At 33.4% G+C, this 66,678-nt stretch overlaps 6 protein-coding genes across 8 annotated transcripts in view; 3 read left to right on the forward strand and 3 right to left on the reverse strand.

Moving 5' to 3' along the window:
- The window catches only part of LOC121266084 (hydroxyproline O-galactosyltransferase GALT2), a 9,078-nt gene extending 8,624 nt beyond the window's left edge, over positions 1–454 (reverse strand). The window contains exon 1 of the mRNA XM_041169807.1: positions 1–454. This exon is cut by the window's left edge and continues 1,067 nt beyond it. The gene's annotated coding sequence lies outside the window, so the exon portion shown is untranslated.
- Positions 455–17,058: 16,604 nt separating this feature from the next.
- LOC121264540 (protein PLASTID TRANSCRIPTIONALLY ACTIVE 12, chloroplastic) lies at positions 17,059–35,206 on the forward strand. 2 transcript variants are annotated; one of them, XM_041167779.1, is made up of 12 exons: positions 17,059–17,306; positions 17,398–17,422; positions 17,959–18,026; positions 18,175–18,245; positions 20,803–21,465; positions 22,371–22,483; positions 30,251–30,510; positions 31,555–31,676; positions 32,392–32,460; positions 33,485–33,538; positions 34,207–34,311; positions 35,008–35,206. In XM_041167779.1, exons 3-12 carry the CDS (start codon positions 17,993–17,995, stop codon positions 35,101–35,103), a joined length of 1,587 nt encoding a protein of 528 aa, XP_041023713.1. In that variant the 5' UTR covers positions 17,059–17,306; positions 17,398–17,422; positions 17,959–17,992; the 3' UTR covers positions 35,104–35,206. The 2 variants fall into 2 exon arrangements, with proteins under 2 accessions (XP_041023713.1, XP_041023712.1); XM_041167778.1 differs by lacking the exon at positions 17,398–17,422 and having other exon boundaries at positions 17,958–18,026.
- Positions 34,414–34,698, reverse strand: LOC121264691 (ribosomal protein S7, mitochondrial). The gene is given in 1 exon segment (XM_041167981.1): positions 34,414–34,698. A coding segment is annotated over 1 exon segment (285 nt).
- A 6,968-nt stretch (positions 35,207–42,174) lies between the features above and the next one.
- LOC121265673 (glutathione S-transferase T3-like) lies at positions 42,175–43,234 on the forward strand. The gene is made up of 2 exons (XM_041169360.1): positions 42,175–42,606; positions 42,686–43,234. The coding sequence occupies exons 1-2, from the start codon at positions 42,175–42,177 to the stop codon at positions 43,232–43,234; spliced, it is 981 nt and encodes a 326-aa protein (XP_041025294.1).
- Positions 43,235–43,972: 738 nt separating this feature from the next.
- On the reverse strand, positions 43,973–45,494 carry LOC121264051. 2 transcript variants are annotated; one of them, XM_041167097.1, is made up of 2 exons: positions 44,604–45,494; positions 44,008–44,456 (listed from the first exon to the last, which is right to left on the reverse strand). In XM_041167097.1, the coding sequence occupies exons 1-2, from the start codon at positions 45,424–45,426 to the stop codon at positions 44,134–44,136; spliced, it is 1,146 nt and encodes a 381-aa protein (XP_041023031.1). In that variant the 5' UTR covers positions 45,427–45,494; the 3' UTR covers positions 44,008–44,133. The 2 variants fall into 2 exon arrangements, with proteins under 2 accessions (XP_041023030.1, XP_041023031.1); XM_041167096.1 differs by having other exon boundaries at positions 43,973–45,493.
- Positions 45,495–64,082: 18,588 nt separating this feature from the next.
- Positions 64,083–66,678, forward strand: part of LOC121266491 (auxin response factor 6) — a 7,972-nt gene continuing 5,376 nt past the window's right edge. The window contains exons 1-2 of the mRNA XM_041170328.1: positions 64,083–65,198; positions 65,814–65,926. Of these exons, the coding sequence (XP_041026262.1) occupies positions 65,156–65,198; positions 65,814–65,926 (156 nt within the window). The 5' untranslated portion in view covers positions 64,083–65,155. The remainder of the gene's footprint in view (positions 65,199–65,813; positions 65,927–66,678) is intronic.

Genomic DNA, 66,678 nt, shown 5'->3' on the forward strand with positions numbered 1-66,678 from the left:
TACCAACAAATCAACGAAATGCAATGTTGTGAAGCAAAACGGGACAAATTAGAAGCACACCGTAAGAGAATGCCCAGACCTCCCCGGATTCTATACAATCGAGTTCGCGATGTCAGCCAATATCAGACTTCAATAACAGATTCAGAGAAACCTCTTCAAGATGTGGCACGGAGCACCTTAAATCCATCCACATTTCGGGAGCATTCTTCTGACAAAGTACACGATCAATCAAAAAGAGAGAGACGGACCCAAGAAATTGCAGAAGATCAAACTGTTGAAGGTTGATTTCGGTTCAAGAAATGGGCGATACTGGAAGGTGAAGAGGTTCCCAATAACCCGAATACACGAAAAAACGGAAAAAGCAGAGACAGGGTATCGTCGTCTGCACGACAATACGTAACGACAGCTTAGAGGAAATAGAATGAAATTGAGGTACTCGGATGAAAAATACGTACAAGGTTTTCAGGGAGTTGATTAAAATATAGTTTTTTCTTTAAATTTTTTATCGAAAATTCCTGCATCCGTGATATTGCCAAATGCCAACAAACTTAAAAGAGTACTTAAAAAAAACAAACAAACTTGAAAGAGAATTATTAAATTTATTAAAATATATTCGTAAAATTGAAAGAGATTTCTTAAATATATTAAAATATTTTGTAAAAATAAATTTATTAATTGAATAATTCTATTTATCATCTTTACACCATACAATATGCATATTTTTTTATCTTTTTCCCTTAACAAGTACGTAATGTATGGATGATGAATAAAAGAACTCAATTAGTTTAATATAAATAAAACAAAAAAAATTAAAACATGTGTAGTGTGTAGTGTAGGATGATGTGTAGTAAAATCATTATTAATTAGTGTTTTAGGAAAAGAGTTTTGCTACAAATAAATAATTATTCATATCACACACTCTAAACCTATAGTTTTTCATAGGGTGCGATGGTGTTTTTTATAAGGTGTATGAGTGTTTTTCATAGGATGTGTGATAGTGAATAATGGTTGATGAGAATAATTTTTCATTAAAAAAATACGTCCATATCACTTAAGATCTCATTTATTTTCACATATGAGATGAGATGAGTTGAAATGAAAGTTGAATAAAATATTGTTAGAACATATTTTTTTAATATAATTTTTGTTTTGTGATTTGAAAATGTTGAATTTTTTCTTTTATTTTGCATGGGAGTTTGAGAAAGTTATAATAATGAGATAAGATGAAAATAGTTGTGAAAACGAACGATGCCTAAATTATAAAGATAATTAAGCTTTTGTTAAAATTTTTATCTGTATAATTTTGTTGATAAACTAGAGAATTGATAACAGTTAGATCTATGTAATTTAATTCCTAGATAATCACCTATTTAATCGGTAAGATGTGAATTATTTAATTTAGAATTAAGGGCTAAGATTTACTAATTTATACCTTATCGTTTAATTTTGAAACTCTTGAGGTTATACTTTATAGATAATTTTTCGAGATAGGTTGGTTATCATTGTTTAAAAAAAGGTCCTTATCATTGTTTTTTTCATCAAATAAAATAATTTTTGAACAATGAAATATATTTCAGTCATAAAAAATAGTTGTGCATCTCTTATCTTATCATATGATATAATTTTTTTAATATTTAATATATTTCGTTTATGATGCATCTTAAATTGTACTTCCCAAGGGTGACTAGGATTCAAGTCTTCTTAAGAAAAGCGTCGTGCTACACTCATCGAAGGTATTATCTGATGATGGTCCCGATATGCGACAAAGCTATTTGGCTTTTTTAATTTTTAATTTATTTATTTTATTCATTTTTTATAGTCTTATTTTATTTTTTTTAAAAAAATCTTAATATCATTTAAAAACACTTTTTTAATAATTAAATAAAATAATAAAATAAAATAATTTGTCGGGGACAAGTAGCATTATTCTTAAAAATAGTTATTTATTTCAGGTAACTTCTTTAATTTACTCTCTAAATTTGATATGAGTATAGAAATATAAAACATTGCATAAAATATAAATATAAATGTTAAAAAAAAATATAGACAAACTAGCAATTGTCCAAAGAAAATGATAAACTTACAAATAGTCTACAAATCACTCTACTTCAAATGAAGAGTAGTTATTTAAAATTGAGATTTATCTTTTAATGAAGCATCACAAATACATTTATTGATTTAAAATGAATCATAAAATAATTATAAATGAGTTATAGAGATATCATTATCCAAACACATATTCAAGAGGTTAATGAGATCTAAAAAAACCAAGCATGATTAAAAAAAATAACTAATTAGTATTGTAAGTGGGCTTACTTAAAAAACAAAAATTGGTAACATTTAGGGTGAAAAATTATATACCATGATGTTAGTATTTATAGTTGTACTAGTGAATTTTCGAACAAGATCAAATGCTTAATAAATACAGTGAGATCCATCCACTCTACGTGTTTGTCTTTTAAAATTTCTAGACCATCAAGATCTTTATGGAATTGAAATTTTTAAAATTATAGGTAAAAGAATTAATAATAACGGTTGGATTAAAACCCCCATGCCATCGAACCTTTGGCTTCATGCAATTAGAGAGAGAGAGAGAGAGAGAGAAACAAAAACAACAACAACAACAACTTACATTGGTCGGAGATAAACCAATCAACCAAAAACGTTGTCCTTTTTTTTTTTATTTAGTTTTTGTCTTAAAATAAAATGAAAAATGAAAATATTCAATCCCATAATTTGTTGGTTGAGTTTCTTTCTCAATCACCCGAATCGAAGGGTTCACTTCAACCCAATCGGTCCAATTATATACGTGATCCTTTCTACATGCACACATTTTGCAGACTTCATTTTAGTGCATTGATGGGAAATTTTTAGCTTTTTGCATTCAAAGCTTAGATGGTTAAACTTGAAATAAAGATCTAGAATATGTCTGGACTTTGAGTAAATTGGATTAATGAAATCGAGATCTTTTTAATTATCTAATTAAAATTTATGGTATGGTTCCAAAGAGAGACCGATACATCTTGTATGGCCTAGTTTGGATACAAAAATTCTTTTAAGACATTTCATCGAATCATAATCTTTTCAATTATTTAATTAAATTTTATGGTATGATTCTGAAGAGAGATCGATACATCTTGTACCACCTGGTTTGAATACAAAAGTTTATCAAATTTATCTCATATAATCATTATAATTTTTTCAATGATACGAGAATTGTAAAAACAAACCAAATTAATATTGTGTATATCTCTCTTTGCATTCAACGTAAAATTAAGTTAGGAAATTGGAAAATGTCCCGATTGACTCAACTTTTTCTTAAAAAAAAAAAAAAAAAATTGCATAAACGTTTTATTGTGCTTTTGACCACCAATTCCACTTGTCATTATAGTTCTTCCACTAGATTGACTCATTATAAATAAAATATAATAAATCCTAATAACTTCTTATGGAGTTATGACTTCAAACATATAAAAGTTTTTACTGTGTGGATTTTATAAAATGATGTTTAAATATTGATAAAAAAGTTACAAGGAAAAAAAAATAAGTTAAAGCTATATTTGCTATATTGCCATCCACATTAAATTTGTAAGATATTGTAATAAATTTTATGGTACATTTAATATTTCCATAACATTTTATCTTTTGTACGGATCAAGCATTAAGTAATTAATGGCCAATTATTTATTTTCACTTTAAATTTGTAAGATGTTGTAATAAATTTTATGGTACATTTAATATTTCCATAACATTTTATCTTTTGTACGGATCAAGCCTTTAGTAACTAATGGCCAATTATTTATTTTCACTCAAAAAATATTTGGTCGTGAACTCGCTGCATATCAACCCTAATCATGTGTAACTAAGGATATTTTATTCTATTCTCTTGTACTATAATAAATTTGATTTTTAGAGGTGAAATTATTTGGGAACGAATTAAATTTCATTTCTAAAAGTAATTTTTTGAAACAAAATTTAAATTTCATCTTAAAAAATTGATGATTTTATAAAACCTTTCGAACGGATAAATATCCGTTCGAACAGGATCTTCTGTGACGAATTAAATCGTCTCAAAAAGTTTTGTCATTTCGAACGGAAAAGTTTTGGTGGCAAAAACTAGCGGGAATGTTTTTAGACCATTAGAACGGAACATATTTAGTTCGAACATATTCATACACCATATTTATACATTCAAACACATAATATTAATCTCGGTACGTAACTCAAAATATAAAAAATATATATCATATATATAAATTTATAAATTAATTTTATGTAATTAATTTTAAAATATTTTAATAATTTATTTTATGTTAAATAAGATTTTTAGTTAAATAAATATTATCAGCCATATACCACATAATATAAATCAATAATACTCTAGAAAAGATAAAATATTTAATTTATAACTAAAGCAAATTATTAAAACACCATATATATTGTCCATAACTATAACAAAAATAATATAAATAAAAAATGGAAACTACTATGATGTGAGATCTTTGCACACATCCTCGATTACAATTAATCGTCTCTCTACCTATATCAGTCGAGTACTGAACGTGACCTGAGTTGCATTACTGACATGAATCTCTGTATGTAACTTAGAGATGCTAGCAGTAATCTCTGTAAGCAACTCAGACATGGCAGTATGCACTGCATCGATCACCACTGATGTGTGTATAACGATCTCAGAACACAATATGTCAGTCATCTCCTCGCGAGTAGATATGCGTGATGCCTCGGCCTATGTAAATGCCTAACCAGCCGATACTTTAAGATCTTCTGGTTGTGCATCTCTATGAATATCAGCCCTGTCAAGAACAAGTCCACGAAAACGAAATCTAGAGTGTCACGTGCTCCATGACAGTGTTGTTGATCGGTTTCATCGGCTCCCGTGCACGCTTAGTAACTTCTGGCACGATCCCAGAATGTAGTAAAAATTGAGTGATCAGATCCCAAACTACAGTATATCTGTCGTAATGTACCGAGCCTCTGATCAGATCCTCTCAAATATATACTCCACGAGGTCGATCGAAATGCCACGAACAACCTGTATCATAAATTTTGCTCGATCCATGCCAACATCGGTCTTGTGCTGCCAATGGGGTCAATATTATTGGCAATTATCAGATTCATGATCTTGAAAAAAGAAGATAAACTTGCATGTCTATTGCTCTTCATCCCATTGTACACTGGAGCATCTGGACCATCAATCAGGTTTCTGACCTCATGATCAGCGAGTGTATCGACCTCATCTGTGTAAACTAGTCCCTCGTCCTGAGTGGTCTCTGCATCCCCTAAAGGATCAGACTCTCTAGGCAACAGGTTCGAATAGGCATCAACCAGCCTAGGAATATTGAGATATGCAGCGAGTCCGTCCGCTGAATATATAACAAGAGCTCATCAGACATAGATCATGTATGTCCTTTCATCATCTGGGTTGGCACCACCAAACTCTTTATAGAACTCAACAACGATGTCAATATAAGAAATGAGCTTTATTCATTCTTCTCGCTGATCTAGGATTGGTGCCCAACCACGATTGTTGAATACTGATAAGAATGAATGACCCACCCATATAAGAGTCACAAAATCAGACAATTATACATGTCGCTCAAGTAAAACAGTTCGCTCTCGAACTATTTGGATAGAAGGTTCACCTGATCTGGCGCGTTTACTGCCCCTATAAGACATTATTATGAACCTGAAATTTAAAAAATAAAATATATATTCAACATTAGTGATAAAATCTAATATAAGAAAAGATTCACAAAATTATATACTAATAGCAATTTAATAAAATAATTGATAGAACAATTTAATAAAACGATGAAAATAATTTCATAAGCTAATATAAAATAATTGGTTCGAACGGAATCTGTAATGGTCGAATAGACATTAGAATGTTCGAACGGACAAAAATGTGGTCGAACGAAAAACATCTTATTTGGTTCAACCGTTCGAACGTAAAAAAAGTGATCGATTGGACAATTTAAATCCGTTCGAACAGAAAACAGATTGAGCTCACCCATGGTTGAGTCAACTCAACAGCCATGAAAACACTTAAAAATACATCGATTCGGTGGGTTTGTTCGCCAAAACATATACTACTCTTCATTTTTAAACATCCTACAGTGGATTTATGATGTTCTATGGTGCTATTGATGGAAAAATATAATTTTTATAGAAAAAACCAATAAAACAATAAAATTCTAAAAATAAACGGTAAAATAATTTATTAAGAGCATACATTTACATTAGGTGGAAGAGGGTTTAAGGTGGGTGGTGATTACGGTGGCAGACGGCGGCGATTGATGGTCATTCAAATGTTTTCTCTCGTTTTCAAACGGTTGGAGACGATGGTGTTGAAATAGCTTTGCCCGCAATATCTTATATGTGCATACCCGTTTGAATGGTATATTTAACCATTCAAACATTTTTAAGATATTATTCGAACGACATTTGTCTCAAATTTAGTAAAAATATATATTATAATTAATATCTATTTTAAACGAAATTTATAATACTATAATTTAGTATAATATATATAAGTATATTATATATACTGTAATATAGATATATATACTATGATAGTATAATTCTTTAAATGAAAACATAATAACTTATATATATTTTATTATAGTATAATAGTAATATATTATAATATATATACTATGATAGTATAATTCTTTAAATGAAAACATAATAACTTATATATATTTTATTATAGTATAATAGTAATATATTATAATACTTTACTATCAAAATATTATATATGATAATATATATATATATATATGATAGTATATAATACTATATATATGAGTTTATACTTAACTAATATATATCATACTATATATTCCATTATACTTTACTATGCTATATATGATACTATATAGCATTGAGGGTATATATATGTGAGTATATATTACTAATAGATATGATATTATATTTTCTTTTATACTTTAGTATAGTATAATATATATGATATATAGTATAGATTATTATATATATGATAATATATAATACTATATATATGAGTTTATACTTAACTAATATATATCATACTATATATTCCATTATACTTTACTATGCTATATATGATACTATATAGCATAGAGTATATAGATTACTAATATATATGATCTTATAAATTTCTCTATACTTTACTATATGATCTTAGTATATATATGTGAGTATATATTACTAATAGATATGATATGATATTTTCTTTTATACTTTAGTATAGTATAATATATATGATATATAGTATAGATTATTATATATATGATAGTATATATTACTAATACATATGATCTTACATTTTCCTTTATACTTTAGTATAGTATAATATTGTTGATACTTTATAGTATACTATTATTTAATATGTATAATGATGAAAATAAATATATTTAAAAATTAAGGTGATACGTTCGAACTGTATCTGTAAACCGTTCGAAGGCTATATTTGTGTTTGAACCTATGAAAAAAATAATTCAATCTGTTTATTGCAATAGTGGAAAAATATCTCACCAATTAATGACTCGTGGATTATCGTTCGAATGTATTTTTCTCCGTTCGAGCGGTTTATTGCAGTGGTGGGAAAATATCTCATTAATTAATGACTCGTAGATTACCGTTTGAATGTACTTTATCATCGTTCGAACAGTTTATTGTAGTGGTGAAAAAATATCCCTCCAATTAATGACTCGTGGATTACAGTTTGAACGCGTCGCCGAAAATTTTTGGATATTAAAATACTAAGGATACTTAAAATTTAATATACTAAGGATACTTAAAATATACATAATATTAAAAAACATAATAATTAGGATACTTACAATACACTTAATATTTAAGATATTAAGCATATTTAAAATACACTTAATATTTAAGATACTTAAAATACATAATAATTAAAATACATAATTAAGATTTGAGGATTCTTGTATATTCTATTCTCGTATCTTGTATTGCTATTGTGTTTTAATATCATATCTTTTACTTTGCATTAAAATAAACTTTAGATATGTTCGAGAGTTATCAATCATATTGAACAGTTGATTGATAACTCTTAAATTGTCCGGAGCATCTGTTTTGTCAAAGGTATTGACCAAGGTTATATCGATTGGGTCTTACATGGAGAACAATGTCTTTTGTAGAAAGAGTCAGACATCAATTATGATCTGACAAAATTATATGATGCATCACATACTAATAGTAATGAAGAGTAGACTCATCCTGATGCTCGTGAGAATTATGTAAGTATTATAATTTATTTTAATTAAATATATTTAAATTATTGTGTCAGTATTACTTTTATATGTTATGTAAGATAAAATGGTTATCCTCCATGCTGAAACTGCATCAAATCAAAATTTATCAACAAATGATGTTGAGATTTTTACACAAGTTTTGAGTCAACATTTAGGGTATTTGAGGGGTTTGGATCACTGTATAAAATTTTCAGGCTCTTCATCAATGCCAAGTATTATTGTCATTGCGTTAGAGAATGCAAATTTTAAGATCTAAGAATTGATTACAAAACAGCATGAATTAGATGCTCAATTGACAAAACAAGCAGACATAGAGATGCGCATAAAACAACAAGAAGATCAACAAAGAGAGATGCAACTCCAAATGCAATATCAACAAAGAGAGATGCAACTCAAAATGCAGATGCTTATGCAATAATTCAGGCCTCCACAATTGATTTTCGCATATTGACCAATTATGTATTGATAATATTATTAGTATTATTAATATTTTATTCATTTAGTTATGATTTATTAGATTAGTTTTATTTATATTGAATAATTTGTAATGTATTTTTAAAATATAAATATTTATTTGGTTTTAAATTAGTATTCTTCATGAAAATACTAACCGTTCGAACGATCATCAAAAGTTCGAACATATATACATCGGACACAATCGTTCGAACCTCACAAGTTAGAGTTTGAACGCTAAAAAAAGTTGCACCCCGTTTGAACAAGTTTGAACAGGCAATTCACTCTTTTCGTCCCAAACACGTTTGAACGGCTTAATTTATGTTCGATCATCAATTTGTTTGTTCGAACGTTTTTTCATGTGTATTTGGTTGAACGGACTGGTATCGATCGACCGGCCGTGAAGTACTCGTTTGAACAAACGTATTGTTCGAACGTTTTTTTGAGACAACTTCAATCGTCCTAAGGAAAAAATTCCGTTCAACCGTGATCGAACGATTTAGTTAAATTTCGTCCCAAAGGATATTTTTTGGGACGAATTTGTGATTTTTGTCCCAAAATATATTTTGGGACAATTTTATTGAGAATATTTGAGATGACCCTGGAACACTTTTTTTTCTTCTCAAAATATATTTTAGGTCAGAAATCCAGTCTTTTGGAACAAAACTTTTCATCCCAAAAGACCTTTTTGTTGTAATGTTGCTTGCTTTTATGCCAATTTTTTTAATAAACAAATTTCATTAAATTAAAAATAGAGTTATAAGAAACCCACCCCAAAACAAATTCTCCATTACAATGCTTGTTGTTAATAAAAGAAAAATAGCAATAGATCAATGATCCTTGTTCATTGACAAAGCTAAAAAGGGCTTACCTTAAGCAGTTTGTTACTGTATAAGAAATTTATTGAAAGGTTATGGTCAAAGGCTACAACTGGTGCACGACAAGTAACTATTTTGACATGTTTGTTGTGCTATTTTTGCTTCGGAAAAAGCTACTCAGATTGAGACATCTAACCGAAAATGTTGATAGATTGAGATGGAAAAGCAACCTGGCTTTTTATGAAAAAAAAAAAAAAATTACTTTGTGGACTCTCTCCAAATGAAAATCAAAGATCCTTACTCAGTATCCGAGCCTCTCTCTTCTTTCTCTCGTGTGAATCTGAAAAAATGAGTGGCAGTCATTGGCAGAGCCGGGATTCCTTTTCAGCATTTTACACTTCTCTATTTTACATTTTCGGGGCGGCAGACTGTGTTGTTACTCTTCTCGATCTTTCTAATTTTTACTTCTCTATTTTTTGTTTCTTGCTTGATTGGTCTGAAATGACATAGATGAATCTGAAAGTGTGTTCTTGTGAATCTTTAATTGTGTTATCGTGAATCTTCAAGTGTATTATGAGGAGATGGACAGTTAGACGAGGGAGAAATTTCTTTCAAATTTTAGTTCACGAGTTTTGTTTTCCACCTTTTGCTTTTCCTTTTTTTTTTTCTTTTTATAGTCATGTGTCATATGAGGAAGGCATACCAGAATCATTGGGTCGATTTTCTCGGTCTTGTTTTTCCGTACCTGTAGTATTATCCTTTTATTTCTTACAAACGTATAGATAAGTTCCTTATTTTAATGAATAAAATCATTATCGTATATAAAGTAAATGTACTATTAATTTTTCTAAATATATATATATATATATATTTGGGGAAAAAATAAGGCAAATGCAATGGGTCATAAGATATATGTTGTTGAACAAGTTGGTGCACCGAAAACGAAATGAAATGCATACAATACTTATATATATGTCATAATTTCTATGTATAAAGTAATGTCTACATACGTTTTGTTGATTAGAAGCAAGGATTCTTGAATGCATTGATCAATAACGCAGCATGCTAATGCTTCTAATCATGAAAACGTGTGCTCATTAATGCCTCAAAACTCCCTAATCATGCACATTCGATCTCTGTATTTTTTGTTTTTAGTTTAAACTAAAAAGGAAAACCGTTTTTTTTTTTCTTTTTTAAACCAACAACCAAAGACATGTTTTAACCGTAGTTTGAAAAAAAAAAAAAAAGAAGAGAGAGACAATAAGAAACCGCCCCTCACCTTTGAATTATAAATAAAGGGTAAATTCTTCATTGGTTTTTGGAATTTATCCAATTTCGTAAAAGGATTTTAGTACATATTCTTCAAAAAAGAAAAGAAAAAGTCCTTATAGTATAATTATATATTGAATATTAAAATTGTAATTAATGACATTGTAATTACTTGTCACACCAAAATTAATCTAAAATTATAATATTGTAGTAAATGTCTGCATGTATTTGATGAATGATCATTTAGATTCTACCTTTTAGAATTATACTCAATTCTAGACCTATGTAAAATGGCTTTGGATTCGATTTGACCGAAAGACCCGAATGGATCCCCCTGAACAAAATTGGGTTGATTGGGTTAAGTAACAAGTTGGATTTAACAACTTTCAAAGTTGATCGAAATCGATCACCCGACCATAATGTTTTTCTTTCTCCTCAAACCCTAGTCGTCGTTCTTCCTCTCCACTTGTTGTCACTGTTTTTCATCTTCGTTTGTCTTCACTTGTTGCTTTGTTTGATCCGTTGAAGATTTGTATCCTCGCTATTCTTCATCTTCGTTCGTACTTGTTGCTTCGTCTTTATCTCCGTTCGATTCTAGGACTCTCTCTCTTTTTCTCTCTCTCTCAATTCTTATTCTCAATTTTAGTCCTTTGGTTATGGTGGTATATCGGGACCTTACCCGATTTGTGAAGTGGCCCAAGACAGTTCAGATCTAGAGGAAGAAGAGAATCCTCAAATAGAGGCTCAAGGTCCCGCCAGCTCTCAACCAGTTTACCAACCCCTTGACAAGAACCTAGTAACAAACCTGTTCAAGATGCTTCTCAAGTATAGGCCTAAGGATAAGGTTGCAAAGAATGAGTGTCTCTTGAAAAGAGCTTAGGTAGAGGCCAAAGGAAAACCTATAGAAGCAAAGAAGCCTATTGTGGTGAAATATGGTCTCAAGTTGACGTCTGCAGCAAGTTGACTAGCTGAGGGCCTTAATATAGGAAGCCATGAAAGGAGCTAGCCCTTTAAATCTTGGTTTTTTTTTTTTTTTTTTATCTTATTCTCCTACTTCAAGAGTTCTTGAAAATCTCATTAAAGGTCAAACCACCACCTACTTTTTTCTCCCAACATCATTATTTCCTCTCCTATAACACCCAAAAAGAGTAGTTTTGAAAAGAGAAATTAAATTGAGAGAGAGAGAAAGGAGGAGAAAGTAGTCGGTTATGGTTAGTTTAGGGAGAAATTATTTCCTCTCTTTTGCTGTCGTCCGTAAGATTTTTGTTCGTTCAAGTTTATTCTCATGACTATAGAGGTTTTGTTTATTTTAAGAGGCAGCTTATATAAATGAAGGTCCTGAATGTCTTGCGAGTCTTTTTGCCCTCCAATGTGTATGGTTGGAATGAACGAGGAGAAGAAGAACAGATTTCGACCCAACCCGAATTTTACAGGTCGAGTCGGGTCTGGTTAGTTTGACCTTCCTTATGGGTCGAGTCAGGCCCAAATCTAAGTTGTGCAGGTCAGTGTGCAGTTCTAATCAATTCATATATAGTTACTTAAATTTGTAAATTCATTATTGTATCTTTTAAATTCGTAGATGCTACTTTTATCAATTGTAAATTCATCAATTGAGTTTCGGGAAAGCTAGTTTCATACATTACAACCTTTCAATTCTATACAATTTTACAATAAAAATGAAATTAAAAGTGAAGATATAGTCTAAAATCAAACTTAAATAGTCAAAGTCATGATGCAATCTGTAAACGTTGTAATTCATTTTTTTAAAATCAAAGTAACAAAATCATTAATTAATTATAAAATAGTTTTGTGACACTCTAGCCTAAGTTAAGTTCTTAAATTCTTGTTTGCTTACACAACTCATCTCATATCATCTAATCATTACAACTTTTTCAAATTTTTACACAAAATAAAACAAACAATTCAATTTTTCCAAATCTCAAAACAAAAATAATATTAAAAAAATATATTCTAATAATATTTTATTTAACTTTTAACTTTAATCTCAACTTATCTCATCTCATCTGCAAAAACAAACAAGATTGATCTAAGCTTTTGATGGTTAGTGATTAGGAGACAAAGTCATGAAAAGACCTTAGGCCCAATGATTCCTGGGCCACCAAGAGGAAAACAGGTTTGAGAAAGCCCGTTGGGGTTTCTAGAACATGGTGGAGGCTCCACTTGGTGCTAAGCAAGAGAGAAACTTTTGGGTTTTCAAGAGACAATCATTAGCCACATGGGAAATAAGGATTTCGGTTTTGCCAAAGAACACACCACTTGGCAAACATGCAAAGGGTATTAGGGTTTTGGATTCAAGAGAGGCACACGCCACCTCCTCCACTCTTGCCACATGGCATTCATGCATAAAAATCTTAGGACTTCTAGAAGATGCAATTATGAGAATGATGCAATCATGAGAAAGATGGAGGGAGTTTTAGATTCCAAAAGGGTACACGTCATTTGGTAAGCATGCAAGATGACTCTTGAAGTTTCTAAAAAAATAATGATGAGAGAGAGGAAGAACCATTTTTGGCAAAGGCAAAGGGATGCCACTTGGCATCCATGCACATGTGTATTAGAGTTTCAAGAAAATCAATAATCAAGGGAACAAGAAGAGTAGTCGGTTTTGGTTAGGAGCACACCACTTGTCGCCCATGCACGAGGATTTTAGGGGTTTTAGACATTGTAATCATGAGGGAGACAAAAAGAGGGTTTCGATTTTCTAAGAAGAACACGTCACTTGTCCCTCATGCAAGCTAGTTTAGGGTTTTAGAAGAATAGTAAGAGATGCCATTTGCCCTCCATGCAATGAAGCTTTTAAGTTCCAAGAGCGACAATGATTGAAGATGATAGATGGATGGGTTTTTGGCCAAAGCAAAAAGGGCCACTTGGCTCCCATCTAGGTAGATTTATTGAGCCTCTTCATATTCCATCAATGAGTGATGCTAGGAGAGAGAAAAAGTGGGAGCAAGAGAGAGTATAAATAGGGTCATTAATGGCCGGTGCCCATACACAAGGGAGAAGGGAGAACAAAGGTAGTGCATTTTCAATTTTCTCTCCTCTCTTCTCTTTCTCGCCAACCCTAAGAAGACAAACACCACCAAACACCAATCTCGTGCATCTAAAGGAAGAAATGATTCAGAAGGCCTCAAGTGGAGATTAGCACAATAAGAAAGTTCAACCCGAATCTTCACCGTGTGCACATCACAAAAAACACAAGAGGGGTGAAGTCTTGAAATTTCGGGTATGAGGGAAGTAAGGGTTGTGTTCAACCATGAGAGGGCAGCCATGCTTAAACCCTATTGAGTATAGTTTTGCCTAGGGTTTTTCTTTTCTAAGAACCCAAGTATTTGATGGCAAAATGAATGAGAATGGACCATTTGAAGAACTAAGATATATTTGGTCATTACTAGTGTTCCATGAGATTATGCCTATCTAGTCGCCCTATGAGAAAATCACAAGTTAGAGTGCCTTGCACATATCAAAGAACCTTCGGCCATGAGGTCTCACACACACAAAAGTATGTCTTGCACACTTTTAGCCCACACGATCATTATGGTTTTGGGTCTTACAAAGAATGAGTTGTCACTTAACAGCTAGGGTTTCAACCAAGTGAAAGAAAGGTTAATATCATTTGGCCCTAGGATTTCTCATGTCATGTGTTTATGTGAATGAGGCATAGAACAATAGAGAAGTCGTGGAATAGATGGAAGGACCTTAAAGCCGATCAAGGTTAGAATGTTTAAACTCCTAGTGCACGGATCACATGCTTGATTATCAACATTTTTTTTCAAAAACCTAATATTCTTAAAACATACACTAGCACGCTTGCTCGATCTTTGTAAGTTAGCTTCTAAACTTATCATTGGATAATATACTAATGTATTTGTGTAAACTTTGCATATTTGTTTTTTTATTTTATTAATAAAATGTTATTCTCAAATGTTGCATGCTACGAGGTTTACACCCCTGTATTTTTCATGTTATGGTCAAATGATACTTGCTGGAAATTTTGGTTAAATGACATCTCCGAAGTTTTGAAAAATGATATATGCCATGTTGAGTCTTCATGTGTTATATTAATGTATATGTATCTGAATATTCTAATTATTTCAAACCGTTCACGTGGTGCAGTCTTTGAAGAGTGAGTACAAGTACATGGCATGGTTAAATGAAAAGTTGCATAGTTTCATCACAAGTTATAAGTCACATGTTTTCGGATTGTGCATAAAAAGAAAAAGGTTTTGTCATGACCTCAATGCTAGGATGGGGAAATATCATAGTAGAACTCTCGTGTCCACTTTAAAGTGCTTAAATTAGAGTGATAAACTTTAGGTTGATTAAGTACAGTCAACGGACTTCAAATGGATTCTTTTTAAAAGATTATGGACCGAAGTGGCCACATCTAATGCTAGTTGGTGCAACACATGAAAAATAAGGTGAAGGCATTACGATTTGCAGTATCATATTGTACAAGACGTACTCACACCTAGTCAAATGGTCGATAATGTGATGTGTTAACTAGGGAGCTCATGGTTCATAGGGGTAGCTGTGAGGTGTCCACACACATTATTACATGAAATAAGATTACAGGAGATTAATAAGAAATGACACTTTGTTACATGGCTATACTGTTACTTTGTTACATGGTTACAAGATCAATGTTTTTTAAAAAGAAATCTAGATGGGAGAAAAATGTGTTTTGTCAAATTACACGTTCATACTTATGGTTTACTTTATATATGTTCATGTTATCTTTGTGTTTATTTTTTGTTTAACTTGTTGAGATTTATTGAAATCTTATTATGGTAGTTTTCACTACCATTCTCCTTGGAATTGAATAAGTTGTTACATGGTCAAAAGATAACCAACAAGATAGATGAATGACCCGACATAATCTATGATTGCTATACAATAGCATTTTGCTTTAATATAGTTGACACCTACATGGAGGCCATTTTGCTTTTGCTTAAGGATATCTAGGACCTCTTACATTAAGAATATGTGTTGTATTGGACCACTGACCTCACCTTCGATAATCGTTTAGACCATTATGTGAAGATTATCTTGAAGTGTCTGTCAGAAGTTCGTGATCTTATGAGAGCTCATTGAGGGCGAAACTAGTTTAATAAATATTTGTAAGGGGCAAGGTTCCGAGACCCATACTTTTGTATGAATGGTCCAATAACTGTTTTTGGGATTAATAATGTTTTATTTTGATATCATATTAAATTGCTCAAACCTTTGTTAGTTTTAAATTATTATGTTGTGATTATTGTATACTACTAGAACATGCTAGGTGTATTGCATGTTAACTGTCATCAACGAGATGTATGTGACTTTGTGTTCCATATCTCGATGCTTCAATCTCCTTCAAATTCCAAGCGAGGTTTGGGGGCATTACAAGTTTTAAGAATATTATTATTCAATTTTGAAATTAAGGTGTTAGGATATGTATAGTGTATGAATTATATACAGTTTTGAAATATGCAATCTTCATTTATTCATTTTAAAAAAGTTGGGGATCATTATCAAAGAAATAACTTTTTTATGTAAGTTTCAAATTTATTAATTTTTTTAAAAGAAGTAAGCATTCTACTATCATTTCCGATAGTGTAATTAGAGTATTAATATTGGATTATGCAAATGTAAATGTAAAATTTGCATAATATGACATGATTTTACATTTAGCTATTTTCTTTAAAACTTATTTCCACATTAGATTATCTATCTATTAGTCAAAATAATAATAAAATATTATAATTTTAATAATTTTTTTTTCAATTTTTTTTTCTATTAATTGAAATCTGCAATCAAAGTGCAGGAAGAGTAACTAAATAAATTGATTTTTTTTTCTATTAATTGGTTTTTAGTTACAACCCAAACTAAAGTGAAGAAATTTGCCCGCCGCTAATTTCTACAAAAATCAGCAATCAAGATGCAGCAAGAGTACAAAAAGGGATCACATATGATATTTATGGAATAAAAATAAGCTTTGGTCATTGTACAGTAGACAATCATATATGACGCACAATACTAACATACTGTAGCTAAAAGTCATATATATTTCTATTTGTATAATTTAATCTAGGTAATCTTATATAAAATAAGTCAAATTTTACATTTTACTGACATTAGAATAATCAGTGCTCCTGAAGAACTCCGTTGAAATCAAATCATACTCCATGAAATTAAAGGATCAAACGGTCAAAATTCCCCATATGAAATATGAATTCGATAGTCATAATAAGAGAGAGGCCCTTATCCACCCTCTCTGCAGTCGCACTTCTTCCCAGCAGCTGCACCCCTCCCCGGCTCAATAGCCAAAACCCTCTTCCAAGCTAAAACCCTCGAATCCACCCGACACGTTCGAAAAACTCTATCTCAAACCATACTCGCACACTCTCAGCAGCCCAGAAACGCTCACGAATTACACCCTTTTTTCTCCCCCCTTCAATTCCAGCCACCGAGCAGTCCTGTTAATACGGTAAGTTCCGCATCTGAACACTGGGTTCAGTTTTCTTGTTCAATATCACTCCGCTTTACATTTCTCAACTAGTGCCAATTTTGTCTTGACAGTTTGATCCTCCGTTTGTTTCGTCGGTAAGTGTTCTTTGAGAAAATTTAAAGGTTCTTGTTGTGCTGTTTTTCTTAAGAAAAAGAAAATACAAAATGGATGAGAATTAGTGAATTACTGAGGCCTTAGGTTACGATGGATGAAGCTCCTGTTGTCTCGGGTCCCATACAATGAATAATATCATGAGAACGATATTTTTTTTTTCAATTTTTTTCGTGCATTTAAAAACAATTATCGGTGATCACCGCTGGAAAGAATAAATTAAAGTTTCGGGTGCAGAGAGATTTATTTCCTGAATTTTTTTTTTCTACTTACAAAAAAAACAAAGAGAGATTTATTTCCTTTTTATCTGCTTTTTTTTTTGGGGGGGGGGGGGGGGGGGGGGGGGGACTCCCTTACATGCAATTAGACCAAGCAGATAACAATATTCAAGGTTTCCTGGTCCTTTAACCATTTTACAGTCGTTTTTTGTGTTTATCTGCGTTTACATACGTGTATACTGTAACATGGGGTTATCTGATCGTGCTAACCGACTTATTCGTCTTTATTGAATACTTTGCAGATACTTATGTCATATACATACTTCTTGAATTGAGATGGCATCTGTTTCGGCAACTTGGTTGTTTCAAGGTTCTTTTAGTTAACCTGATTTTATATGCTAGATAAATTTAATTGAAGTCAAATTTCTTATTATTTAGATACATTTTTTTATAAGTTATTATTTAGATACATGAATCACTTACGTATACAGCCTTCTCATTTTCTGGGTGTATGGTAGATAGAGGATTGGGAGTTATAGCTTCTGCCGATGGCTTTGGTGCTGGGAAGCTGCAATCCAATCACTTTCAGGTTTGTTTTTCATCTTAATACCTGTTCAATTTTTCTTATGGGGATTGCTTAAGAGTTTCTTAGGATTTCATGCTTGCAAGTGAATGCTCTTCTCTTCTTATGTGATAAAGTTTTAGTAAGTACAAGTTACATTTTTGCTTTTTCTAATAAATTGTTTAATTAATTATAAAAAAGGTAAGTATTAGTTACATTTTATTTGGTTCCTGAGAGAATGTAGGCTGAGGAAATGAAAATAACTCAACTGAGCCGAAAGCAAATATCTGGGTTAGTTGAGTGACCTTTTTGTTTGACTTGCAGAACTGCACATAATGCAAACATCCAACTTGGCTTTTGCCGCAATAGTGAGGATTGTGTTTCGACCACTCCTTGGAGATGCTAGTACCTGCATATATTCATAAAATCTTATGCATTGATTTAATATGAACATATGAAGCTAACTAATTTTTTTTGATAGGTAAGCAAAGAAAAGAATGTATAGCCCAAGTACACAAGATGTATACATGAGAAGTACCGAGCTAGAGTTTATATTTGAAAAGAGAAAATCATGGACAAGTCCATTAAAATCAATGTCCCCCGCCCATAAGAACAAGTTTTTTAAAAAAGAAAACTTTAAGCTCATCCATTGTTCTCTTAGGATTCTCGAAGCTTCTATCATTTCTCTCTTGCAAAATGCACCAACACATGCATATAGGGGCCAACACAGATTGCCTTGGAAGGCCTCTCTAGCTTGCTAGAAAATCCACCAGCCTACAAGGCATGACCCGTGATATTCCAATTCTTGCAAAAAAGTCATCCCACATGGTCCTGGCTACCTCACAATGTAGCAAGTGATCTACTACTTCTCCATTCTTCTTGTGCATGCAATACCAATCCAACACCATTTTACAACATTTCCTCAAATTGTCTATAGTAAGAATCTTGCCTAAGAAGGCTGTCCAAACAAGAAAAAAAGATGCTTTGAGAGGAGCTTTCGTCTTCCATATATTCCTCTATGGAAAAGTGTTCATTCTTTGACTAGTTAGAACTTGGTAGAACAATCTGATTGTGAATCTACTTCTCTTGGAGGGGCTCTAGCTGATCTTGTCTATGGTTCCCTCAGTCATTCTTACGGCATACAATAAAGCAAAGAACTCGGTGATAACCTCCAACGCCTAATCAACTCGGTGATAACCTCCAATGCCCAATCCTGTGCTACCCTGATGAAATCTACATTCCATTGAGGGGAGCCACTAGAAAATACCAAGAGATCAGGTACTGAGGCATCCTTCGCCCATATAAGCTCAAATATGGTAGTGAATGTGTCTTTTAGGCTTTGTTCAACGCACATTTGTCATACCAAAACTTGACTTGAGAATCGTCACCCACTTCAATACGTGCATGTGTTAGAAAAACCTCCCTTCCTTTTCTAATGTGTTTCCACAAACCCACCACATATGGTCTGTTTCCTCATTCGAGCACCATCCTCTCCAAGCTTCCCCAAACTTGGAATCTATAACTGTCTTCCATAGGGCCCCCCTTTCTCGTTGGTATTGCCATAACCATGCACCCAAAAGAGCTTGGTTGAAGTTCATGAAGTTACGGATCCTCAATTCAACCCCCAAATATTGGTGTGCAAACAATTGACCAATTCACCAGATGAAATTTAAACTTGTCCCCCATCCCACTCCACAAGAAATCCGGTTGTAGCTTCTCAATACAGCTGGCAACCTTTGTAAGGAGTGAGAACAAGGACAGGAAATGGGTGGGTAGGTTAGAAAGGGTAATTTTTTATTAGAGTAAGCCTATCCTTTTTAGACAAGTATAGCCTCTTCCAAGTAGCCAATCTATGATCCACCTTTTCAATCAAGACATTTCAAATCCCCTTTGATTTGAAGAAGCACCCAACGGTAGGCCAATATATTTCATGCGTAGAGGTATCCATCCCATGAGGCTAGCTAGATTCACCGCATTAGGGACATCCCTCATAGGTACCAATTCAGACTTTGAAAGGTTCACTCAAACCAGAGACAGCTTTCAAAACAAAGAAGTGCCCTCAAAGATTGGATTTGCCCATTAGTTGCTCCACATACGAGGGTATCATTGGCAATAAGCAAATGAGAAATATTAAAAGAGCCGTAATTGCCATTCCCCACCGAGAAGCCATAGAGAAAGTCACCTTTCACAAGGCCTGAGATCATCTTGCTGAGAGCTTCTATGACGATAATAAAAAGTGAAAAGTAGTGGAGAGAGTGGATCCTTCTGTCTCATACCACGTGAAGGTAAATAAATAAATAAAAAGATCCTGCCACATTAAATTGGTCCCTATGTGTGCAGATGCACAACTGTCATGTATCTGTGCTTTGTAGTTTTCATTAGAATATTGTTTGACTACTTGATTACTTGGGTAAAGTTATAGGTCTGGTGGGATTATAAAAAATGATAGTTTCCAAACTACAAAATATGCATGTTTTCTTTTGGAGATGCTTCATTCCTTATCACTTGCCCTCTATTTATTGTTCATTTGTCTTCCTTGATCATTTTTTTATGGTTCTGACCCATGTTTCTGTGAACCATCTAGTCATCATTTATAGGTTCATTTCCAGCAGGAGTATTGCAAATTAGACTTTGCTTGAATAATTCACAGAGGAGGGCTCTTCTACCGCCTTGTATAAAGTGTGAGAAGGAAGATGAATCATTCAAAGAAGTGTCTATTGAGCGTCCACCCTACTATAGTTACTTGGACTCCACATCTGGGCAGCTTGAACCAGCATCTGGTGCTCGTGCAAGTATTCCAGAGCAGGAGTATTGGCCAGAAGGCACAGCTAGTCGAGTGAAGAGTGCCAGGGCTCCTGAGCCAACTGGTAAATCATTAGGATCTCCATCTTATGGAAAAAATCCTGGCAGTAGGAGAAAGAAGTATAAAACATTGGTTACTGCTCCTGAATCTTCTAATGTGAGTCTAGAAATGAGTGATCCACTGGAACCTGAAAGTTCAGTGGACACAACGGAAGAGCCTAAAGATTTATCTTCTGATTATGTTGTTTTTCAAACTGAACCCGAGCAAGAAGAAACTGGATATGAACTAGACAAGAAACTTGGACGCCCTCATCCCTTTATTGATCCAGAAGTGAAAAAGCCCATAGAGAAGCCACTTACTGGTGAAGAAATATGGTGGAACTGGAGAAAGCCAGAGAAGGAGCAATGGTCCAGATGGCAAAGAAGGCGACCTGATTCTGAGACGGTTAGTGCCAACATAAAGGAGAAAAATTGACTAGTAACTCTAATACTCCATATAAAGGAGAAGAAAAATTCTACTCATCATCCTCACGCCACACATAATTTTTAAATTTTTAATTTTTTTCTCTTATCAAATGTGTGGTGTATGGATGATGAGTAGAACTCAATTAGTTTAGGAAGAATAAAATAAAAAATAAAAAATAAAAAAAATAAAAATAAGTGGTGTGTGGGGATGATGAGTAGTAAATCTCATTTGAGCATAACTAAATTACTCCATATTGACATTGATTGCATTTTGATAAAAGGGTGGCGGGGTGGAGAGAGGTTATTCAAACCTTCTAAATGGCATGTGCTTCAAATATACACCTTCTCTTTACAAGCTCATGAAAAAGTGGGGAAGGAAAAAAGGAGAAATTGGGGGGGGGGGGGGGGGGGGGGGGGGGGGGGGGGTAATTGTCAAACCCATTGATCAATGGTTATGTGACCAATGGTTGATGCTAAAGTACATCATGCACAGTCATCTTCACATGCCATCTGTCATCTTTCTCAGTATTTCCAGATGGTGAAGTGTGCCTTAGAGTGTAGTTAATGTGACCAAGGTCAGATGGCACTCAGTATGTTATGCATCACTTGTCAGCTGTGTTATTTTTCGCACCTGAGGGATTATAGCTCAAGAGTCAGAAAGGTTCAATGGTGAGGTCCTCTTGGAACCCTTTTATTAGTTGGTTCTGCATCTTTATACATCAGCTGCACAATGGATTATGTTTGCATAAGCTTTGCACACAATATGCTTGTGGTATGGATTAGGTTAGCTAATGAAATCTACTTAGTCAAAATGTGTATGAAGATGAAGCACATCCTTTAGACATGCTCGGCGGCCTTTTATCTGAATTTTGACTTTTTTTTCAGGTTTTTCTCAAAGCAATGGCTGAGACTGGGCAAGTGAAGCTTTATGGTGAACATCCGACATTAACTGAAACTTCTCTCTACAGGGCTAGACGACATCTGTTCAAGGAAGAAAGGTATGGTCATTATAGAATAGCCCTTGTTGATTTACTACACTCTCACACACGCCTATATGTAAAAGAGGTAGAGTAGATGTAACCTATATCAAGCTGGGAACTATTTAAGAATGTGCATATCATCTAGGACAGCCCTTAAATTCAGAAATAAGGTTTCTACAATCAATATGAGTGGGCTAGAAGGGCTTAATTTTTATAATTTTCTTGTTTCTTTTTCTCCCTCTAGATAAGTGTATTTCTTGTAACTTCCCATGGACTTGGATTGCGCCCTTTGAAGTCTTAATACTTATCACAAATATATATATCTATACATACATACATACATACATATACACGTGTGTGAAGAAACTGGGAATTAAAGGTGTTGTCCAGGCTGTGAGCAGTACCCACCACCTGCCAGCCCCTAGCTATTGGCCGGCCGCCATCCACCTGTCATCTACAGCTGGCCAGTCTCTGCCACCAAATGGAAGCTGCCCCCACCCCCCCCCCCCCCCCCCCCCCCCCCCCCCCCCCCCTTTCCTTCCTTCTCCCCTGGTGGCTTCACCATCTTCAGTAGGGGCATTTTTGGAGGCTTGGATAAGACTTGTTACCATTGGCCCAACATTTTAGGCTAACTAAACGGAAAACCGACGGAGAATCCCACATTCTCAGGTATCTGATTCTGGACATGCGAATCCAGCATATGGAATTTCGTGGGAAGTCAGGATTTCTTAAACCAAACAGTCATATATGGTTTAGCCATAAGATATACTTACGTAGAAGCAATGTCCTAACACGATGTGGAAAACATTAAACTCCTACTAGGAAAGGAAAATACCTTTAATCACAAAGAAAACTTGAACTAAACCTAAACAGAAATTAAAATACACTAGACGCATGAACAAATGACTAATAACTTGAATACCAAGCATGCTAAATCTAAAAATGACTAGAATACTCCTAGGATTAGAACTGCATGAGATGTAGGGTTTATTTGGAATCTGTTAGTGATTATCATGTTAGCTTTGCAAATCTTCAATAGTGTCTCCTGCCTCTAAATAGTAATCAAAGACACCATAAATTTGATTCTTACAAGTTTGCTCATACACTTGTGTGATCTTAGATTACATGAAATATTAGTTGAAACTTTTTTTCCACTTTAAGGATAACTATACTTTAGGGTTCATAGTGGGCAATGAGTACATGCTTGAAAAATATATGAAGCTAAACCATTGATATTAAAATGGACAAGTGGCAAGACAAGGATAAAGAACAGTGAGTACATTTGGAGAAGGTAGAGAAGGTGCTGATTGAAGATAGAATAAGGCTGAAGAATTTTCGGTCTAGACCGGAAAAACCAACCGGACCAAATGGTTCAGTCCGGACTGGACTGGACCAAAAATTCTTGTGGTCGGTTTGGTCCTGGGGCCTGTGATTTTTGGACCAGACCGGATCGAATCCGACCGAATTAGTATATATATATTTTAAAATATTTATATATATAATATTATTTTATATAGTAGTTATACTTATAAAAAAAAAATTATATAGTAGTTGTATAAGTTAATTATGTAATTTTCATCTAATCTATTATCATTGACCATATAAAATGATAAATAATATATGCTATCAATTAATAATATATCATAAATCATATGATAATATACGTAGATACATAATACATTTATACATATTCTACTATTTAGACTTAATTTAAGTAATTAGGTAATTTTTTTTTTTAAATAACTAAGGCGCAAGCAAACATGAATAATCTATATACACTGAAATTATTTGATATTCATTAACCATATATAAAATGTTAGAATTTTAATTTTTAATATAGGACATTATTAATAATTTTACATACTAAAGTTTAAGTTAGTAAGTAGTAACTATCAACATCATAAATATAATTATAGTTATGTTTATGATGTTGCATTTCTGGGGTGTAAAGTTGCATTTCTGCCCATAAAATATTTGGGACTACCGCTAGGGGCATCTTTTAAGGCCAAACACATTTGGGACGGGGTGATCGAGAAGATAGAGAGGAAGTTGGCAGCTTGGAAAATGACTTATTTATCTAAAGGGGGTAGGATTACTCTTATAAAGAGTACTCTCTCTAATATCCCTACCTACTTCCTTTCTTTATTCCCTTTACCAGTTGGTGTGGCCAACCGTATTGAAAAATTGTATAGAGATTTTTTATGGGGTGGCCTGGGAGAGGAGACTAAAACTCCCTTAGTAAGTTGGAAAAAAATTTGTTGCCCGATTGCTGATGGAGGACTGGGTATTCATAGTCTATGTAGTTTTAATAAGGCGTTGTTGGCGAAGTGGCTATGGAGATACCATGGGGAAGAAGCGTTGTGGAGGGGGGTGATTGATTGTAAGTATGGTAGTGATTGGGGAGGATGGTGTACCAAGGAGAGCAGGGATTCGTATGGAGTGAGTCTATGGAAGTTTATTAGGAAAGGTTGGAGTCGCTTCCTAAAACAAGTTAACTTCTCGGTTGGTGATGGTTCAAAAATCAGATTTTGGTCTGATGTTTGGTGTGGGGATATTGAATTGTCTCGAGCATTTCCGGTTGTTTTCAGATTGGCGACTAATAAGCAAGCTTCAGTTTCCGAGGTGATGGGTTTTTCCAATGGAGTGGTGCTTTGGGATGTAGGCTTCTCCAGATCTGCCCAGGATTGAGAAGTAGAGGAGGTTACTGATTTTTTTAGACAGTTGTATTCAGTGGAGATAAGAAGACAGGGCAGGGACCAACTATGTTGGAGACAAACAGCCTCTAAAAATTTACAGTTTGGTCATTTTATAAGGTGATACTAAATCAACACCATATTGGCTTTCCTTGGAAAAGGATTTGGAAGGCTCATGTTCCGTCAAGGGTGGCTTTTTTTGTATGGACAGCAGCAATAGGGAATATTCAGACTATAGATAACTTGAGAAAGTGCGGAATGATTGTTTTGGATTGGTGCTTTATGTGCAAGAAAGAAGCGGAATCAGTGAACCATCTACTACTTCATTGTGAAATGGCTAAAGTGCTGTGGGATGGTGTGTTCGGAAGGGTTGGGCTGTGCTGGGTTATGCCAGAAGCAGTGGTCGATTTCCTAACAAGTTGGACCAACTTTCAAATGCATACTTGTTCCCAAGTGGCAGCTGCATGGAAAATGATGCCTTTGTGTATTATGTGGTGTATTTGGTTGGAGAGAAATGAGAGGTGCTTTAATGATCGGGAACGCAATAGAGATGCATTATGGAAGTTTTTTATAAGCACTCTACTTAGCTGGTTCTCTGCTATTGTACTCAAGGGTGGGGCTGTAAACGAGTTCTTGTCTTCGTTTTTCTAAGTTTTAGAATGTAATTAGGTGTTTCTTGTGTATACTTCCTGTGTACTGGGGCTTCGCCTATTTCATTGTGCTTAATAAAATTATAGTTAAATTTCTTTTTAATGAGTTAGTTAAATAATCCACATTAATAATTCACTTAATTTTAATTTTAGTAATTTAAATATATTTTTTAATTAATTTATTTGCACAAAAAAAAAAAAGATGAAAAGAAACTGGGCCGGACCAAACGGACCGACAGCTACCATTCCGGTCCGGTTCGGTCCGGTCCCTATGGGCGTTTGCTCATGTCCAGGGTGGGAAAATCCTGAACTGAAGGGGTTCGGTTTGGTCCCAAAAACCCCCTCTAGACCAACCGAACCGGACTGAATTCACCCCTAGATAAGAAAAATATATGGCATGTTTCCCCGTTGCTTGGAAGTGTAAATTAAACCTTTTAAAAGACTTTCAACCAAAAACCTGAACATCAACTCTTGGGAAGATATTGACCACGGACAATTTGAGGAAGAGAGGTTGCGTATTGGTGGATTGGTGCTACATGAGTAAAAAGAATGGAGAATCCGTGGACCATCTCTTATTACACTGCGAGGTAACAAGAGTGTTGTGGGATGAGATCTTTCAAAGGGTTGATGTTGCTTGGGTTATGCCTTTGAGGGTGGTGGATCTGTTGGGTTGTTGGACAAAGTTGCAAGGCTGTCAACAAGTGGCAGCAGTGTGGAAGATGATTCCGTTGTGCATTATGTGGTGTACTTGGACGGAAAGGAATGCAAGGTGCTTTGAAGATAAGGAATGCACAATGACCGAGTTGAAGAATTTTTTTCTCCACACTCTAATGTGTTGGTTTTCCACTATTGTTTTGCATAGGGACAATATTCATCTCACCGGAATGGGAGGTGCACTATCCAAAGGTGTGCCAAAAGAGAATGCCTCGTCTTTGCTCAGATCATTTTCCTATCTTATTGGATTGTGGGGGCATTCGAAGTGGGCGTCGTTATTTTAAGTTTGAAAACATGTGGCTGAAAAGTGAAGGTTTTGGGGATAAGGTGAGGCAATGGTGGTCATCTTATCAGTTTTATGGTAACCCTCTTTCATTTTAGCCAGTAAACTGAAAGCTTTGAAAAATGACCTTAAGCTTTGGAACATACACTCCTTTGGAGATTTAGGGGAGCGTAAGAAACGCATGGTGGATGAATTACAACAGCTCGAGTGTATACTTGAAGTTAGAGCTCTCGTACCGCAGGAAATATTGAGGAAGACTGAGTTGGTTTCAGAATTAGAGAGAGTACTATCATTAGAAGAGATTTCTTGGCGCCAGAAGTCGAGAGCATTGTGGCTGAAAGAAGGGGATCGGAGTACAAAGTTCTTCCATAGAGTTGCCAACTCCCATAGAAGAAATAATACCATTGAAATGTTGAATATAAATGGTATGGTGTGTAAGGAGGCCCCTGTGATTAGTGAACATGTGGTGGATTTCTATGAACAACTACTTACAGAAAGAGAGGGATGGAGGCCAAAGATGGATGGCCTTGGTTTTGATACGATTGAGCCTCAAGAAGCGGCGTGGTTAGAGAGGCCCTTTGAAGAAGGGGAAGTGTATGAGGTAGTGAGACGTATGGTCAAAGATAAAGCTCCCGGTCCAGATGGTTTCTCGATGGGCTTTTTCCACTCTTGTTGGGAAGTGGTGAAAGTAGATTTAATGAATGTGTTTCAGGAAGTTTCATTGGTTGGGAAGTTTGAGAAAAGCATAAATGCTACTTTTATTGCGTTGATCCCTAAGAAGATGGGGGCGGTGGAGATTAAGGATTTTCGACCCATCAGCCTGGTGAATGGAGTGTATAAAATTATTTCAAAGGTTCTGGCTAACAGATTGGGGGTGGTTCTGGGGAAGATTATTACGAAAACACAAAATGCTTTTGTTAAGGGGCGACAAATCTTGGATTCAGTTCTTATTGCTAATGAAGGACTAGATAGCAGATTGAAGGCTGGATCTACAGGGATTCTGTGCAAATTAGATATGGAGAAGGCATATGACCATGTAAACTGGGATTTCCTCTTGTATGTGCTGGGTAGATGTGGCTTTGGGGTGAGATGGTGTACTTGGATCAGGTGGTGTATCTCTACGGCCAGATTTTCAGTCTTGATAAATGGCTGTCCGACTGGCTTCTTTAGCAGCTCTCGAGGTCTCAGACAAGGAGATCCTCTGTCCCCACTCCTTTTTGTTATCGTTATGGAGGCATTGAGTAGGATGATATCGGCGGTGGTCACGCATGGGTTGGTGGCTGGTTTTCCGATTGGTGACCCCAATAGGGGTATTATTATTTTGTCTCACTTACTATTTGCAGATGACACCCTTTTATTTTGTGAGGCTGATCACAACCAGTTGAGGACATTGAAGGCTCTGTTATTATGCTTTGAAGCAGCGTTAGGCCTGAAAATTAATTTTGACAAGTCAGAATTAGTACCAGTGGGGAATGTGAGCAATACTAGGCAGTTAGCTAGCATTCTTGGGTGTAAGATAGCTTCTCTTCCCATTACCTATTTGGGATTACCTTTGGGGGCTGTTGCTAGGGCCTCATCCATTTGGGATTCTGTTATTGAAAAGATAGGAAAAAAATTGGCAGGATGGAAGAGATTGTATTTGTCGAAAGGTGGCCGGGTTACTCTCATTAAGAGTACCCTTTCTAACTTACCTACGTACTTTCTATCTTTGTTTCAATTGCCTGTCAGTGTAGCGGCTCGGATTGAGAAACTGTATCGTGATTTCCTATGGAGTGGGATAGGGGATGAATTCAAATTTCATTTAGTTAGCTGGGACAAGGTGTGTAGACCAATCTCGTCAGGTGGGTTGGGCATAAAGAATTTGAGAACATTAAATCGGGCTTTGCTTGGGAAGTGGTTATGGCGGTATAATTTGGAAACCGGAGCTCTATGGAAACTGGTGATTGATTATAAACATGGAAGCTTATGGGGGGGCTGGTGCACAAAAGAGGTAATTGGGGCAAGTGGAGTGGGGATATGGAAACACATTAGGCGCGGGTGGGGGGACTTTATTACTCATTCTAAAATGGTGTTGGGGAGGGGATCCCGTATTAAGTTTTGGGAGGACATTTGGTGTGGGAGTGAGGCCCTAAAGGAGGCATTTCCAGCTGTTTTCCGTGTGGCTCGCAACCAGGAAGCATCCATTGAGGACCTCATGATTATATCAGGGGATCATGTGCAGTGGAACGTGACATTTAGTAGAGCGGCACAAGATTGAGAAGTAGACATTTTTGAAGCCTTTTTCAGCCTCATATATTCTGTGAAGCCGAATAGACAGCAAGCTGACAGCTTATGGTGGAACCCGACGGGTAAGGGCATCTTCTCTGTTAGATCCTTCTATAAGTCCCTTTCCCACACCACAACCATTCAGTTCCCGTGGAAGAGACTTTGGAGAAATAAGGCGCCTCCGAAAGCGGTTTTCTTTACATGGACAACAGCATGGGGGAAGATTCTGACCATTGACAACTTGAGGAAGCGACGGTTAGTTATAATAGACTGGTGTTGCTTGTGTAAGAGATCAGGTGAGACAGTGGATCATCTATTGTTACATTGCGAGATAACGAGAGCCTTGTGGGTGGAAGTTTTCAGTCGAGTAGAGTTACCCTTCGTGATGCCAGAAACTGTGGTTGATCTGTTGGCCAGTTGGACACTCCCGAGAGGCGTTCAACAAATTAAGGAGGTGTGGAAAATGATCCCGATCTGTATCATGTGGTGTATCTGGCAAGAGCGCAATGATAGGACTTTTGAAAACAAGGAGCGGTCGCCGGGGGAACTTAGAGCTTTACTTTTCCGTACTTTAATGTTATGGGCCATTGCTATAGATTTTAATGGCCTGAATGTACATGACTTCTTAGCTTCCCTTTCGTTGACCTAGATAGGTTTTATCTCCTGTATCCATCTTGTGTACTTGGGTTTTTGCCTATCTCTATTTATAATATTATCGATTACTTATCAAAAAAAAAAAATTTATCGTTCTTAGAATGTATTTAGGAGCACTTATGTATACTTCCTGTGTACAAGGGCTATACCTTTTTCATTCATATATATAATATCTATCTTTTACTGATAAAAAAAAAAAACCTGAACATTAAGGGGGAGAGCTTTATAACCGAATACTTTTTGCAATAAAATGTTCTTTTCTTATCGCAAACACAGAAGCCCTGCTTTCTTACTTGATATTTAAAATCTATGTGCAGAAACTTATTTACGTATCTGTCCATAATTATGATGCTTAATATAACAATTGTTGAAAGTAAGCCGGGTTCATTTGTGCTTGCCCTGCTTTCTCTCTTTCCCTAATTTACAACTATCGATTGATTTGCCACCTGAAAATAATTTATTACAAACACTTTTGTAGCATTGCAGTTTCGTGAAGGCATTTGCGAAAATATTCTTGATTTTGTAGGCTTCAAGCAGAACAAGAGAGACTGGAAAAAGTAGGTCCAATAGCATATTACTCCGAATGGGTAGAATCATGGAAAAGAGACACTTCGCGCGAAGCTGTTGAGAAACATTTCGAAGAGACTGATGAAGATGAAAACACCCAACTAATTGAAATGTTTTGCCATCAAACAGATCGAGAGTATCGCATAATGATGGGAACTGATATCCGTATTCGTAGGGATCCTCTAGCAATGCGAATGAAGGAGGATCAAATAAAGCAAAGTATCTATCCATATCTAATAATTTAATGCATTATTTTGTATCTTCAATTTGTAATCATATTGTTTAGTATTTAGTTTATTGTGATTGATTCGGTATTAGTCTGTCAAAGGGGGATTATTCTGTTTATATATATTGGACTTCTTTTTTTTTTTCCATATTCATAGAGGATGCGGGGTAGGGATTAAGGAACTTCCTGAGGTTGGTGGGATTAAGATGACATCCTTTCTTGTGAGAGATATTACCAGAACCTTGCTCCTGGTTAAATAAATTGCAGCAGATGCTTTCTGCTTTAACAGATCAGCTGACATCATGCTTAGAGTACATCTCTCATACTCTAAATATGTCAGACTGGAGATGTCAAATATACCCTTTTAAGTGAAATAAAATTAAAGTGAGAGTTTATTGGGTTATTATTGCAAAATAACAGTGGTCAATCCCATTCGGTTTCTATCATGAATGAGAGGATTTGTGGTATTTGAACTAGGGAGATAATTTGCATTATCACAAACCTGAGGAGAGGCCGTTGTGATTTAACCAGAACAAAGGGAAGAGGGATGAAACCATTTCTTCTCTCTATGTGTAGTCTATGCATCTGGTGCACATTTGTTTCTTTCTCTTCTCATTTTCAATGTTTCTGTTGCCAGGGAAACCCATAGTCATTGTAAGAAACATCCACTTGTATGGTTTCTTCTGGCCGCATTTTGTTTGAAGTTTCTTCTATATTGAGTGTGTAAATGTCCTACAAGTTGCGGTTTCATGCCTTTCCTAATTTAGCATGATTCTTACATAATGACACCACTTATTGTCGATATATATTATTTCCATGCCTTTATCATCCTTCTACAATTCAAAGCTACCTGACTTGACTCTTAATTATTAGTATTATGTTGCCTATTCTTTTATTAATATACTTTTACTTATAAAAAAAAAAAAATTATTAGTATTATGTTAAAGCAACAAATGAGAGAATTTGCATTTCATTACCCTTAAACCATATTAGTTTTATTTTGTTCTGGAAATTCAAAACTCTGTTGTCCTTTTCAGTATGGGGTGGGGATCCAGTGTATCCAACGGTGAACTACATTCAAGACCCTGATGAAGAGATTGATTTCAGGGGCCCAGATTTTCATGAACCTACACCCAATATGCTTGCTTATCTGAAGGAGGTAAATACACTTAAATTCAAATTCTCTCTCCCCTTGCCATTGCTTATTGTATTTATCTGGTGTACAATGTATCTGCTCTATTTTTTCCCCTACAAGCAGAACTCTTCCATTGTTACTTAAAGAGTAGAACTAGTACTAATCCTTTCCTCAATAGAGCTTCTGTCAATAGTTTCTAATTAAATGCTGTGAAAACCACTCAAGTAAAATTGGAGAGTGGTCTCAAAGATGGAAGAAAAGAGATACTCTCCCCGTCCCATTTTGTTTGTCCCTTTTTTGGAAAGTCCTGTAATACAAGTCTGCATTCCCAAACTAATACATACAATTGCAGTTGTCCTTAATTACGTGTCGCTCAATGCATACAATTGCAGTTTGGCAGTTTTCCTTAATTAGTGTTGGAAAATAATGGCGTATTATTTGTTAGTCAAAGCAATAACTTTTGTTCCCTCAAATGGTTAGAATTATGGAGAGAGACCAGAAAAATGGAGAGCGAATAAATGAAAACATGAGTGGCATTTTATGTTTTTGTTTAGATTTGTATTAAGCCTTGATCTGGTTATACTTATGCTGGTTGAGTGTTGGGCTCAAGTATTTATGTATACATTTATTTAGGAGTGTATATATTCATGTATGTACAAAACTTGCTGAAACTTTTATATCATACTAAAAAAGAAGGATAAACTTTAAGCTCAGAAGTTCTTTCCTCTGCTTTGATCAGCATGGAAAAATCATATCAAGAGAGGAGCTTGAAAAGATGCTGGCAAACGACAAGACTGAAGAGTTAGAGGTGAACTCTGCTTGATGTATTGATTTTCGTTCTGTATTTCAAATTGGATAGACGATTTGTTCCACCAGACCAAAGTAGAAAATATATGCACTATCTATTGATATTTGATGTTCTTATTATGCTTCAACATCTACTTACTGTTGACGATTTATTTGTTTTGCTCTAAAACATCCTTGGAAACCAATATAAATGTGCCCATTTCTCGTCATCTCTAGTTGTGTCGGAAATTGACTACGAACAGGTTGATGGTGGAGGATTACTGGCAAATATTCTCCTCAAAAGCAGTTTTATGGTATTCACTGAACGAGAGGATGAGAAGTTGAGTTGTAGTAATAAAAACGTCCAGTGGAAATAAGTTCTCGTAGTAGTCCAGTGATCAGTTCGCATGAGATTATTACCTATTTATGTTTGATGGTTTTTGAGGGTGCATAAGATCCCATTCTTAAGTTTTTGGCTTGGTGAGACGAGTAAGTAAGAGTGGAGATTTGTATTTAACAAAAAATTCAAGCAGAAGAAGATGAATTAGACAATCTATATGCAAGCAACTAATTCATATCACATTTAAAAATATTTTTTTGTTGAAACAAAGCCCTAGAGGAACAGTTCGTTCTTTTTCTTCTGGAATTGAATTTTGGGTATCGAGGAATTTCACTAGTTTATCGGCATATTTTAGGAAACTGATAAAGGCAGGTTCTTTATTTATATGTTATCTGATTGAACATGCTATGTTATCTGTAGTAACCTTGGTAATATGAAATTTTGTTGTATAATTACAATGCAGACATGCATCGATCTGATGATTTTTATTCTGAAAAGTGCATCTATCATACAAAATTGATTTCTTCTGATAAGTTATTTCTCCAAGAATCATTTTACTTGTGTTGGTTTCTGGCACTTGAAATACTAAACATGCCAATTACTTTAGGTTAACTTTGAAGCAACACCACCAAAGGCAAACCTCTAAATATCTATAGTTTTCGAGTTTATTCATGGTTTGACTCTTGATGTTTACCAATAAATGCAGGTAACAGATATGGATGATGCTTTGGCACGAGCAGTTGACATTGGTGAAGAGGATGTGAGTTTTATTTGCCTCATCTTTTTTGACCCTTTTTTCTCTTTAGTTTATGATGATTCCCTTGGTTTCTATTGTCCAAATGGCCCTCTGGTTGTTTTCCAAGTAATTTTATTCCCATCACAAGGTGTTGGCTTGATGGTAAGAGGCTTCCTCTCATGTGATTTGGTAGATGAAATGTCATGGGTTCGAGTCTCCATGAGCATGATGCCAAGGAGATGAGACATGCCCGTTATCCCTACTGTCTCAGAACCTGTGATAACCCAATATGATAAGGATAGATAAGGATAAGGGTATGTGGTGTATGGGATCTCACATTGCTTGGGATGGAGAAGTTTTTGCTCTTTATAATGTTCCAATGGGGCTCCAACTGTAGCATTGGCTAGTCCTTTTGGAATATAGGTCACATGACTTGGGCCTTCCATTGGGGTATTACAAAACCCTTGGTAGATTGGGATTGGGTTATAGGCTTCTAGCTTTGGCAAATCTTAAGGAGAGCCCACAGGCCTAGCTAGTCTCCTCTTTAGCTGGTCCCCAATGGATATGGTCATGTCCACATAGAGAGCACCAACTTTTAGTCTCTCATTCCACCCACCCTCGCTGCACTTTTTGACCAAAAGGAAGAGAGAGAGAGAGAGTAATTTCATACCCTTTTAACCTATTTGCAACAGGATGAAGGAGAGGATAGTGATGTTGAGGTTGAGGAAGAAGAGGACGAGAAAATCACACGCAATTGGAGCGTCTTGAAAAGTACTCCAGAGCTTCGCAAATCCAAGGTGATTTTGTATTTCATTATATCCCGGTTCGGTTGCATGCTTTCATTATTTATAATTTGATTAGGTGACGAGCATTATTCCACACATCTCCCTGTACATCTTTCAGAAGAAGTCATAAATAGCTAAGGTTTGTTGACGATCCCTGGCTACAATACCAGGGACATCATAAATAATACCTGCCACTCCTACTTTTTCCACTTCGCATATGGGCTTTATATTCTCTACGGTGTCAACCATAAGTTTGATTATATTGCGTTCAGTTTGAGCTGGGCGATGAAAAGTTTGATAAACAATAGTACGAACTTTTGTTCTTTTACCTTCTTTCATGCGAAAGTTGACCAACTTCTTGATCAATTGTTTTTGCTCACCATCCAAGGCCTCCTACATAGCTTAGAATTTTTGAACAATTGGAAGCCGCTTTTGATGCCCAGGCCGAAAAATGTGTATTACGCAATCGTTACTGAGACTTGCATAAACATGGTTAAATGTTCTGTTAATGCCTGGTTAATTACATCACTCTGTACAAGAATACGGGGTTATCGTCCTTCGAACTATTAGCATCCACTAGATAGCAAGCAACGGATTCTATTAAAGAAAGGAGTTAGAAATTGAAAGTTTGAAGCACTAGTAGAAGTTACTTTGCATCTCATGTTGCTTCTTGTTTATTGTTTATTGCTCCTACCCTTGAACTTGCAGGGAAAGCCGAAGGACAATTCCATGTCTCTGGACGAAGCCATTGGTGACTCTGAAAACCTGACTGATTTTCTACTAGACTTCGAAGAAGATGACTGATCTTATCTTTGCTTTTGAATTTTTTACGACAAGTTTCACTAAACTCCGAGAAATGGTGACTAGGCATATATATGGTGAAATGTAGCTGTAGAATTATGATTCATTAGCCGATTGTCTCTATTTTTTTTTTCACTTTAATATATAAATTCTGAAAAAAAAAATGCAATGTTTTGTTGATCGCTTAGGTGTCATAATTTAAAACCAATTTCTAAATGCCATCTCAGCATGTACTATGTCACATCGGCCAAAGGATTTTTCACGTCCAAATTACTTGTTAAAACATGTCAAGGAGATTACAAGGTTTGTCAAATACAAACTCGTTTCAGAATTACCAGGTTTCTGTATGTAACCTCACCAAAAAAAAAAACTATTACATAAAACCATTACAAAGCCCATGAAAACTAATTTATTACTTCAAATTTATTGCTAGTTTTTAATTATCAGACTAATTATTTTATTAGACAAGCCAAACATATACCATTTATACTAGGTAAAATAACTTAGAAAGTTGTAGTTTTGTTCAAAGATGATGTGTAAACGGACTCATGTGGGATGGGTTCTTCCGACTAGAGTCTAGACCTTGAATGTTAAACGTGACCATAAATAAAGCCCATGGGCTAGAAGCCTAATATCCTTGCTTTAAGTTTCTGTAAATATCTCTTTCAATGGTTCGGTCTTTTATTCTATCACATCATAGACCAAGTTTAATGCTTTAAGAAAGCAAGATCTGATTCCAGATATCTGATCTGACACAATGACAAGAACAATTTACGAACTACACTAACTGATATTTCTTAATATACCCTCTTATATTTTTTAATATATATCAATGTCGACCATTTTCTCAAACATTCTTTCAAAGCCGAAATTAGGCTAATAATTTAAACGTTGTTGATGTTTGTTTGCTCTTCTTTTTCATTTAAAAAAAAAAAAAAAAAAAAAAGGTTCTAGCCAATGTAGTCATTGATCATAGGTTTCGTGTTTGATATTATCCAATTGATTTATCTACTCTCCATGGATATTAAATAGTGTATTGACTTGGCTTGATAGCAACTTGCATAGCCACTTGAATTGAAAGCAACTAATGAATCATAATGGAGTCTTGACGGCTGCATACAGAAATGATTTACACACAACATTTTTAAATTCTTTTAACATTTTTTTAACATGTTTAAATTCTTTTGGTTATATTAAAACTAGGAACCCCAAACACACACACAAGCCAATGTTTCATGCGTGTCTTGGCCACTGTTCAATACTTTCAGGTTCGAAATTATGTTCGAGTCATCCCCCAAATCTAGTTCTTTACAAGTACTTGGTTTGCAGGTCTAAATAATTTGAAGTAATTTGCATCCAAATAAAGTGTCGTAATGACTACAAAAAAAATACTTATTTGTGACCAGTTATTTCCTGTAAAATGATTATTTTATGTTAAAATGAGTTTGTTTGCATTGTAAAATAGTCATTATCGTCGTAAATAATCAATCACAGATGTATTTTTTTCTTGTTTAGAGGTATATATACCAAACACTGAAACAGAGGAATAGATTAATTATTAAGAATTACGGTAATAACTTTAAAGTTGGTTGCAAAAGTCATGAGAGAATCCCATGCTAAGAATTAGATTAGGGCAAGATTTTGGCGTTGAGTATGATTTTTCCTATCTAAGCTAGATTTGCCTTTTGAAAATTAGCATAGTTAATTTCTTTTTGGCTTTTAGTGACTTACAGTACCATATTTTTTCTAAATATATATATATATATATATATCGAATTAAGTATATGACTAATTAATTACAAGTCAAGAGATGTCCCTCTCCTCCCTTGCATCTGCCTTAACTTATTCCCTATGGCCTACACTATCTAATTGATGCCTTTGCAAGATCTTAAAAAAGTGCTTTATATGATCAATATATTAGATTATTATAGTATTTATATATACATGTATTTATTAGATTATCACTATGCATAAATTATTAATACTCGATCGTTATTCTCTAAAGAGTGATCAGCAATATGAGATTAACAAATAAATAAATGCATAAGATTAATTATTTAAACAAAACCGTGCTTTGTCCACCTACTTTGATGTGCTTTAGAAGTGGTCCCGTTCATAATGCATGCTTAGGTTCTTTCTTGAACTTCACTCATCCCAACATAGAGCGTTGGAGATTTACATGTTTTAATTTAATTAACAGCATTAATTATCCCCCAAAAGTTATGAAAAATCATATCATTTTTATCTTTTATTTTTCTTCTTCCTTTTATGTTATCTTTATTTGCAACATTTAATATAATTATAGTGAAAAAAAACAAGCTTGGTGGTTGAGAATTGCCTTCTAGATCTGCATATACTCATGTACATTTAAATTAAATAGGTCTAAGGAGGCACATAGAAGAGAGAGAGATTAGAGATTTGAAAAAGAAATTATATAATTAATGTAGATGAGAGAGATTTGACTTGGGAACATAATTTGGTTAGTCATTAGTGGAGTTTGAGGTTCTTTTATTTCCACTGACCCAGATGATAAAGAAATGATTAGAGATCATAACGGTGGCAGCCAAGGAAACATAACAACTGAAAATAAACTATTTGTTGCTAAATGTGTTGTGGTTTTGTTGGAGACTGTATGTCACCCAGAACATGATCAAGGACAGATCTAAGCTCTGCTCATGTCTTTTGCTTTCTTGCTATGCCTGCCCCCCTCCCCACACACCCAAAAGGAAAAAAAAAAAAAATTGGGCAAGCAAAAGGAGGGAAAACATTAATGACTAAACATATAGTCAACATGTTTGATTCCTTGTTTGTCTATCTAGCATAGCAAATATTGTTATGCTCTTTGGTGTGTCCTATATATGTCAGAAGAGACATTAATGACTAAACACTTTTTGTTATTAATAATCATGATTAGTGGCCCTCTCCTCCTCTCTTTGTCATTAATTATACCCATGTTCATGCTGCATACTAACATGATTAACACAGATGGGCTCCACACTTATCAAGTTTCTATCATGCTCATGTTGTCTCTCCGTTTAATGTCGTATTGCTCTTGATCCATGTTCCTCTTTTTAATACAAAGAAAATCTTGGTTGTTAGCCTTGTTCTGGGATTAGGATTATATAAATATATATATATATATATATATATATATTATATGAGAGAGATCAGCTGATCAAGTAGTACTACTACATGTGATTGTCAATGTTTTAGGAATATATATTTATCAATATGCTTATCTACGCCGAAAATCTCGACTATCTTTTGTAACGCAACTAGCTAGCTAGCTTGCTTAATTATTAAGACGTACACGCAATTGCTTATCAAATTTGCTTTCAAATTAGGGTACCCCTAATAAGTAATATCTATTGCAAAACAGTACTTAATTCAGCGTGCAATTCATGTGCATGCAGCAGTTTTTCTTTGGGGCTGAAATCAATCATTAATTATAGTCTCCCTATTTTCAGCCGCATGCCCAGCTACATCCCTTTTCAATCTTCAGTTGCTCAGCCAAAAAGAAAAAAATCCTCTGAAATAGTGATTTGTTAACTAATCATGATTATTCTTGTCATGACATATTCAGATCAGTTTAATTTGATTCTTAGGAGTGGGAAAAATGGAGATCATGTTAAACAGTAATAATATTCATATCATGAACATATACATAAGCAACGCCCTAATCAAATAAACCAAACAAACGTGATCTTTTTCCTTAAATTAAGGATTACACTCTGCCCAATCAAACTTTTATTCAATTTATAATATACTTTTGAAACTAATAATTGCATCAAAGTGGATTCTCAAACTTTCAAAACTTTCCAATATCCCTCCTTCTGTCTACCAACAACATCAAATCTAACAGAAATTCACTGCAAAGATGTAATTAATTTTCATCTAATTTATTATCATTGACTATATAAAATATAAACTAATATATATTATCAATTAATAATAAATCATTAATCATTAAAAATATATAAAATTATTTTATACCTAAGTTGCAAGTAATTATTAATAATATATGTATACAATGAATTGATTATTTGATATTCATTAATCATATATAAATTAATAAAAAAATTATTTAATTATTTATGATTTATTATTAATTGATAATATATATTTTTTAATAGTTTATATGGTCAATGATAATAAATTAGATGAAAATTATATATTTACAGTTAATGTTATACACATAAGTAGCACGTACAGTAAATTTTCATTATATTTGACACTGCTGGTAGACGAAAGAGAGAGATTGAAAAGTATTGAAAGTTTAATGGTTCACTTTGATATAATTATTAATTTTAGAATCACATTATAAATTAAATGAAAATTCGAGGAAAGAAAATATAATTAACCCTTAAATTTAGTTAGGGTTTCCCCAATGATCCATTCTAGGGTTCCCAAGAACTACGATTTTGGTTTTGGAAAGTTCAAGCCTAGATGTAACATGTACAAGACGTACGTACACACCCTAGCTAGCTGTGTCGACTCCTCATGTGTTGTGAAGTAGTTAATAAGGAGAGTAATTAGGTCAAGAGGAATAGTACTCGTAGCTAGGAAGCTTGCAGTTGGAGCTTCGATACATGCATTGATTATTAAGCAGTCACTTTGGAAAAGACGTACAAGTTGCCGTTGGCTGATCTTAGAGCACTGGCATTGGACTCATCAAATGAGTCCAATGTCCATAATTTGAAGAATTTAACGAAAAATACTCTGCATTGGATTCACCTTTTCCTTAAATCTTAAACTTTTAGCTACAGTGAAATCTCTTCTATCACCAAACTTGGCGACCTACTATTCAACATCTATCCGGTTATTTTATTACGAAACAATTATTTCGCACGCAAAAGCCGTTTCTCTTCCCTCTCTATTCTGCATTCTTCCTCTACCCCCGAAATCCCCAATCCCTTTCGATTCCTCTCATTTCCTTCTTCCTCTCCTCTCCTTTTCTTTCTTCCCGAATCGACGCATCTCCAGTTCTTTCTTCCCCCTTTTCTCTTCCTTCTTCCTCTACCCCGGAATCCCGAAATCCTCAAACCCATTTCCGACTCTTCCTCTCCCTTTCTTTCTTCCCGAATCTGGCAAACCATTCGGTCTTCCCTCTCTTCTCTGTTTTCTTCTCCACCCCGAAACCCCCAAATATCGACTTCCCGTTTCGATTCTTCCTCTCCCTTTCTTTCTTCCGCTCCCTTTCTTCCTCTCCGTTTCTTCCTTCCGTTTCCTCCTGTTTTTCCCGAAGCTTGTATCAAAAACTTTGCCGAGAAAGTGACCCGTGAATCTTCGTGAAGTAGATGTTGAAGTGCGTACGAGGTGTTTCAGGTGAAACAGAACCTCCATCACCTCCATAGGCACACCGTCGCCGATCCTTTCTCCCTTTGCTCCGAACGTTCTCCATCTCCGTGAGTTCACTCTCTCATATATATATATATATATATATTAATCATATATGCATGTATGAAAAATTTTGCATGATCATTTATATGATTTTATATGACCTTTTTCTTGGGGCCGAATTGATTTTGTATGAATTTATATGATCTTCATGTTAGCTTAGATGGTGGAGGAGGGGATTCGGCCCCATTTCTGGGGGTTGTCAATGTTCTGTTCTTGCCCAGATATATGCTGATTTTAGAGCTCTCTGTCCATGCCGTCCATGACTAGAACTTTTAGAGCTCTCTATACCTGCCGTCCATGCCTAATATTCAAGATATATGCTGATTGTGTATTAAGTTTTAGAGCTCTCTGTCCATGAAGTTTTATTAGTCTTTAGGAAATCAAATTACATTAAGTTTTGATTGTGTATTTTAAGCCTAGACAGAGTCTTTTTTCTGTGGGTCTGATGGCTTTATAACTGGCGATTCAGATAGCAAGGTATTGTTCATGCTTATCTATTTGTTTGTGTACTTTTGCACACATTTATCTATCAATGGTCATGTTGCTTCAATATTAGGAATCTTATCTTTGTTTTTGTCTCCCACAGGTTCTAATGTAAAACCTCTGTAGATGCATCCAATAACCATTTTTGTTCAATATTGGTTCTTGAAAGTTTTTTTTTTTTTAAATTCAATTTGGAGATTTTTGTTGTCTTATTTACATTTGTGGCTCAAATGCTGTTAAGTCAGTTGTAGACTTGTCCCCTCGTTGGCCATTTGCAAAAAACATGTGTAATTGAGTTCTGAAGTGGTTGGGCAGTCACTTCAATAGTTATTTGCCAAGCCCTACAATGTTGTTGATTGTTTCTTGCAAAAGCTGGAACCACCTTGTTTTTTATTGAGAGTAAGAACTCCCGAGCCATTTATATTTCAAAATTTGAGGCCTTGTATAGGCAGTTATGCAAAAGGGTTTTGAAACATACAAATAAAAATGATTGAAAATAAAGTGGCTGGGCAGTCAACCTCTAGGGATAAAAATAAAGTGATTGAGAGTAAGAACTCCCTTAAATTAAGAAAGCCAACCTCTAGGGATAGTCTTAATCTACACGGATCCACTTGAGTAAAAAATAAAGTGCATCTTGTAATGTGAGGTCCGTGTGCCTATACTCGTGGAGTTGTGTATTTGAGTTGTATTTACTGGCTGGGCAACCACTATCTCTAATTAAAATTTTTTTGTTGTGTATCCAAGTTGTGTATTTGAGTTGTATTTAGTGGCTGGGCAGCCACTATCTCTAATTAAAATTTTTTTGTTCTGTATCCAAGTTGTGTATTTGAGTTGTATTTAGTGGCTGGGCAGCCACTATCTCTAATTCTGAACTTGCATTCCAGTATTTGAGTTGTGTATTTGAGTTGTATTCAGTGGCTGGGCAGCAGTCAAGCATTTATGTTTTTGTGGAATTGTGACTCTCTTTTGTGTATTCTGTGTATTTGATGTATTCATTCAAGCATAAACTCATTCTCTCTTCATGTTAATGATGTGTATAAACCAACATGCAACATGGTTTGATATTTTCTTAAAATATGCTTCCACTGCTTTATTTTCTTGTGCTGAGTAGTATCTTTTTATTGTACTGCCTTGTATCTAATTTTTTGTGCTTATTGTGCTGCCTTGTATCTATTGTTTGATTCTTAAAGGATGGGCAGTCCATCTGAGGAGGATCCCTTCTTCACCACTCTCTTACAAAGTGGAGGAGAAGGTTGCACTCCAACCTATGAGCAATATTCTAGTGTTATGATCCAAACAACTCCTCTTCACGGTGAAAAGAGGCCTCCTCCAAAAAAAGTTCAGAGAGGTGCATCTTTCACTGTTGAGGAGGATAACTTACTTGTATCCGGTTGGCTCAACATTAGCATTGATGCCATACGGGGTACCGATCAAAAATCCACACAAATGTGGGACAGAATTTCTGAGTTTTATCACGAGTATAAAAAACCAAATACTGCAAATCGTTCGATAGGGTCATTGATCAATCGTTGGTCCATGATCCAGAAATGCACAAACAAGTTTTGTGCATTTCTAGCGCAAGTAGAATCATTGCACCCAAGTGGTGCAACCGAGCACGACAAGGTATGTACCATTTTCCTTTAAATAATGTATTTTTTTATCGATTATTTATTTTTTTGACAATATTCCTTCAATTTTTCAGATTGAAAAAGCTAAAATAATGTACAAAGAGATAGAGAAGGGGAATTTCACAGTGGAGCATTGTTGGTGTCAATTGAGACACCAACCCAAATGGCAGCAACACATGAACAATCTGAATACAAGGAGAAAACCACCCGATAAACGTCCAGCCAATGAGCAGTCTTTTGAAGTTCCCGATGACGTTGTGGAGGAGAATGTTGAGAGGCCTCCAGGCAAAAAACTTGAGAAAGATAACTTAAGGAAGCGGAAGGCTCAGGAAGCATGTGATGTTGACTTCAACAGTGCGCTAGAAAAAATGACCGCTGATAGGCGACTGTTCATGGGAGAGAGGAGAGCATGGGTGACGAAGGCTGATGAAGTGAAGGGTGCACAACTAGAACTTGATAAGAGGAAGTTCGAGGCGGAGATCATGAGTAAGGATCTTTCTAATATGACCGTCATGCAACAAGCCTATTTCCTGAATATTCAGAAGAAAATTTATGAGGACTCTTTAAATAATTCCGAAGGTACATTCGACACATCTCCATCCATACCTCATGGAGGTGTGTAACTGTTGGTTCATTTACAACCCAAAATTCCAGTATTTAGTGGCTGGGCAGCCACATGTATATCCAAAACATGTGGCTGGGCAGCCACTAGTACTACTGAATGTTAGTTTTGGATTAAATAGATGACTGGACAGTTAATTAATGTTTTTGTGGATTAGAGACTTTATTTTGTTGAGGCTGGACAGCCACTTGAAATTGGCTCATGTTAGTTGATGTTGTTGTGGATTAGAGACTTTATTTTGTTGATATGGACAGCCAGCAGTCTCTTGGCTCATGTTAGTTTATTTTGTTGATTTTAGAGAATTTATTTTGTTGATATGGACAGCCAGCAGTCTCTTGAATGTTAGTTGATGTTGTTGATTTTGGAGAATTTATTTTGTTGATATGGATAGCCAGCCAAACTTGAATGTTAGTTGATGTTGTTGATTTTGGAGAATTTATTTTGTTGATATGGACATTCTAGATGTCATTCTATTACAATGGCAAGATGGTCAAGTAGGCAGGTAAATGAGATAAACAACTTTTAACACCCAAATAGGCAGGTAAATGAGATATAACAAAAACGATAAATTCAATATGTCTCATTTGCACAGAAATAGCTTTTAACACCCAAATAAACAATGCAGAATTCATTTTTAAAATGATAAAATAAACAATGCAACAATGATAAAATTAAACATAAACAATGCAACCACAAAATGTGTGCATTGTCTTTTATATATATTTTTTAAGCATGAATATGAATTTGCAATATTCCAAATGACATTCATATTCCAAAAAGCTTTAAAATAATATTCCAATAAAAAGCTTTAAAATAATAAACAACGACACATCATAACTAATAAACTTATTTAATAATCATAAACAATAAACAACGGCAATAAACTTCATAACTCGTAAATTATGAGCGGCCATGCAAATTCCATAAATGCTCGATAAGGTCAGCTTGGAGTTGAGAATGAGTGCCTCTATCTCTAATTCGATGATGTTGCGCAATGAACTCCATGAATTCAGGTATATTATCGCGTGAAATTGGCTCATGTGGAGTATCATCATTGGATTCGTAAATAAACTGGTCAGCCCCGAGATATTGATGACGCTCATCTTCAACGATCATATTGTGCAAGATAATGCATGTGTACATAATGTCTTTTAGAACTCGGGGCTGAAAATACCTAGCAGGTCCACGCACAATTGCAAATCTAGCTTGGAGTACTCCGAAGGCTCGCTCAACATCTTTCCTTGCAGACTCTTGACAAGCAGCAAAATGTTTTTTCTTTTTTCCATGTGGAGCAGGAATTGTCTTCACTAATGTTGCCCATGAAGGATATATACCATCAGCAAGATAATATCCCATTGTGTATTCGTGACCATTGATTGTGTAGTTGCACGGAGGAGCATGACCTTCGGCCAACGTGGCAAAAACAGAAGATCGATCGAGTACATTGATGTCATTATGAGACCCAGGCAAACCAAAAAAAGCATGCCATATCCAAAGATCATAAGATGCAACAGCCTCCAAAATAATAGTTGGTTCATTTACATGACCAGAGTACATACCTTTCCAAGCACTAGGACAGTTCTTCCATTTCCAGTGCATGCAATCAATGCTACCCAACATTCCTGGAAACCCACGGTTTTGTCCGACTTCTAGTAACCTCGTTATATCACTATTGGTTGGAGACCTCAAGTACTCACCCCCAAAAATTGACACGATCGCCTTTACAAATTTCTTCATACTCAACCGTGCGGTGCTTTCTCCAATTCTTACATACTCGTCCATAAGATCTGCCGTAACCCCATATGCAAGCATCCTAATTGCTGCAGTTATCTTTTGAAGGGAGGACAATCCAAGTCTCCCACTGGCGTCTCTTTTTTGGACAAAATAATCATCGTGAGCTTCAACTGCAGAATGTATGCGTAAAAAAAGATTACGATGCATTCGAAACCTCCTCCTAAATACGTTTGGCGGATATATTGACGGCTCAGCAAAGTAATCATTCCAAAGGCGCTCATGACCTTCCAATGGATTACGTCGGATGAACATACGAGGTTGAGAATTACGACGACGTGAAGCAGATGCTCCCTCGACTGCATGTTGTTGTCTATGTAGGGCCATTGCTTGTATCATATACTCCTCGTGATCAAAATAATCTTCATCTTCTATATGATCAATACTCTCAAAGGGATCCATAGGGAATTTGGAGAATTGTGTATTTGATGGAATGAAAGAAGAAATATTGGTTTTTGATGAGTGGGAAGTAATGAGAGGATGGATCTATTTATAGAGCTTAATCCGAGACTATTAGTTATAACTAAAAAAATTGGTAAAAGAAGAATGGTTGGCACCATCTACTTGTTGGGTAGAAGAATGGTTGTTAAAATGTGTTTGTTGGATAATTAGGTTGAGAAAAAAAATTAATTCAAAAATAATAATTTAAGTATCAAATTAAATTATTAATTAACATATATTAGTGTAATTATAAAATTTATTATAAAAAATAATATTATTAAAAAAATAATATTATATTATTATTTTGATGAATCCAATGGCTAATCCAATGTGGAGTTATGGATAAGGAGATTTTAGATATATGAAAAATATGTACTTTTCATCAAATTTTGAAGATGAATTTGATGAATCCAATGCCAGTGCTCTTAGGATATTTTTTGCGTAAATGGTCCAACCACCTCAGATGCAATAAAGCATGCATGCGTTTTCTCCTGATCATTGAAAGGAAGAAGAAAAAAGGGGTCGGGCGGGAAATAAATAAAAGCAGATTCGATCCCTAGCTACTATCACCTGCATGCTTAATGCCAAGAAAACGTCCACTGATGATCTCTTTGTATATCATGCTCTATATTTTTTGTTTGTGGGTGTGCGTGTGCAAAGTAATGTTCTCTCGTTCGATAATTTCTGGTTCCCAGCTTTGTCAATATTGCAGAGCCATGAGTGCGGTTACTGCATGTTCAGCTCACCATGCTGACAAAGCATGCAATGACCATCTAGTTGGTTTTTGGTTTGGTTCGATTATTCTCAGATGCTTTTGAGTTTGAGCCACGGCCAAAAGTCTCTTGCTCAAGCTAATTTAGTACTCACCTAGCTAGCTAACTAGCTTCAAAATTAGACTATAAAGAGCAGAGAAATACCTTAATTAGCAACCAAACCATATAAGTTCGAGCATCATTAATATTGTTGGATATTCAAACTTGAGATCCAAAGATTTAAAAGCATATTTATATATAGTATAATTTAAATCAACCATTGGGCTGATGATCAACGAATTTTATGCAATAATAATCATCTGATTTTAATTTGAAAAGGAAACCATTGATTTCAAAATATATTCCTTCCTTGTCGTCTCTGTTCCTATCTTTTTTCTCAATAAATGTCTCGTGTCACACCCCATGTGCATTAGTTTATCAAAAACCATAATTTTTTTTTTATTTTTTCTTAATAGTTAAAAGAAATTTTTGTATGAAAAGATGTACTGTATATATATAAAAACAAATTACATTAAACAAAATCACAAATTAACGTAACTTTATATAATCTATTATATCAAATTATGTTATTTTTTAAAAAGTAATGCAAGATATAAATTTTAAAAATAGATAAAATTCATACAAATATTTTATAAATAAGTATATCTTATTAATAAAAAATAATTTTTTTAACAGTTTATTTTAGATAGAATTATTTTTTTACACGTCTTGTAAACATTATAATAAGAGAATTATTACCTACCTAGAAAAATTATATAAAATAAATATGATTTATAAAATTCATTAGATATATTTTATAATAAAAATAAATTTATAATTGTTCGTATCACATTTTATTACATTTTTTGGTTTATTCAAGAGCCGGTGGAAACTTGAAAGAGTGTGGCTCGAAGGTCGAGAAGGCCCCTACCCCTCCTGTCCCGTCAAAAAGGGGACGACGAAATCCAGATGGAGAAATTGCATGGGTCCCACAAATCTAAGAGGTGAGCTGTTGCTTTTTTGACATCTCTCGCTTTTCCTCTCTCTCCCTCTGTGCTCTCTCCGAGAAAAGAAAGAAAGAAAGATCTGACAATCAAAATAGAAATTAATTAATTAATTATTTAATAAATAAATAAATACAAATGGGAAAGAAAGTAAGAGAAAGTGGAAAGAGAAAATAAGAGAGAGAGAGAAATGGTAGGAAAATGAAAGGCTAGCTGTTGATGATTCATTGCAGAAGTACTATAAAAGTGCGTCTCTTGATATTGGGTGGTGGTATGACGTTATATTCCACCCACCCTCTATTTATTTCCACCACTCCCCTCCCCTACTTATTTATTTATTTATTTATTTAAAAATAATAATAATTACATGTTTTTTGTTTTGCCCCTTGTATTTTTTGTGTATTACATATATTGCCATGGATTGGATGGAACTGGTCGGTGATAATTCTCTTGATGAATGGGAATACATGAACTGGCCGACTTCCTTGAAAAAGAGTGCCTAATTTTGACCAATTTTCTTCCCCCCACTCCACTCCGTCTTGTCAATTTTTGTACAGCTACGCTTCAATATGACCTGAAAATCTAATGCCAGCAATTTATGATTTTTTTTGTGTTTTTCTTTTTCAAAATAAATTAAATAAAAATGCTAGCAACGATCATGTCTTGAAGCATTTGTCGGTAGTTTACGGTTGGTTTAAATAAAATATTATTTTTTAATATTATTATTTTAAAATTTAAAAAAATTAAATTATTTTTTATATTTTATATAAAAATTTTAAAAAACTATAATGATGAATTAAAATAAATTTCCAATTCAAACCGAATTATATCAATTGTGTTGCCTTCGAAGCCGCCGTGAGTTATGCGGTTCCTTTGGTATCGTTTGTTAGTATCTCTTTATATATATATATATGAAATGAGATTATATTAGATTAGATTAGATAAAATTAAAAAAAAGTATTCTTAGAATATAAATTTTTAATATAACTTTTATTTTGAAATTTATAAAAATTAAATAATTTATTATATTTTGTATCAAATTTAATAAAGTTATAATGATTATATAAGATGATGAACTATGGCCTTTAACCTTTGTTTATGAACACAATTGTAGTAAGATAATTTATATTATTTATAAATTATTTTATTATTATTTATAGATAATCTAAAATACTCTTAATATTCAAAATGAATTTTATTTTCACGCATGTCTTGTATGCGGTGCTTTATATTAAAACATAAATTAAATTATTAGAAAAGTGTTAAATTTATACAAAATTTTTATAAAATAACCGTTATTATATAACATGTAAGTTTGGTAAATTTAAATTTATAAAATCTCATCCATCGTAGACTAAATATTTATGAAATGATTGTAAATTCATAAGCAAATGGAGCGCCTAATATCACTTCAAGTTCGAATATTCATGTACAAGGGAATAATGATTATTTAAGAATTTGCAACTTTAGGCTCTCTCAAAATTAGAAAATAACATTCGAGGTACAATTAATGCACCTATTCACGTACAAACTCCTCTTTTTTTTTTTTTTTTTAAGGCTCCTTGAAGTATCATATAGAAAGTTGGTATGCCTGTGAGCACGTGCAATCCGTATTTATATATATACATGTTGGAGTTAATCCGTGATTAAAAAAATGAAAGCTAGCCTGAACATATAAAAGGCAAATGGCTTTTTATATATAGCTATGTTGGTCATTGTTCATTAGTGGGAATTAGAACAAATCATGAATCCCATGCATGAAGAATGTAAAACTGCATGCATGCATGCATCGGGTAGGAGAAATTAAGTACCTCCCTCCCCCATGCAACATGCTGCATGCACCGAGGCGCTGCTCATAAATTAAACTTCACATGAACTACTCTTTTGTTTGAGTAATTTGTTCTCCAATCAACATATATATACACATATTAGGAAACGGCCCCGAGTGCGTTAAGTCCTGGGTGAAAAAAAAAAGTGAAAAAATCAATAACTTATTTGTCTGAAAAAATAAAATACAAGGTTAAAGAAATACAAAAAATCAAGATTAAAAAAAAAATCTTAACTTTGACAAAGTATGAGCATTGGTCTGTATTTATATTGAATTATCTATTTACTCTCTATATAATAATAAAATATTATTAATTTAATAATTTTTTTAATTTTTATTTTTATCACATTTTATAGTTCTACTAATTAAAATATTAATAATAATTATATTCTACTAAAGGTTTTTTGGTAAAACATGATCTTTTATTAAATTCTATAAATGAGCTACATGTTAAATGGTCAAGGGTCTTGACGACCTTTTGATAAAACATGATCCTCTATTAAATTCTATAAGGGAGCTACACGTCAAATAATTAAGAATTTTAAGGACCGTTTGGTAAACAGGATTTAACGAACTTAACGGAAAAATAATAAAAGTTATTATTCACAATTAGATAGGTACTTATTATAATATATAGAGTAGATATATGTATGATTCAATAATATCTAAATGTCAATGTACATATATGTATATATATGCTAGGTTTTGATGTCTCTTTTATATTAAATCAATGGACCTCACCCAGAACAATATCTTGGGTCGAAATATTTATCACTTTAAAACTTAGATAGATTTGTAGCCAAAGAAAAAATGATAAAAAAAAAAAAAGAAAAAAAAAAAAAAAGATCCTATATATGCTGTATAATTCCATCATCAATCATTGTAGTAAAGGACCCACTAGTTGTTGGGTTATGATCTACTTTGGAGGATTAATAAGTTAGCCAGCCAAGGACATCTTCCTTGAATTTGTAACATTGGCCCATACATGAAACAGGTCATATGGAGAACTCATGGGACCCATTGATCGATGTTCCATTTTATTCTCAATCCATTATTTTTTGAACAATTTCTTGATTTTTGAGAAAAAAAAATATATGGATAGAAGTCTTCATATTCTGGCCCTCGAGTGGGTGATTTAGATCATGATTCAGTTTGGTCTACCCTCCGATGATCACATGGGTCAGTGTTTTTTTTTTTCCCATTTTTGTTTGGGTGTTATATTTAATAATTTTGATAATTAGATTTTAAGACATTGAAGTATCGAGTAGATGGCTAGTACTAGGATTCTTCGTTTAATTAGAAGTAGATAAGATAAATTAATTGTGTTAATTTGTAGTGTGTATATATATATATATATATATATGTCTTGACAAAAAAAACTTTGATTCAAATGAATGTCATTTGATTATCTTTTAATAAATAAATGAGAATATTTTATATAATTGTTATCGATATTATCTTAATTCATATATATGATATTTTTATTGAATCTAAAAATGACTAATTTCTAATATTCATTCCTCATCAAAAAAATATAAACAAAATTAATGATTATTTTAAACTGTTATTCTGCCAATCAAATGGATCTAATTAAACCGGACTTGACTCCTCGTTTGTTTTGTATCCAACAAAACCAACGGTACTACTGTTAAAAAGATGGAACAGTTGGGACGTTATAAGTGGTGGTGGTAATTAATATTCATTTCCATATCCATGTTTTAATCCTTAATGTCGGCAGGAGATCAGAAGAACATAGTCATGAATAATGATCATATCTACAAATTATTATTTATGATGTATTTATTTATTTATTTATTTATATTTCTTTTAGAATCCGTCGTTTTCTCTCATCCACGGTTTTTGTGCTCCATTAACTATATATATATATATATATATATATATATATATATATATACAGTCAAAGTTTTCCAAAATTCATTCCTTAATATAGTGAGGAAAAAAAAGCAGAATTTAGTCAAAATATTCTCAGATCAGGATCGATGTATGGTCACGTCCTTGTGGTTCTATTTGATATATATATATATATATATATATATTAGGCACCTGATGAGCTTTTGACCATCGGATTAGAGAATTAATAACATTAATTATTAATCTCTTTCTCTGCAAGAAACAGGTACTACTTTTAATCTATTAATATTACTTGAGAATAAAAAAAATAAAAATATATATAAAATCGGACAAGAACATGTAAAGGAATAATTGTGGGAATAGCTTGAAGATCATTAGGCATCCGGTTCTTCAAAGGAGTTCTTTTTTGTTAAAAAAAAAAAAAAAATTATAGATAATCACATGACCCTTAATACATGTACATGATCTTGTGTTTTACCATTCTTGATCAGTTTAGAAAAAAAAAATGTTATAATGACTTTTAAGCAGAATCATGCATGATCAATATATGTAACATTTTTTTTATTGATATTTTTGTTTTTTCTGATCTGCTCCTCTTTTTTTTTTTTTTTTAAATTATAAGATTCTCTTAAATTAATTCTTATTCGAGTTAGAGATATAAGCACATAAAATAAGTCATTAACATGTAATATATAATATTTGACATAGAATAGACATTTTGCAAATTAACTGAGGAGCTGAATTAATAGAATATTCAAATTTTCTATTTTGAAGGATTAGATGCACCTGATCATGATCTTCTTGTAATTTTGTTTTAATTTAATGCATCTTTGATGGAAAGAAATTCTGTTTTCATTAATTGGAGATCAAATATTGCTAAACAATCTTGAATGATAGGGCTTGAAAGGGACGGTACTATTGTCTCATCATATTATATATATATATATATATATATATATATATATATGTAGCTCCCACTTTTTTAAGTACTTTTTTGTTTTCAGCTACAATTCCTAGCCATTGAGGCTGATTTGGTGCTCTCTCTCTCTCTCTCGGGTTCTTTAATTAATTCCTTCTCAAAATTCTATCGTCTTCCAAAGTGCATCATGGGAGTATCCCAGCTGTCTATTTTAATTACACTATCTAAAATTATATTCTCAAATCAGTATATATCAATTATATCGATTAAAATATTTATATGATTTAATTTAATTTAAAAAATAAATTTTAAAATTTAAATCTTACAAATCAAATTAATCTTACTATTTAAATTACGTGAATTGTGTGATTTACAAAATGGTTTGAGAATAAAATAATTATATATATATATATATAAATAATATATATTCTCTGATCGATTTAACCTTTGTAATGCACTTGATGGGTTGATGATCATTTCAGAAGAATCATAAGCTATCTTAGATCCTCTGAAATATTCCTACCCAACAACTGGTTGTCACTAAAGAAAGATTTGATTACGGTTCCAATTTGGCTTTTTCAAAAAAGAAAAAGGATGATCATGCTCATGTTTTGACTCGTTAGAATCCTAGATTTGGGTGTTATTGAGGTTTGGGTGCTTAATTGATTGGATTCTAAATATATTCCTTCGATCTCATGATCTTTGATCTTTATTTTTTATTATATATATATATATATATATATAATGATAAATTAAACTATAGAAGACAACGTACCATCTTTCATTGCATGCAATACTTGTCACATGTTCTTGTTCAAAGTACATAATGAAATTATATTCGGATGCATAAAATTCCCATAAGTTTTTCCATAAGAGACTACTTAAACTGCATCACCAATGATTTGTTATCACATGTATGATTTCTAATTTCGTACTGTAAATTCTAAATTTCGGCCAAAAAATTTAGAAAATTTTTGGAGTAAAATGGAGCGACGTCAAGCATCATTACAAGAAAAATAGACTTTTGTGACTAATTTATTACGATCAAAAGACCATTCGTAACCAATTTTAATTATAAATAATTATTTCGTTAGAATTAATTGATCGCAAATAAATAATTTTCTTGTTGAGCTTTGACGTAATGAACAAACTAGTTATATCTCGTCCAATTAGATCAGGACTGGTTTAGAAACCAGGCTGGCTATGAAAGCTGGTTTTTCCATATATAGTTAGCATATATATATAATTGCAGAAGACATGATTTATAAGCTTTGGATCATAACCCAAAAACTGGTGGATGATCATGATGATAGGTGGATGATGTTAATTTTTTTGAGTGTGACTTGAAAATGATAAGAGACGACTAGTAATTGCATCTCTCGAACAATATCGTGCCCTTGTTTTCTGATGATCTATCTACCACGAAAATTAAGAAAATATCAATACACACATGTGATTGTGCTATGCCATGGCCAACTTTCAGAAATAATACAGCTGGATCTGCTGATCAGTACTTTCTTCTTCTTTCTTTGGACATGGATGTTTCAACTTCTAACGTGATCATATCCGTTCACATGCTAAGACGGGAAGATTTGCATGCAATTGATGATGGGTACCACTGGTTGAAATCCCATGGCAGTTGCTATATATGTATGGCTGTTAACTTTTGACGAGGTGACTCCTATTTTTATTTCTCCACTGCTATATATAATTGATTATGGATGGAGGATATATCTTTCGAGAGAAATTCTATTTGGAATCTTGAGTGGAAAAATGCGTATGTAGTTTCATTGATAAATGAGGTTAAAATGAAAAAAAAAAAATTGTTTTAAAAATGATATTATTATTAAAATATTTAATGATGTCGCATAGAAATTTTTGACTTTATACAAATATGTCTAGTTTACTTTCACAAAACTTCTCAACTTATCTCATTATGGTTTGACTGGTGGGTAGGTGTCACATTTTATCTAATTATTACAATTTTTTCAAATTCTCACATAAAATAAAATAAACAATTAAATATTTTCAAATCTCAAAACAAAAATAATTAGTATGTTTTACTTGTGAACCTATCATTTAATACTATATCATGAGATGATGAGAAAAAAAGATGATGAATATATTTTTTCTAATAATATTTTATTCAACTTTTAATTTTTATCTCATCTTATTTTATCTATAAAAATAAACGAGACTTTAATATTGTGTCTATTTTTCTAGCGGATAAACTAATGCGTATACATACATGACACTAGTTTAGTTGATATAATGAATATTAATGATAATAAATGTATAATATCTTATATAATAAAATAAAAATAAAATGAGAGTATATTTAATAATAAACTTGTAAAATAATAAGAAGGGTATGAAAAAACAGATGCCGTCAACAAAGTTTTTCTATTTTATCGCGAAAATCTCGTAGCTGTCAAAATTTAACATTAGCATTAGTCGAAGGTACAGAATAGAGAAAGAAAGCGACATATTATCCACTTCTTGTATTGTATTAAGTTATAGTTTTTGAAGTTGGTAAAAATTACAGCTGCTGCCACGCACCGGCTTCTTCTTGTATTTAGACGCGTGGGGAAATTAATTGCGTGTGCCGTTTCTCCACCGTACGATTGACAGCGACCAATTAAAAATAAAAAATTATAATTAAAAAGCAAACAGTGGTCACGTCACGTCCCATCGACACCCCCTGGGACCCATCCTTTTCCTCCACTGACGGCCCAGATTCGTCTTTTTGCTTCATTCCTCTTACCCTCCGTAGGATCATCCCCTTCCCCAAATTCCCACTTTAGACTTTGGTGATTCACGTTTTCAGTGTCCTCTCTCTTGTCTGTCCAATTTGAGTAATGGTAGGCAGACACTTCATAGTTTACACTACATTTTACGATGTATGTTATAAAATAAAAGTATTTTTATAAAATAATATTATTTTTATATAATATTTTTTTAAAATATATTTTATAAAATATTATTATGTAAAATATTATAAAAAATACTGTATATTTATCATTTTTCGTTTAGTTTAAATACTTTGGCCTCAGCCTCAGCCTCAGCCTCTCTTCATTTTTTTTTTTTGAATTTATTTATTTTATTATATCATTTATTTTTATTTTTGAGTAGGTGATTCGTGGTTGCTGACAATGTGTGGTTTTATGCAAGGTTGGTCAATGAAAGACTGCCATTGAAGAAAATTTTTAAATTTAATTATTATAATTTTTTTAAATTTTTACACAAAATAAAATATATAATTCAATTTTTTCAAATCTAAAAATAAAAATAATATTAAAAAAAAAATTCTAACAATATTTTATTCAACTTTTAATTTTAATATCAATTCGTCTCATCTCATCTGTAAAAACAAACGATGTCTAAATAATATATTTTTCTTTTTCGTTTCATTTCAATAGTTAATCTTACTTAAAAATATATTTGATGACCATATTTCCTTATTTAAATATATATATTTTTTCCCGGCCTTTCTAGCATTTAGAGGAAGACTTCATTCTTTTAGGTTAACAAGTGTTTATGCGAAAGGAAGGTGAACAAAATAAATCAAAGCTCATACATGACCATGTAAACCCAAGTTGGGTGGAGGTTTATAAAATAATAGCCATATCCATTTAAATCACGAAACTCGTTTATTCGTAATCATATATTAGGTAAAATTTATATATAGATAAACATAATTTGTGAATTAAATAATATATAGATATATAGATATTTTACACAACATTAAATGATTATGTTAATTTGTTTATGCTTCAAGTTCTTCTAAAATATGAATCAAGTGGGATGGAAATGCTATGATGCTATGAAGAATTCCCATGTCATCCCATTATAAGGATATTCACAGATCATTTACAAGAGTACTCTCTAAAATCGATAAAACCAACAAGATTGGCATATTATTTCCATCATTCAAGCGATCCACTCGTCCCTAAAAGACAATTTTGATTGGAACATATCTCTTTAGTTGTTCGTAGTGATGTGAATTCTAATGCGCATGCATGATCTGGTGAAAAGGTTTTTACCATATATATATATATATATGTATATATATCCATGGCTCATGGTGTAAAGATTCCCAATATATCCCCACATTAATTGTTTCAAGCACTACTACCTTGTAATTGTTATTCGCTTAAAAAAAAATGGTACAAACCTACCCACATGCAAATATAGACATATTTGGTCATAATATGAAATATATTTCTATGCAAATCCAAATATCACACATGCATGATCATGAGGTTGTGTGTACGTGGAACACATTTATTTTCTCTTTTATTTTTAGCTAGGTTCTGTTTGGATTGTGAAAGTGTTTCATCCTATCTAATATCATTTCATCATTATAATTTTTTCAAGTTCTCACACAAAATATAATAAATAATTTAACTTTTTCAATTTTTAAAACAATAATAATACTAAAAAATAATATTCTAATAATATTTTATTTAACTGTCAATTTTCATCTCAATTCATCTTATCTCAACTCACTATCCAAATCGTACTTTAGTTTTTATGGAAAGGTTTGAAAAGACTTCCTCATCTAACCAATTTACATAAAAATATATTAAAAAAATCATTATCATTTATTAATTTGCTCTTGAAAATATTTTACCTTAAGCTGTCTAAAGTTATCTGAGAATTTTAATTTGTTTTGATACCAAAAATAAAAGAGACATACGGTTAAAAAAAATTCTCAAGAATAATTTATAATTTGTTACATCGACATGTGTGATTAAAAAATAATAAAAATTAAGATAAAAAAAAAATGACATTTCTCGAAACATTATTGATTGAACTTGGCTTGCGTTTCGGCCATCTAATTTAAAACGTTTATCCGCAGCTATATATATATATATATATATATTGATCTGTATAAACGCGTTGATCAAAGAGAAAGTCAATATCTTCAGAAGATCATATATATTGCTCGCGTAACAATAGGCTTTGTTCTTTTCCAAAATACAATGATAGTGAAGTGAGAAAATTAAAGATGTGTGTTTCTGAAGGAAAAAGGCCGAGAGAAAAGTACTCTCAGGCACTGGCAACTCTAACATCTGCATCTTTATACATATAATTCAAATCATTGCTGTGATAATGGCCATGAATTCTTGACTTAACACAAGTGGTCGATCACTACTGAATCTAACCATTCTCAACATCAATAATAAGATTAAGAGCAATATAAGAGTAAGTTTCACGCACTATTTTTTTAAAAAAATGAGATCAATCAATTATTAAAAAATAATTTTTTCATATCGATATTATAATTATACATTTTTTCTAATGGAATATGCGGGACTTACACATTATTTCAAATATCATTTCTCTAATATTAATTGCGAGTCCTACCAGCGATATGTGTGTATACACACACATACATATATATATATATATATATATATATATATATTGGGTACAATTTATAAAATGAGTCACCTTCCAACACAGCTTTATGAGCATGTCTAACAAGCAGAAGTTCCTCTTGCTAATTATTTCAGAAATGATTCCATGTATGGTTAAGATATATATTATCATGTGCTGCCGATCAAACTTAAAATTAATTGATTGTGACTTTATTTTGTAGGGTACTTACAAGGAGAAGTCTTGCACACAAAATTAAAAGACTGATCAAGTCAAGTTGGCGAATAAGAGAACTGAGGTCATATATGGGATAAGGATGCTACGCATCAAATCATTTGCAAAATGACTGTAAAGGCATTATGGGATAAGCACATAATCGCCTGCTAGCATCATGGGTTTGGCTTGTCATATCACAATACAACTTGAAAGAAAAAATAGAAAAATAAGATATATAGTTTAATAAATAAAATAAATTAGGGTGAAAAAAAAAAAAAGTTTCCCACCATAATTTCAAATAATAGTTTGTGAGAAACATCGAAAACATTTTTTTTTTTTTACTTTTTAGGAATTTAATTTGTTTAATTTACATGATATATTATATATCAGTTGTTCTAATGGTTGAACGTGAAGGATTCCTGCATGCCCACTCATTAAATTGTTATTTTAAAGTCGTTACAGTATATGCCATCCATATGATATAATTTGGTTTGTAATATTTAAATTTTAAAATTTATCTTTCAAATTAAATTATGTCATATAGATGATGTGTGATGTAGCAGTTTTAAATTAATAGTACTCAATGGTCATTAGAACAATTGATAATTGAGTTTATCTTTCAAATTACACTACCCATCATCTACATGTGTGCATTTTGTTCACCCACACACGTCTTTCATTAGGGATGATGATCCTTCGGATTAAATTTAAGTGGAATGGGGAGTAAGTATTTTTTTTTTCTTTTTGATAATATTCATTAATTTAAGACATCCTACTAAATAAGTATTTTAGTTTGGGATATAGCGATGGTATTTAAAATTTAAAATTATGCTTTTTAAATTCATGAGGTGATGGTGAATACGATGAAAGAATGATCTAGCAACTTAGAAGATCTTGAATGAATCTACCTACTAATTCTGATTCACCACCGATATACCTGTAAGAGTATTAGCATTAGTTTATCTATATGCATATGTAAAATCACATATTTTAGAGATTGATTTTGTTATCCAAGAAAATTTTTTATATTAGATTATTCATTTTTAAACCAAATTAACAATAAATTATTATTATTATTTTCTAAAATTATTATTATTTTTTATATTTTGCAATTAGCACCCACTACGCATTTCATCCTTTAACCTATGCTCAAAAACACCAATTTCATGTATCAAAATATTATCAATTTCATATATCAAAATCACCAATTTTATATATACACCAATTTCATCAACAAATATTAACCTGTACTAAAAAACACTTTGTATTATCAACTTAATACAAATTCCACAAAGTTGATTTTGATACAAATTCATACACTTAATAAAAATTCCTCCAAGTTGTCTAGAATACAAATTTATTGCACCAAAATCATAGTCATTCCATTTCATTACATTACATGTTACTATAACTGATACAAGTTAGATCCATAAATTTTCGAAGAGCAAACAACAACCAGCAATGAAATGGAACTAACAACCAGTAACAAAATCACCAGTAGCTCCGCCAGCAATTCACCCAATCGAAACCAGCAACAACCAACCACTAACAAAATATGTCACCACACAGTCAAAATAATTACAAAATCACCCAAAACCAAGCATTTAACTTTGTACGAGATATGACCTTATTCCTTATACCTTTGTTCCTTAATGATTTCCATGTACGAGAGCACATGTTTGAACAACATACTACATATACATAATACCAGCATGATTGAAAACCTAATTTAAAACCAAGAACAAAAAATTGAAACCTAATATAGATTAAGCAAAACCAAAGGACAAAGCAATCAAAATACTCTGTTATACTCCTACATATTTACAAAAATCAGAGGACCCATTTATAAAAATCAGAAAACTGAGACCCTAAATTTATCCATAAAATCAGTTTAGAAATCAAAACCCTAATCTAGATTAAACAAAGCATCCAAACAACAATTAGAACAAGTTGAAATCTATGTAATAAAAATCTCTAGGCAAAACAGAGAGATCAATTTTTCATTTACCCTAGCTAGTTGATACATAAAACACAATCCTAGTGCAGTGGCAGTGGTGATTTCCAAGATTTTTACGATGGAGGAAGTGCATTGTCCTCTTGGGTGACCGAATCCTTGGAAATCATCACATGATGAAGAATTTTAGGAGGGACAAATAGAGAATGTTCACTCGGTCAGAGAGAGAGAATGAAGAAATAAAGAATAGAGGGAGAAAATCATACCTAACTGCACGAGATCTGTCCAGAGCTGTCGCAAGATTCGTCCAGAGCTGTCGCAAGATTCGTTGAGAGACGTCGTGAGAGAGAGCTACGCGGGTTTTTGATTTTGTTTAGGTTATGTTCGAGTTGAGGGAGGGAGAAGAGGAAATGTGTGGGGAGCTCTCGAAATATCAAAATAACCTCATTGGTGGAGAGAGAGAGAGAGAGAGAGAGAGAATAGTGCATCTGCAAAGATATTGAAACACTATTCGTATATAGCTATGAAAAATTTTAGACATGCATAATCCAATGCAGTTAATTTAATGGTGTAATTATGCAAATATGTGTTTGCATTTGCATATGGAAACACCAATGCCAATGCTCTAAGCCTTCATTTCACTCACAATCTTGGTTATATACATGTACGTTCGACATAATATGTGATGCCATAAACTCATGGATACCAATATATCTTCTATGATTTACAAGTCCTTCGTGCCTCACAACACAAACATCCAAGTGTCAAATATGTTAATTGTTTTCTATAATAAAAGTTTTTATTAAAGTGAATCATAAGTATAAGAGGATGCTAGGGAGTAGATCAGTGTCCCAAACAAAAGACCCATTACAATATTTGTAGCATTGAAAAGAAAAACAGAAGACCCAATTACAAGGTTTGGGCAACGCTTGAACCACATGCTGGCCCGCTTGATGGTAGCAATTTGATCTAGTGTCACTACAAGAAAATAGTCAATTTCTAGCGATTTTAAGATCACCGCAAAAAAAAAAAAAAAAAAAAAAAAATCCTTATTTGTGACGATTTCTAAGTCGCCGCTGAAGACCCATCGCAAAAATAAGAAATGCTGAAGGTGATTTACTTTTTTTTTTTAAATAATTTTTTTGCTGCAACTTTTATACCTATTGCAGTAGTTTTTTTCGTCATAACAAAATATTGTAATTGTAGCGGCTTTTCATTTTTGTTGAATTTGAGAATCGTCATAATAGATGATTTTTGCAATGAATATTGTCACCGTAAAAGTCATATTTGGCCAATTAATACTTATTAGCGGTGAATAAAAAGTGCCGAAAAAACTAATAAAATTTAAATCTCCCGCGTTTTCCCTTCGGTTCTTTAATTCCCTTCAGCTATCTCCCCCATCTCGTCTCTCCACAATCATTCTTCTCCTTCGATCCCCACTCTTCATGCCTCCATGCAACAATCACTACATGCCGCCATTGACCTACGGTCACCATCACTGTTGCTAGCCAACCCAACCAAGCCCCTCCCTCGTTGCTTCAATTTTTTGATTGCCAAGCATGGTTTGAGTCAATTATTTAGAATATTGCTCAAAAAACAACAATTAAATTTTCCAATTCAAATATAGTAAAGTTTAGGATGTCTTTGATTCTGTAGTTGAAAGATGACATATAAAGTTGCCCACATTTACATTTTTTATTATTCTAATATGTATGTGTAGCCATGTATATTCATGGGCTCTACAAGAGTGATGATTTACTATGTTATTGGTTGTTTTTGTTATTCTGGATATGTAAATTTGTGGTGTTTTGGAAGTGGTGGCAAAGACAACTGCTTACCACTGTTGAAAGACCAAGCTTGCTAATTGTTGAGGAAAAGTAAATTTCGGGTAAATGTAGGTTTGCATCTCACAAATAAGTTATCAAATTCAGAATGAATGAATGTTATTGGTGACACTTATTATTGATTTTTAGATCATTTGTAAGTCTAGTTTTGTATTTTCTACTTGTGCAATTGTATTTTTGAGCAATAACATATAATTTGGATGTATAATACATTTTTTTATGTATTCTGTTTTGTGTATTTTTTTTATTTTCTAAAAAACCTTTTTCAGCGATCAAAATTCACCGCACAATTTTTTTTCTTCGTTTTAACTTATTTGCAGCGATTATAGATCGTCGAAAATAATCTTTTTTGGCGAAAAATACTTGCTGGAAATATATAATCACAACGAGAATTCAAAATCGCTAGAAAAATATCAAATTATTTGCGGCGATTTTGAACTTTTTGCGATGATATATCGACACAATTGGCTTTTCTTAACGATTTGATGGTAAACGAAAAAGGCCATTTCTGTCAATTTTTCACATAGTTGAGATAGACAAAAATACAAAAAATAGTAGTTTTTTGTGACTTTTTTGCCTATTGCTGAAATTGATAAAAAAAGACACTTTGATTTCATCAAAGATGCGACGAATTAAAAATCGTAAAAAATGCTCAAATGCAATGATTAATAGGGATATTTGCAACGATTTTAAGTACTGAAAAAGATCTCGTGCATGCATCTCTCCCAATAATGGAAGTTGTTTTTAGTCAAGAGGGGGGAGAAAAATGTTTTAGTGATGAGAGAAGTCCTTCCAAGTATATTTAGATATTAGCAGTAACTAGTACTTAATTCACAGCATTGACTAAGATTATGGTTTATTTGACACCATTCCTCTCATATGTTCATGAACAACTGGGATCGAGACTCGAGACTAGTGCTGTTCTTTTTACCTCCCTCTGCATGGGTAGAACAAAATGTTCATGATAACATAAATATATATCATGGGTAGGAAACGGACAGAAAGGAGAAGAAATTCATGAGGAAAAAAAAACCAGTTTGCGGTTCCACTTTTTGACAAGTGTGGTTATAAAGAATATCTTTGTACGTGTGGTCGACTTCTCCCCCTCACCGATCGAAGACCCTAAAAGAAATTACCTTTGTGCATTATAGCTACACCTTTCTTCATAGGTCATCAAGGAAACCCTAGCTAGGGATCCACTACTTCAATTGAGGGAGAAAAAAACTATTATGGTCACGTTAATTAGAAGCCTAACTTTGGTGGTCTTAGTATTGAAAATAAATATTAATTAAAATGGAAATATTATATATGGTCCCATGCATGAAACCACGTTGCTGCAATCTTATAAATTCCTTGAAGATTCAATTCATGAGATGATGGACACAAAAACCTAAAAGTCTTCTGTAATAGGGGTATCCAAAACAGTGCACACATGAAATGGGTGGACCAAATGAAAGATAGATGGATGGAAAATTCTATCTCATCTATCATTAATATTCAATAAAATATCTATCTCCTCATCCATGCACCTTATAATGTTCATAATCCTTTTGCATGTTCTTCTTCTCCATTGTTCCTTAAAGTTGGTTCCTTAGTTATCTTTGTCAAAATTTATGGCAGAATCATATCAACAAGAACAGGAAAGGGCTAAAGTCAAAAAGACTATGTAAGAGGAAGTGCTAAACCAGGCATTACCCTTTTCTATTCTTGCAATGGAACCTCCCCATCCCTACATCTTTCCCATGTGAAGAATCATTGAAACCATATTTTTCCCCTTTTTTTTTTTTCATATTCTTGAGTTTAAATTTTGAATCACTAACTATATATTTTTTTTTCTCTTTTTCTGAGCACAACATGATAATGGGTGCCCACCCCTCCTACTTTCTCTATCTTTCTTAGCAAACAAGCATTTATTTGATAAACACATATCTATTTATCACTTTTATGAAACTATATATCTATTTCTATTGGTAAATAATAAATAGACCAATCTTATCTTTCATGCCTATTTTTTTTTCTCATTCTTGATCGTTTAAAGAATATTAACTGTTCATTTAAATGATTGACATATAAAACTATCAAAGATGTGCAACTTAAGTATGTCTCTAAAAAGTGAAATGCATGAATTTTAATTACTTGAGACTTTAATGTCACCATGCAGTGAAAATTAAGGGTTCATTTAAACAGTGAGATGAATATGATTTTAAATGAGTTGAATAAAATATTGTTAGAATATTATTTTTTAATATTATTATTATTTTGAAATTTGAAAAAATTAAATTATTTATTATATTTTATATAAAAATTAAAAAAAATTTATAATAATAAGATAAAATAGATTGAGAATATTTTGTATTCAAACTATGCCTAAAGCTGTATGCTGCAATGGTAGGAAGTAATTTTTTTACCCTATTGTAAGTTGGACTCACCAAGTTGGCCCATCTTTATATGGTAGAGTGCCAACTTGCAATTTGCAACAGCAACCATCAGCGTACTGTGCAGACAGTGCTAGCTAATCATTCCATGCACGTTAAATTCTAAAGGAAATTACATACACTTTTCCTTTTCAAAGGAAAAAGAAGGAAAGAAATAATGCAGCTCTCTCTAACATATATATATATATATATGTATGAAATTCAGAAGAAAATAAATTATATTAAAAAAAACAGAGTGATTTATTTTTGTGAAGATGGTAGGTATGGTAAAATTGTTCAACTCGGAGCCTTGTTTTATTATCTTTCCTAAAGTGGTCTGAAACTCTGAGATGAGAATGAAAAGTCGCTAAACAATTCTTCCTCTCTCTATAAAAAAAAAAATCTGACACACCCTCTCTCTCTCTCTCTCTCATTGAGTCTATGCTTTTTCTTTTTCCTGGTATAAAAAAGACACCGAAAAATAATGGCGGTTGTATGTTGATTGATTGGAGGATCAGAGAGAGAAAGGAAGTGGTAAAGCAATAGTGATAGCATAGCCACCACGCAGTAGTAGTAGTAGAGGACTGGTAGTACTACTACCACCACCACCACAAGAATCAGCAGTCCTCCATTTCCATTTGTAGAAACACCGAGTCGGATTGGCTCAAACTCTGAAGCCAGGACCCAAGGAAAAAAAAAAAAAAAAAAATGCTCTGTAAGACATGGGTAACGATGTTTTGAACAGTGATGAGTTTCTTATCAAGTAACTTCAGTCTGCTCCAGAAAATGCTTGCCCTGGCTGTTTGCGTGTAACTCTCTTCTGGGTTGGTTCTGTATGGGGATCTGGTTTTTTCTGGGGTTCACGCCACAGCCAGCTTTGGGGCATTAAGGCTGAGATCTGGTCTCTCTGTGGCGTACTTGGCTGCTTTAGTTTGTGGGTTGTCTTGGTTTTGTGCCAAAAATAAAATCGGTTATCTGAGATTGGGTCGATTGGGTTCTGGAACCAGTCAACTATCGAGCTGTAAACCAAGCTTTTTTTGTAAGAGGTTGAACGAGTGACTTGAGGTTTGGAGCTGAATGTTGAGGTTTATTTGCTGAAGATTGTAGCATGAAGTCGTGGATTTGCAGTAGGATTCTTTGGGGGTTGAGGGTCAGGACTGTAAGGAGCGGATGAGGCTGAAGTCGATTGTGCTTTGCAGTGGAACCGGCTTCGGTTGAAGATTCAGGAGGGGGTTTAATATAGGCTTGGCTTTGCATAAAGGTTCATACTCTGTAATCTTGTTCTCAGCTCTGTCCTCTTCAATGGGTTTTGGGTTTTGAATGGTAGGGAAAGGTAAAGATATGCTATTGTGCAGTATAAGGAAAGCAGTTGAAAGGATTATTCAGCAGTCTCGGAGTTTTTCTGCGGGTAATTTAGTGCTTAATAGTTTTGGTTAAGGGTGGGTTGGATAGTTAGTTGTGAGCTCAAGTTTGACGTTTAAAGTACTTTTGGATCATCCCCGGAAATGAGGCTCTCTTCAGCTGGTCTTAGTCCTCAAACCCAGGAAGGTATGCTAAATTTTTCTTGCGGATTTAGTACTTCCTTTTATTTTTAGTCTCTCGCTCACTTTCTTTCTTACCAATTTTCTAGGAAAGTTCATTTTTTGAGGCTTTAGACTTGAGTCCCGGGGGGTTCAGTGATTTACTTATACAAGTTGGTATGTCCATGGGGGTTCAGTGGCTTCCTGGAAAGAGTAGCAAAGGCATAGGAAGTAAAGATGTTAAAAATTCAAGACAGCGGATAATTCCGTTTAAATTAAGCTTTTGTTTCTTACTCCTTTTTCCTTTTGCTTCTTGGACCCCTGAATTGCTTGAAACTTAGCATTTACTGCTGTAGTTTCTTTCCTCTTCTCCCTATTCTGAACAACAAGAGGTTAATTTGGCTGAATCTAGCTAAATTATTGTCTGCTTCCCGCCCTTTGGAATTTGGCTGTGTTGTAGCCAGAATCTGGTAACTTAATTGGTTCTGGAACCTAACGTTTGACATGAGCTCAATGAAGCCATGCTGATGGAATATTCTTTTAATAGTAATGGATTATTCTCCTTAATTGGTGGGTATAATATCCAGATTTACAATTACATGTATTCTTCTTGAAACTTGTTCCACTGAAACTATTTTTGCAGGGGAGAAGAGAGTTCTAAATTCTGAACTCTGGCATGCTTGTGCGGGTCCTCTCGTTTCGCTACCGGCTGCAGGAAGCCGTGTTGTTTATTTTCCCCAGGGTCACAGTGAGCAGGTTGGTATGTGTGAGCATAGATTTAGTTACTGCAGTAATGGATTTTGAAGCTGATCCTCTTAAATGGGTGCGCGAGTTGTGCTTGAAATCCTTGAGATTGAGATTTCCTGTTTCTTCCCGCCTCATCTCTCCCCTTGTTTCTTTTGGTTGGAGTTAATAATTTTGAGCATGAAAATATAAGCACACAGTTGACGAGTTTGATAATATGCTAATACGGGAAATGAAACGTGTAGCAATTGATGCAAGGCTATGTCTTAAGTTGATTCACCCCATATATATTGCGCAAGTATAATTATTATTTTTCACATATAGGGAATATGATTCTTTTATTAAAAAGCACAAAAGATGCAACCTAAGTACACGGAAAATATACAAGAGTGATCCATATCTAGAAGAAGAAACATATACAAGAAAATCATGTAAATTTATTCATTAAAGTCTAATTGCACATGTATAAATTAAATGAGTACTTTGTATATAAATGCTTATGGCAGTTGAGTGTTGATTATTAAGTTTATACATATCTATTGCTTCTTTTAGGAAGATTAAAAAAATGAAAAAAAAGGACACATGACTAAAAATACATGGTTGTAATAGAGGGAGAGATTATATGTAAATTACAAGGCATCAATCGAAAAAGAAAAGATGCTATTGATGAAGAACCGGTAGAGGACTCGCATGCAAATAATGGGACAAAAGTTATATTAAATATCATAATGAAGGGGTCCACAAATTTAGAGGTGGTCATGTGT

The sequence above is a fragment of the Juglans microcarpa x Juglans regia genome, chromosome 5D (assembly GCF_004785595.1).
Source record: "Juglans microcarpa x Juglans regia isolate MS1-56 chromosome 5D, Jm3101_v1.0, whole genome shotgun sequence".
Classification (NCBI taxonomy): Eukaryota; Viridiplantae; Streptophyta; class Magnoliopsida; order Fagales; family Juglandaceae; genus Juglans; species Juglans microcarpa x Juglans regia.

What these genes read in the sequence shown, in the direction of transcription:
- LOC121264540 (XM_041167779.1), top strand. Translation starts at nt 17,993, where the DNA reads ATGGCATCTGTTTCGGCAACTTGGTTGTTTCAAG. An exon ending in TGCAATCCAATCACTTTCAG is followed by an intron (nt 18,246 to 20,802) that starts GTTTGTTTTTCA and finishes TGAACCATCTAG; the next exon opens with TCATCATTTATAGGTTCATT. An exon ending in TTGACATTGGTGAAGAGGAT is followed by an intron (nt 33,539 to 34,206) that starts GTGAGTTTTATT and finishes TATTTGCAACAG; the next exon opens with GATGAAGGAGAGGATAGTGA.
- LOC121265673 (XM_041169360.1), top strand. Translation starts at nt 42,175, where the DNA reads ATGGGCAGTCCATCTGAGGAGGATCCCTTCTTCACCACTCTCTTACAA. An exon ending in GTGCAACCGAGCACGACAAG is followed by an intron (nt 42,607 to 42,685) that starts GTATGTACCATT and finishes TCAATTTTTCAG; the next exon opens with ATTGAAAAAGCTAAAATAAT.
- LOC121264051 (XM_041167096.1), bottom strand. Translation starts at nt 45,426, where the DNA reads ATGGATCCCTTTGAGAGTATTGATCATATAGAAGATGAAGATTATTTT.